We start from the raw sequence: 72,089 nt of genomic DNA, 5'->3' as shown, positions 1-72,089 counted from the left end.
AGACAACTGAGTTGTTTGAAAAATAAAATTAAATATTTGGATTCAAAATTTGATCATATTGTATTTGCAATGAAGAATCCAATTACTTGGACATCGTATGTATTGAACTGCTCGTGGAATTTTTGCATGCCCGTGAAGAAAAACGAAGGAATTCAAACAAAAAACCCTTCTGCAAGTTACACAATCAAAGCTTTCCTTTGCATGAAAAGAGGAAGCACAATTCTCAGTTCAATGAGGATGAAGTAAAAAATGTTGGAATCATGGTAGAGAACAACAATTATAGATTACGTTAAAATGAAGAAAATGTTGAAAATTCGATAGATTTAATCAATGAAATCAGAATTTAAAAATTCTTAAAACTAGTTAATCGGTGAGTAGAAATTATACAGGTAAATAAAAAAAAAAATTGTTTGTCATTGTTTCAGGCTTGATTAGTGTTTCATTAAGATTGGGCTTAAAGAGCTTTTGGTACTAAATTAGACTAGATTAGTGGATAGATAGCTTAAGAAATTGTTAATCGTCTTGTTGGAATAATCCTGCCATTAGTATAATTTGACCAAGTATCTCAATAAGATGTTTCTTGGGAATGAATTTTAGGAAGAGTGAGGTGTTTATTTTTAGTCAATTCAATTCCGATTTTAGCTAAGTCTGTAAGTACTGTATACTACGTTTATTCATTTACATAAGATTCAGTCAGAATAAAACAATCATCTTCTTCTGTCTCAGCTCTCTCTTCTGTTTCTGCTCTTACTATTCTGGTTGCATTTCTTCACACATATATATACATACACTATATACAACAGACCATGTGATAACTTATCACATACTTCCCTACATATATATACATATATTTATATACACTTTATGGCACTATCACAATAGCTCTCTTGCTAATAAAACTCATAGTACACTGACGTGTACTTTCTCTTCCAAATCCACCTATATATATATATATATGTATGCACTTTGTCCTCTTGTGCCTTCAATTTTCTTCACCCATTCACTAGTACACTAGTGTGTACGTATTTCAATATTATATCTATTTCATGTTAAATTTATTTTAAAGTTCGCTTGGGTTGGTTTAATGCTCGTGTGTGATTTTATTTGTTTTCATTTATTTTCTGGGCAAAGCTCACAAGTGGTATTAAAGCGTGATGCCTGGCGTAACCTGTTATAAACGTTGCATGCCCAAATATCCCAGGTTCAATAGGATGTTGATTGTGTCGGAGGGTGAAGGGGTGAGAGACAACATCGGGGTGACATTTGTCTATCCCCAGTTAACATAAAAAAATTACACAAGTTGGTCGATTAAAGTTGAGACGATCATGGAAGCCTAAGGTGTTTCGGAAGTTATTGAACCGATGGAAGGGAGGACTGTAAATACAAGAAAGGATAAGGTGGCAAAGATGCTCCTTTTCCAGATGCTTCCGAAGGATCTATGATTGCAACTCGCACCAAGGAAGACAACAATGGAGGTTTGGGAGAGTTTGAAAACTAGGTTCGTTGGAGCAGATCGTGTCAAGATGGTGCGTCTGCAGACACTGAGAAGTGAGTTCGAGGGAAAGCTAAGCGGATGTCGGCGAAGTATTCCAGCCTCAAGGCGATGCTGGACGATGCACAATTGGTAAAGAAACTATTCAATTATTTACCTAACAAATATTATCCAATTATTGCAGGAATTGGTAAAGAAACTATTGAGTAGTTTTGTGACTTAGGAAGTATGCCGTTTGAGGAACACTATAAGAAATTATCAATTTTGTAACGAGGTTTTTTCGTTCATAAATTTACCTTTTTCGTTACTAATGATATTAGAGACGGAATTAGAGATGGAATTACGTTAGCTACGTGAACTTTAGGAACAGAATTCCGTTACAAATATACTACTTTTTTTGTAGTGGAAGCAATAAGGCGACTGAAGGTATATGAGGAGTGTGCGCAAATAAGGAAGCCCATCTCTCTTGGAGAGAGTCAATTACTCATCACCAAAGCACATATAGAGAAAACGAGATGTTTGAAGGAATTGCAGCTAGTGTGGACACAATTGAAATAACAAAAAAAGGGGCAAAAATAGCAACAATGCCATAGGCTCAGATATAAGGAGTGGCCAAGATAAGAGCCACATTAAATGCTACAATTGTGGAAGACTGGGGCATCATACATCTGAGTGCAGGAGCAAGCCGGATAAGGCATCATACATCTGAGTGCAGGAGCAAGCCGGATAAGGCGAAAGTCAACCTGACATTCTTGGAAGAAGAAACCAACCCATAAGCCTTGGATGATAAGGAGCCTACCTATATTGCTGTCTTATGGAGTAGAGATGAAGCTCATTTAAAGTCGCATCAGGATTTTGGGGGAGTTTGTTTGAAATAATCCCGCATTTGGTATAATTTGACCATATTTTATAAATAAAATGTTTCTTGGGCCTGAACTTTAGGAAAGTCGGGTGTTTATTTGTAGTCATTTCAGTTCCGATTTTAGCTCTTGTAAATGTTTATCCGTTGAGTCCTAGGTCTATAAATATTGTGTAGGTTTTTTCATTTACATAAGATTAAGTCATAATAAAGCATTCCTTTTCTTTCATCTCTGGTCTCTCTTGTTCTTATGCTCTTCCTATTTTGCTTGCATTTCTTCACACACATTACACACACTTTATATACTGTAATACCCCCAGAGTTGGGCCTAGGGGAGGATGTGATACCCCCAGAGTTGGGCCGTTTTGGCCAACTCCCATGTGTGGATGAGTCAATATTAGGTCATTGGAAGTTGATTATAGGTTCAATAAATTGAATAGACTACTCACGTCAACAATGTGCACATTCCTTTTCGGGAGTTCTATTGAAACAACTCTAAAGTTAAGTGTGCTTGCTCTAGAGCAATTTGAGGATGGTGACCCCCTAAAAAGTCTCCCAGGGTGCGCGTGAGTGAGGACAGAACTGCGCTCGAAGGACTTGTGATTACCTATGGGGCCAGTCTACGATCCCGACATACTCGGCTTCGCATAGCTTCTGGGCCAGAGTGTCACAGTTTGTATCAGAGCCGATCTGCGATAGCTTGCAATCGTTGACCGGACTATTGACGGGCCTAGAAGTTAAAGATTCTTGGGGTGCAACATGGACGTTCCATTGTAAAATGGCGGAGGATTTGATACCCCGAGAGTTGGGCCATTGTTTGGCCAACTCTTGTGTGTGGATGAGCCAGTATTAGGCCATCGGAAGTTGACTATAGGTTAAATGGATCGAATAAACTACTTATGTCAACAATGTGCACATTCCTTTTCGGGAGCCCTACTGAAAGAACTCTAAAGTTATGGGGCCAGTCTATAATCCTGATGTGCTCGACTTTGCGTACATGGATTGAACAGAGTACTCATGTCAACAATACGCACATTTCTTTCCGGGGCCCTACTGAAATAACTCTAGAGTTATGGGGCCAGTCTACAATCCCGATGTGCTCGACTTTGCGTACATGGATTGAACAGACTACTCATGTCAAGAATACGCACATTCCTTTTCGGGAGCCCTATTAAAAGAACTCTAGAGTTGTAGGGCCAGTCTATGATCCTGATATGCTCGACTTAGTGTGGCTTACGGGCCGGAGTGTCACATATACGCACACTATGTGATCACTTATCACATACTTCCCTACTATATATTTATATACACTTTATATCACTATCACAATACCTCTCTTGCTAATAAAACTCAAAGTACACTGCCGTGTACTTTCCCTTCCAAACCCACATATATATGTATATGCACTTTGTCCTCTTGTGCTTTCAATTTCCTTCACCCACTCACTAGTACACGAGCGTGTACGTATTTCAATATAATCATATATAATATTATATTATTCTCTTTTCAATTTATTTTAAAGTTTGCTTGGGTTGGTTTGATGCTCATGTGTGATTTAATTTGCTTTCATTTATTTTATAGGCAAAGCTCACACGTCTCACATTTCCTATAACATTAAAGTTTGGCATGTTTTCATAAAATGATGTATATATCGTACTATGTATAATTACGATCCATATATGCAACAAAGCCACATACAAACGCTGTTTGTTTATCTAGACAAATCTACATAAATCGAGGTTGTTGGCTTGGGCATGTTGATGCAGATTTTTCTCTAAAAACTACCAATCCTTTTTTTAGGATCCAGAAACAAGCCTTTTAGTCCTACAATTATAAGAGCGAAATAAAACACCATCAACCATGGAAAGACCAATGCTTGTAAAGCTCATGTGATTAAGTCCCAGAATGGCATGTCCAAGACTTTTGTGACGGTTTATCGGTTATAAAATGGTAAGTGGGCATTCTTTTGTTGAACAAGTTGAAGAGTTTCATTACACAGTTCACTATGTCATCGACAAGTACATGATGCTACCTAAGAAGTTTATCACAAGTGTGATAATCGAAAAGATACCCCGAGTTGGAGCAACTTCAAGCAGAGATTGAAGCATGAATTATAGTAAGTATAAATTTCAGATCTAATTATTTGAATCCATATCAAAGAGGATAGTATAAAATGAGAAAAAGACCAAAAGCAGAGAAATTTCCAATGGCAACTTGGTCAGAAAGCCTTTCAAGAAACATGGACACTCAATTGAAGCTGACAAAAGCAAACATAAGGCTATACACTCCAAAATATGGTTAACTTCTGTGGAAAAATTGAACACCCAAGACGATTGTAAAGTCTCTGGAAAGAAAAAGAACAATTAGATTTCTCACTTAGTCAAGATGCATCACATAATTGTTGGAATTTGTGCCAAAATTGCCTGGAAAATATACGTTGAATCTTTTTAGTATTAATTGATGTGCCTTGGTGATTTTGGAGTATTTAAAATAGGCAAAATTCTATGTTTAAAAGAAGTTTTGTGCGAGCAACCAAGCCCTGTGCTAAATCACATAGCCGCGTTACGAGAGGAAGGAAGAAAGAAAGGCAAGGCCAACTGTATGATAGAAGGGGGCTGGATTGACCAGTATTCCAGTCTCAATTCGTGTCAAAAGCCATCTCGGCCATTGATCACAATTTAGTATCTGCGGGATTGGACGGTGGGAAGTTAATTCTCTAGCTATCAATGGTAGACATCACCTTCTAGAAGATGGGTCGGCATCTATAAATAAGACCCAAACCTGAGCTCATTTATCAATATTTCACAATAAAAGAAATCGCGCTTCGTTGGAAGAGAGCTGAAGCTGTAAGGAGCTTTGGACGCTAGATGCGGATGCTCGGCAACACTCGTGACAGGAGCTGCATGCTCGCCGCCCATCCCATTTAAATTTCGTACTTAGATAAATTTACAAGCTTTCTAGTATAACAAGCATTCAATATGTAGTTAACTCAAAAGTTCAATTCTTAGCTAATCACGATGTTTAAATTCTATTAATACGTTAACAATAAAATATCAAATTTTTTCATCGCACCTCCACCCATGGATGACATGAACTCAAAATATCAGCCTGCGAACTACTTTAAGATAGTGAGATTTAAGACGCATATACGTCACCTAACTGAATCTAATTAAATGAATTCGAAAGGAAATCATGATGCTACGTAGACTTCAGGCACTTGCGAAAGCAGCGACTCGCTTACAAATTGACTTAGAAATACATTAGAAGGTAGGTGGCAAGCTAGTTAATTGATTTATCAGTCGTGAATGTCGAAAAGAACGGTTCGCAGGACAGTAAAACATGCATCTAGAAATAGATCATCAACGCAATAATCAATGACTAATGTAGCTTTTCAGAGTACTTATAGATCAAATAATCTCTAAATCACGAGGTGCATTAGCATGCAGATATTTCGTGTGTTTACTCTCACGCAACATTCTCACGCATGAAGTATATACATATATCGCATTCCGTCACATCCACCTCTTGGTCGGTTTTTCTCTTTTCGCACACAATAATAATTGTACAACACGTAAGTCATTTTATCTCGCACAATAGTTCAAGTCACATTGAAATTCAGCAATGTAAATCATACTCAATTCAATTTGGTTCATATGCATGCCTTCATCTTTAGTCGAATTTTACCTTACAAAAATGCCCTATGTTTGACCTGGCACTCACTAGTTATCATGAGAAAAATTTTATTATATGATGAGAAGTTTTGGGTTGCAACGCAATGCACACAATAATCACAGTTTAAAACCAAAACCTAAACTTCAAACATCAAATTTTTTAGGTCGTTTCCGGGGCTTTGGTCTTAAGGATGTAATTGAATGAGATGGCAGAGTTTTATGATAATTATTGTCCCATCATCTATCTCAAAATCTAACGGTCTATTGCTTACTTTGGCATGGACCACGAAAGAAGAAATGCTTCGAGAATAAGTGCCCGCGCCCAAAGGAATTTCAAGAGAAACTTAAGGAAACAGGAAATGTCATAAAAAGTTAACACAAATCTTCCAAATATGCTACATGTACGTCAGTTGAAGGTTGCGCCCGAGCCACCTGCGATAAATGACATTCTCATCCTAACTCTGAAACTATGCAACAAAGGATGAACAAATTAAGGGATCCCGTGTATAGGGTAGAACATACACAAGTACTACAGAATCAAGCATTTCAACAAGGGTTAGCCCCACCCGCAAATATCAATAGAAATAACAATGTACCACCACCCGTCAGAGCTAGAAATCCGCAAGCGCCGCGTGATAACATACCAATGGACACACATTATGTGGTGGTTTTAGATGCGACCATGGTCCTCAATGATGCCCCCTAGATCCGCGAAAATTTCGAATTAAACCAGCATTGATTTCCAGCAAGAATCTATCTTTCATTGCATCTCCGGAACCAATCAGTTATTGACTTGTTTTGTTTGTTGGAGCTCTAAGTATTAGACATACTAAACCCACTACGCACCACACCACCGGGTAGATCGGGGTGTCACCTACCTAAGAGGCATTTACCATTTTATCTTTTGAAATATTATGCTGGCAACCAGAGTGTAGCAAAATATGAGAAAATCAAGATAAAAACGGGAATATGAAAGGATATAATTTGGTGACCCGATTCGGAGAATGTATGTTTGAGGGCGGCCAGGCCATGTATTTTCAATAGTTTTGTTAGTCTTAATTTCAGATGGAGTAAAACAAGCATCTATAGACATTAAAGGCAGAACTCTAGCGATCGGCGGCCCAAAAACTGTATGGTCAAGCTGAAAAAATACTATTGATAACAGGACTTGGATGCATAGTACTCCTACAAGCTTCAGCATTGAGCTTCACAATATAAAATGGAGGCACTATAGGAGCGCATATGTTTTGCGGAAAGATATCCCCACAACTCGGAAATTAATTGATTATTTTTTTAATATATTTATATAAATTTATTATATTCTCATGGTTATTTTCTAACAGAAAAAAGAGTCTAATCACAAATTTAGAAAATAAAAAAGAAACAAGAAAAAAAGAAAATATTTAACGCCCTAACATCTAGATGCCATGGAAAAACAAAATATTGAATACTATAATGGTATTGAATATTCAAAACGATTAAAGACCTTAAAGAAACCTTATGTTTGGTTTTATTTGACTTTCTCATTTCAATTAAATTACATACTCCTTAATGAAATCACTAAGGGGCTTTTTTTTTGCTACTAAAATAGATTAATTATATCCATAGTATTGGATGAACATGAAATGCTATATTGCTTAGACTTGAGGTTCTGAAACAAAGATTAATTAAAGATCGATATATAAATTGAATAGGTTTTATAAATTACTCGTAACCTAATTGTCCATAGACAGAGCTCCAAACCAACTGCAGTAATTGTGTTAAATGGTCAAAGTACCTTAACCTGTATCCTGATTTGGGAGCTTCAGACAATCTGATGGTCGAACGTCGATTTGTTTGTTGTTTAAGATGAATGGTTCAAAGAACTTACCAGAGACGATGATCAACCAATACAAATCTGCATCAAACTTGTTTCAAATGCTTGGAAGATTGTGGCCTGGGTTTTAGGCATACATACAAGAAGAGAATGAAGGGTTTTTAGCAGAATTGAAGAATCCTTTGCTGGCTTATGACAGAAACAATAGGACGAAATAATAGCATTCTTTTAAAAGAATTATAGTGAGAAAGGGGATGCATTTTACATGATTGAAAGTATATTTATGGTTTAGGTATGATGGGCAAAGAATTATAGTAGAAGGTTCCCACCTAATATAAATAAACAATCTCAAGTGGTGGCAATTTTAGCTTAAACAATCTCAAGTGGTGGCAATTTTAGTTGTTACTCTTAGGGTGTGTTTGTTTGGGGATTAGATTTTAAATACACTGTTCATTCCTTTTTTTCTTTAAAAATATCAAATCAAACAATTAATTTTTTATTTTTTATATTATACTAAAAACCAATTTTACATTCAAAATATCACATCATCGCCTGTTTATATCAGATTATACAACTATTCAAATTCAAAATTTTTACTATTTAAATCCCAACTCAAAATCCAACCCCAAACAAAAAACTCCATTAAAAAATATGTATCTATATTTACACAAAGGACACAATATTCAAGGAATCTGCACAATTGACGACATGCATGTACTTCTTTTTATATTCACTGTTGAAAGATATTGTATTCAATACTCCTTCCGTCCCAGATACCGTGTCTGCTACACTGTAGACACGGTATTTTAGTAGGAGTAATTAATAGATAATTAAAAATGTATTAATGAAAATAATTATCCTATAATATAAATAATTATAAATTAAAATTAAGATAACTAATTAGTTTAATTAAAATTAAAAAAAAATTAAAAAATTTAAAATGAGATTAAAGTGTGTAATCATTTTACAAAAAAGAAAAGTGACATGGTATGTGGGACGGACAAAAACGACAACGTGGATATGATATATGGGACGGATGGAGTACTAAATATTCATTTGATATATTTTAGTGCAAAATAATATTTTTCTTCCCATTGGAAAATATATTAATCAAATTTGGCTTCATTAAAAATTTAATCAATTTTAGTTTCATTCAAAATAAAATTAATAAAGACATTTGTAAAGCTTAATTAGCTTTTTAAATCAAGCAACACCTTCGTGTACTATGATACCATCCTACATTGTTGTGTTCGTTCTATATCAACAAGTTACGTCAGCAATTTTCGTTGTAAGTTAACGATGTCACCAAAAAATTTTAATTTTATATTCTACATGATCAAAGTTGTTTAAAAATTTTCAGTGAGATTAACATTTATTAGTGCAATTTATAATGAAATAACAAATAATTTTTCCCCTATGTTATGTCTAAACAATATTTTTCATTAACATAAAAATTTAAGTTTACAAAAAAATAAATAAATCCTAAAATACAAAAAATAACGCAAACATGTTTTATGAATATTTTAAATGGATTAAAACTTGTTTTCTTGTATCGATAAATGACATTACTACCAAATAAAAATAAAAAAAAAAATTCATTATATGCGCATCTCTCTATTATTAAGATTGCACATTAATATTTTCTTACCGTATTTCAAAATCATAATTTGTTTAGATACGCTAATAATTGTATGAAATTTTAGAAATACAGACATTTTGATCTTCAATTTTATTAAGAGAATACATATTTGTAAATACCGAAAACTATTGTTTCATATAAATATCGGTTCTCCTACATATATCTTCTCGCAGTCGGATATAAACTCATATTCAATAAATTATCACTACTTCTTGTTCTGAGTGTTATTAATATTATTTTTTTTTATTAATTTGTTTTTCGCATTATTTCTTAATTTCGAATATGAAGAAGATACTCAAAGTGTTTTCATGCAAAAGGTCCCGCGGTTATGCAATGTTGCGGTTGTCTGTGGTTAGCATTTTGATGTTGCAGAGTTTTTCTTGAAAAAAAAATGACATTCAAATCTTTGTGTGATTGCGTTTGGAAATTAAAAAATAGAAAAGCAATTTGTTTGTTTTGTTTTGAAATTGAATGGGAAACTATAATTTTTTAATTGACTAGGGCAAAAGCATAAGTGTAAATATAAAGGCAAATACAACTCTAATTTGTATATATGTGCTTCTTCCGTAAAAATATGCTACCTCTGTCTGGCTCTAACGGTCTCATTTACGTTTTGTATGTTGATCTTTGAATATTAATTATTATATCAAAATATAGTACAAATTAAGAAAAATTGCAAAAATACTTCCATTAGTGTCTTATAATACTAACACAAGGACATTTTACAAACAATAATACAAATGTAAGAATATTTTTAATGTTAAGTAGAATGACGCAAAATGTAAATGTGACTCTTAGAAGCGGACGAAGAGAGTATTATCTTGAGTATTTAAATTTCAAAAATATATTGATAGAGGCTAATTTTGGAAATTCATAGAGTGTGTTTTTTTAGTGAAATTGTTTGAAAAGATATTTTTTTATGTGAGATATAGGGAATTGTGTAAGAAATATAAAAATAATAAGTTTTTGTAATATATTGATTTATTTTAAGAAACTCATAGCCGTCGTGCTTCTCTATCACGCCAGATCTCCATACACACTATTTTCTTTGTTGCACCTAAATCCTTCATCTCAAACTCACCCTTTAGTAGAGCCTTTAAGTCATTAATTACAACTATATTCTTAGCTGCAATTAACATATCATCCACATACAACAGCAGGTACACAAATGAATCACTAGAAACTTTCTTCGAGTAAACACAATTATCAAATTGATTATGAGTATAACCACTAGCCACAAAGAAAGAATCAAATCTCTTGTACCACTGCTTCGGAGACTGTTTTTAAGTCATATATAGATTTCTTTAACAAGCATACCTTGTCCTTTTTAGAACTGTCAAACCCCTCCGGTTGAGACATGTAGATCCGTTCTTCTAGATTACCATAAAGGAATGTTGATTTTACATCAAGCTGCTTCAGCTCCAAATCAAAAGTATCCACCATTGCCAAAAGAACTCGGATGGTTTTGTGTTTCACCACAGGAGAAAAGACTTTATGGTAATCGATTCTTTCTTTCTGTGAAAACTTCTTTGCCACCAGTCTTGCCTTGAACCTAGCAGAATCAACACCAGGAATTCCCTCATTTCTTTTAAAGACTCACTTGCATCCCACTGGCTTCACCCCTATTGGTAGTGTAACAAAATCCCAAGTCTTGTTCTTTTCAAGAGATTGCATATCTTCATTCATTGCTATAATCTAGTTTCTTGCATCTTTACTCGTCACAGCTTCTTTATATGTCTTTGGATCGTCAGAGCCAAGATCATCATCAACCGCCAATGCATAAGCCACATAATCCATGTCACAAGTATTGACACATCCTGCAAACCTAGTTGGTTTTTGAAGATTTCTCTTTCTCTTTCTAGCTGCTATGGAATCTATAACCCCAGTACGAGTCTCACCAGCTTCCTTCTCAATCGGTTTTCCTTGAGTTTTTAACTGATCTAGTTGATCGGATTGATCAATAATATTATCTTGCTGCTCTTCCTCTCACACAATGTTGTCAGAGTCTCAAACTCCACCTTCTGGTCAGCACCACAATCTTTTGTACCTGCAATACTTTCACAACCTCCACTCTAACCAAGCATAGCAGATGCATCAAAGGTTACATCTCTACTACTAAGAACTTTAACATGATTTTTACCTTTTTTACACCACAATTGATAACCTTTGACTCTTATTGAATATACTAGAAATATGCATTTTACCGCCCTCGGCTCCAGTTTACCATCATTCACATGAGTGTATGCAGGGCATCCAAATATTCTTAGATTAGAGTAATTAGAGGGTTTACCGGACCATACCTCTTGAGAAGTCTTTAAGTCAATTGCAGTTGATGGAGATCTATTAACCAAATAGCTAGCAGTGTTAATTGCTTCAGCCCAGAATTGGTTAGATAAGCTAGCAAATATGCGTATACACTTAGCACGCGCCATGAAGGTTTGGTTCATATGCTCTGCAACCCCATTTTTCTATGATGTGTGTCATACAATGCGGTGTCTCACTATACATTTTTTCTTGCAGAAATCATCAAATGAAGTATTACAGAACTCCAACTCATTATCAGTTCTTAGAGTCTTCACTTGTTTACGCGTTCGTGTTTCAACAATGGTCTTCCACTCCTTGAACTTCCCAAACACCTCATATTTAGTCTTCAGAAAGTACAACCAGACTTTTCTTGAGTAATCATCTATGAAAGTGACAAAGTAAGAACAATCGTCCTGCGATTTCACCGGAGAGGGATACCATAAATCTGAATGAACATAGTCCATAATTACGTATGAAGTGTGATGACCGAAACTAAACTTCACCCTGCGTTGCTTCCTTTTACACAAGCCTCAAAAAATTAAATTTTACTTGTCACATCCTCACCAAGTAAAGCCTTCTTGCTCAACACAGACAACCTTTTATCACTAATGTGACCCAATCAATGGTGCCAAAGATTTGTCCTGTTATCATGTTTATCCAAGGAGTGGGATATCACCGCCATTCCAATCACTAAACTATCCTTTAGAAAATAAATTTCATGTTGTAGTTTTCCCTTCGTCAGCACCAGAACACCTTTCAAGACTTTTACCATAATACTTTAAACCATTCTTGGCTAAGGTGCCAAGAGAAATTAAATTCTTTCTGAGTTCAGGAACATACCAGCAGTCAAATTTTTTAACAGTACTGTCGTACAATTTTATTTGCACTATCTCGCTTCTCTTTGTGGCCAGAACCCCCTCATCACCTCACTTCACTGTTCAACTCCACTCATTGCAAGAAGTGAGTACATCACGAAAGAACGTCATATTGTGAGAAACACTGGTATCCATAATCCATGTATCAACAGTACTAGCACTATATACTATCAGAACTTCACCAAGGTCCCCATCATCAGAACTGTAGACTGAACTTTTATATTTCTCTTCCTCTATGCACAATCCCTTTAATGCATCCATTCTTCTTGCAAAGATAGCACTTAATTTTGCTAGAGGATTTTGATTTTGAACGCGACATCTCATTCCCATTATAGACTTGAACCAGAATCCTCTTCCCCAGAAACTGTTATTTTTAATTCTTTAGACAGAAGAGCATATTTCACATCATTAACAGAAATTGTAGTTCTACCATACAACATAGTACCCAAAAAATTCTCATATGAATCAGGTAGTGAACACAGTAAAATTAGAGCTTGATCTTCATCATCTATTTTAACCTCAACCCCTTAATCAAGAATAATACGGTTAAAGACATCGAGATGGTCCTTTACCTGAGTACATTCAGACATTCGGAGGGTGTACAGTCGTTGCTTTTGATATAGCCTGTTCGTGAGAGAGTTTTTCTAGTACTTCTCACACAGTTTATCCCATAATCCAGAAGCAATCGTCTGATCTACAACCTTCCGTAACACCTCATCAGTAACTAACAACAAGATGGCGAAATGAGCCTTTGTCAAAATCTCCTTATTCACCTCCTCCTTCATATCTTTAGAAAACTTGTCTTCTCCATCCAACGCAGCCGTCCATCCCTGTTAAACCAAAAGTGCCCTCATCTTGAACTTCTAGAGCATGAAGTCATTCGACCTATTAAACTTCTTCAGATCAAAATTATACGAAGACATCTTCAATCAATCATATATGGCTCTGATACCACATGTTATGAGAAAACGAAAAACAAAGCAAATAAAGAACATGGATGTTTTACATGGTGATGTGACGGTATGTCAACCTACATCCACCGGTAGGAATCGGAAATATTTCATTATACTGATTCAGAGGGTTAGAATTATTCAATACGGCTAGAACTATAACTATCTGTATATAAGCACTCCTAAACACCATAAACCCTAAGTCCATTTGTTATTTAATTAAGATGGCCAAAAAGAATCTCTACTAATTGAAATAGTCTTTTCGCTTTGGTTTCGGGTTGGGTAGACAACTAAATCCAAATCAGGTTTCAACAACAACCTTTCATTATCATATCTTTTACATACTTTTATCGTTTGGCAATACCGGGTCATCCTCATAATTGGCACTTAACTCTTATCAAATTATATCATATATTTTACCTTATATTTTAAACACAATTGAACGAATAATCCCATGATAATACCTATTCATTTTTTTTGTTTTTTGTTTTTTTTATATAGAAAATCATTCATATATTTCGGACAAGTTGGTAAGCTTTTCACATATTAACTTATAGATACAACAAGTTCATCTACGTCTCGGGAGCATTGATGAAAAACTCGATCTCATATATATTCGTCTTGGGAGCATTGAAAAGGTTTTGCATTTTGTATGTTTACTTTAGACTCACTTATTTTTTTTCCTTAGAAAAATAGGTTTGTTAATAATTAAATTTTAAAATGATGTTAGATGGAGTAAACCTTGTATGTATGAAATCATATAAATTGTTGAAGCAATAGTATTACGAAGATTAATGATGTAGCTTTGCCGTCTTAGGACAACGTTGTATTATTAACACTTTGGATTAAGTGTTTATACAACTTCCATTATATTTTGTAAGTATCATTAACATTATTATTGTAGTTTGTAAAGTTTTTCAATCAGTCCACAAATTTGTACCATTCAAATTTTTTTCTCTTATTTCAAAGGTTTAACACACACACGCACACACACAGTAACATATATATATATATATATATAACACTTCAACATTTTTCTTGTCATTTAATATATAGATGTCTATCATATTATATAATTGTTCACAAATTTGGTACCATACTAAAGTTTAATATTTTTTTGTGAATATCTTAAATGATTTAAAACTTGTCTTGTATCGATAAATGACATTACTACCAAATAAAAAAAATAAATTCATTACATGCGCATCTCTCTATTATTAAGATCGCATATTAATATTTCCTTACCGAATTTTAAAATTATAATCTTCTTAGATACGCTAATAATTGTATGAAATTTTAGAAATACATACAATTTGATCTTCAATTTTATTAAGAGAATACGCATTTGTAAATACGGAAAACTATTGTTTCGTATAAATATCGATTCTCCTACATATATCTTTTCGCCCTCGGATATAAACTCATATTCAATAAATTATCACTACTTCTTCTTTTGAGTGTTAACTAATATTATTTTTGTGAATTTGTTTTTCGCAATATTTCTTAATTTCTTATATGAATAAGATACTCAAAGTATTTTCATGCAACAGGTCCCGTGGATATGCAATGTAGCGAATGTCTTTGGTTAGCGTTTTGATTTTGCGAGTTTTTCTCGGAAAAAAAATGACATTCAAATTTTTGTGTGACTAGGTGTTGTGGAATTAAAAAAAAAAATAAAGAACCAGTTTTTTTTTTTTTTTAAATTGAACTGAAAAATATAATTTTTCAATTGACTAGGGCAAAAGCGTAAGTGTAAATATAAAGGCAAACACAACTCTAATTTGCATATTTGTGCTTCTTCCCTAAAAATATATTATCTGAATATATAAATTTCAAAAATTTATTGATAGGAGCTATTTTTGAAAATTTATATGAAAAGTATGTTTGAAGAGATATTTTTTTATTTGAAATTGTTTGAAGAGAAGCTATAAATTTTGTTTGATAAAGGCTATAAATATGTTTCTTCAGGGAAATTATTTGAAAAGATATTTTTTTAAGTGAAATATAGAGAATTATGTAAGTAATATAAAAATAATAAGTGTGTAATAAATTAATTTTTTGAGAAAATGTATTTTTTGGGAATTGTGGAAAAACAAACCCTATAATGTGATGGTGTTTTTGTCAGATTTTTATTATGGGAGATTCTAAAACTCAAATTATTATGATTCTGTATTTTAATATAATACTTTAATGTTTGAGGTTACACAACTCGCATAAGTTTGCCTCCGATCCCTTCAAACTTTTACATATCAAATTAAGAACTTTATGCAAATACTATACCCTAAGAAATTTATTTAGTTATTTTCTTTTAACTTTTTCAAAATTAGTTTGCCAGAGAAAATACCTCAATTCTATTCTACCGTTGATTTAGAAATTCCATCAAAAAAGAAAAATTAAAATCAGAGTTACCCAACTTATAGTTGTACCAATTGGTTTTATAATTTTCCGTTCTTCTTTTTGGTTTTTTTTTTTATTCATTTTGATCAAAATCATTTTAATAAAAAAATGTTAAATATGATATATGTAATGTATAATTATTCCTGATGAAATACCAATTTTAATACTTTAGACAATAAACTAATGATTATTTGTACATTTAAAACAATAGCATTATGCATCGAATAGTTTCAAACAATTAAAACTATATCTTCAAAATATGAAAAAACAACTCCCAAGATTTTATTTCGAAATATTGGAAAAATTGTATTAATGCAAAATTTATGCAGAATCTCCATAATGCAAACTATGGAGTTGAAACATAAATTTAAATTTCCTCAAGAAACCATAGTTTTGGTTATAAATACCTGAGTTGAAAACATTTCTAGTGTGTCAACTCCATCTCTTGTATCTTTTTGTTGGCTACCAATTTTTACTATGGATCCTTCTGATGATCGGTCTCAAGAATCTCATGCAGGAAGAGGCCAGGGCCGGCGAAAGACTGGCACAACTAAGATCGAAAACCAAAGTAATCTGCAGGTCACATTTTCGAAGCGCTACAGTGGCATATCTAAAAAAGCCAGTGAGCTCGGCACTCTGACCGGCGCAGAAGCTGGTGTGGTTGTATTCTCCCCGACGAACAAGGCATATTCGTTTGGGACTCCTGATATAACATCCGTGATAAATAACTATGAAATCCCACAAGCTACGCAAAATAATCCAGACCCGTACTTGGCATCGATGCACCAAACAGAACTTGACGCCCTTGCGGAGCTTGAGGCAGGTATAGCTGCAGAGAAAGAGAAAGGAAAGGAGTTGGCAAAAATGAAGGACGACATCGAGAAAGACAAGATTATGCCACCAGGAGTGGATAGCGTGCAAGGACTTAGCTACGAAAAACTCGGCCAGTTAAGAGGCGATGTGGAGACATTTGGGAAAAGTCTGGAAACCCGAATGAAAAACCCTGCTAATACCACAATGGATCGACGATATGTGGGTTCCTCACAGGGGCAAAGCAGTACGGCCTCGTATGATCATACTAGCAATAACAATCAAGCTTGAAGTAATTGCTGTGAAAGTTAAAGTTGTTATTGTGCCTCAGTAGTTCCAAAATAATTGTGTGAGGCTTTTAATGTTTTTGTTTTGCTGAAAAATGGAAAAATAGTAATATATCTGTTAAAATAAAAAGTCAACTATATCCCTTCTTCTATTCTACTGTGGATTTAGAATTTTTCTTCTATCTCTATATATTTGCAGGAGTCTTGTAATGGGTATAATATAAGAAATCTTTTTCTCTCCAAATATATTGTGCAGACACAGCACTAATCAAGCAATTCATACCGTATTTGCTAAGTTATTTGATTATCTTGTTTCTGTACTATCCAACAACTTCAGTAGGGCAACTGACTTCATCGAGTTCTGATATTTGGTTTAGAAATACACAAGCAGCTCACCAAACCATTTTGTTTTTCAATTATTGTGTATTTAGACATTAGGTTTGCAATCATGGATTAGACTTTCGTGTCCACTATTTTTCAAACATGACTATAGGTAAATAATTTTATCATTGCCAAATTTCGGACCTCTTACTATTTTATCAGTGACATTAAGGGTGTGTTCACTTTATATTTTTGGGTGAATTTATTATTTATGTTAGGAATGATAATTGTGCAAGTAATATAAAAAATAGTATTTTTCGATGAATTGTTGAATTTTTATGAGTTAAAATGTATAAGTTATATTAACTGATTAATGTGTATATATAATTCTATTTTTTTGATAATATTTATAGAAATTTGTAACGTTCCAAAATATATTATTTTCTATGAAAATACATCTAACCCTTTATTGAAACCAAAAATTAAAATCAAAACCTAAAATTACCAAATAAACAAACACTTAATTATCCAGTAATTTACTTTTTTGTGTATTTAGTTTTTGCCTTGTTAAAATTTTGTTGTTAAATGTATAGTATGTGAATAATAAGATACTGAAGTTAATTTGTTGGCTGTCATTCATGAATGGCAGCTGCAAAATTGCACAAAAATCACCTTTTTACACCTCAAGTTTTCCTCTCTTTCAAGGAATTGAAACCAGTCATGCTACCAAACATGTCAATGAACAACTTCTTTCATTTTTTTATGATGCAATTCATGATATCCTAACAATATATGGTTTTCTCGCATATAAAAAGTTTTTTTTCGCCTTTCCAAATTCGAAAAACGGATCTCATGTGAAGCAAATTACATGCAAACAACTTTTCAAAATAAAATTCAAAACTTAAAAAATCACCAAAAACACAAATGGAAATTGACCATGTTAATTGGCATAGTAGGATCAAAGGTTTCTTCTAGAGGGATATTGTCATCCTTGCAGGTTTTCTTTTTAATTGATTTCAATTCTTGCAGTTATGGCTGGCCGAGCCATCATTAATTTCCATCTACTTTAAGTGTCTAACACATATGATATGAGTTGCGTTTTTGTCTCATAGCAATTAGGAGCTCCTCCAACTGGCTGCTGAATTTGGACGCCATCATCTGAACTCAAAACAAATGGAAGTTGTCAATTAGACCATCCAATTCTTGAGGGATTTCGTTGATGTTCATGAACATCCTGAATTGAAAAGCCAAGAACTAGACGCAGAGTTTATGAATTAAAGGCATCACTCGCGATGCTTTCTGGAAATTTGGAGGGTTGAAAAGTTCTCATCATACTCTGAAGATGTTGGCAGAGTAGTCAGAAAGGCACAGTTGATTTTGAAGAAACTTTAGTGGATAAAGTGGAAGGAGAAGGAATTTTCATCAACCTTCTGCAAACTGCCTTTTTCGCAAAAATAAAAAAATTAAAAAAATATATCTAATGCAGAAGTTTGGCACAAAAGGCTTGGGCATTTCAACCATAGAGTTGTGTTGAACTAGAAGACGAAGGATGTGGCTTAAGGTCTTCTTGATCTTGAATCTAAAATTCCAGATTGTAAAACTTAGAGCTACTAGAAGCAAGGGTTGATATACAAAGATTAAGGTGGACCTTCCAAAACTCCATCATTAAATGGAAGTAGGTCCTTCTTGGTATTCAGTGATGGTTATTCTAAATTTTTTGGATCTATTTTGAAAAATTCTTATCAAAAGTTGTTGGTGTGTTTCGAAAATTCAAGCAATGGATTGAAATAAAAGGTGGTTGCAAATTTTGAAGTTTGAGATCCCTTAATGGCAAGGAGTACTCGCTCCATACACTCCACGATGAAATAGAGTCAGTGAGAGGAAGAATCATACCATAATGGAGATGGCTAGATGCTTGATGTTTGAGAAAAGTTTGCCAAAAGAATGCTGGGCAAAAGAAGCACACATTGTCATATTTTTCCTCAATAGGTTAACTAAAGGGACAAGCTTGATAAAAAATTCGGAGAAGGGATCTTCATCGGTTACAGCACAATCTCAAAAACAATAGTTTTCCAATCATATGCTAAGAAAATTCTAGTAAGCATAGATGTGCATTTTATAGAGGATGTAATAGCCAGAAATAGCATACCTATTGTTTATTTGTTTTATGCAGAAGACAAATATCAAATTTGACATAATTTGTAGAAAAAGTGAAATAATTGAGATGTGCTAACATATAAAATTAATGAAAGGCCTAAAAGCCAAATATAAAAGAAACAACAAGAGGGGTGCGCCGCACATTCAGATCCAAGGAGGAGAAAACCTTGCAGAACACACCAAGAGAGAAATCATGCAAAGACAAGAAGAAGAAGATTTTGAGTTCTTCCCATCAATCCAATCTATTTAAGATGATGTTTATCTTTATATTCTTTGTTCTTCCTCTTCGTATGATTAGCGAGTAGTTACTTTTCTATTTTAAGAGTGAAAGAAAAAACTTAGTATGGATTTGTGAGATTAGATTTTGTTTTGATGTTATGATATTTCTTGGTTCTAAGTATTTGTATGATTTCTGATTTTAATGTTTAATAATATATCATTTGGTTTGGTATTGTGGCCCGTTATTTCAATTAGATTAAAGATTAATTGCTAAACTAAATTAGGCATCTGTAATTGTGTTTTAATTGGTTCAAGTAGTAATTAGGGGTAGGCACCACTAGGAAATCACGAAATAAATCGTAAACAATTCCGCATAAGTAATTTTTAAGTTGAAACAGGCTTCTCTAGTTCGCAAGGCGGTTAGACTAGCAAATTCTTTGTGGTGTACTCGAGAAATTAAGCAAGAGTTGGTTATTAGGCACGTGTCGGTAATTATAACTAATTTATTTAGAAACCAATTAAATTAAATATTTATGGATGATCAAATCCACTATCCAAATTGTCAATTTCATTCATAGACGGAAAGCTTATTTTTATTGAGTTTATCCTTTAGCCGTAGATTTTTAGTTTGTTATTTTATTTTTATTTCCAACTTCCAAAACCCTCCTTTTATAATATCTATATATTAAACAATCGAAAATAAAATATTTTTTAATTCCCTGAGGAGATGACTCTACTTCATCTATGCTACATTTATCTTTACCGTACAAGTAGATTATTTTATTTATTATTTTATTTTATTTTACCGGATCAAGACCCAACATTGCAACTCGAAGAAGATAATTGATGACCCTGTTGTTCTTGAACCTACATATTTTTGGGAAGCTAAAAAGAATCCAAAATGGACTTCTGCAATGTAAGATGAAATTGACGCGTGTTAATAAAAATAACATATGGATATTGGTGAAAAGGCCAGATGACAATAAAGTTATTGGAATCAATAAATGAGTACAAAGTTAAGCTTGTTGTGAAAGGGTATGCTCAGATTTTTGGAGTTGATATTTTCAACATTTTTTCTCTTGTTGCAAGGCTAGAAACAATCAAAGTATTGCTTGCAATAGTTGCAGAAAATGGCTAGAAGGTTTACAAACTCGATGTTAAATCAGCCTTCCGGTAGCAAATTCTTAATTTTGTCTCTTTTCTCTTTCTTAAAATATACCAACAAAGTGGAAGGGAAAGGAGAATGAGTTGTCCAAGATGGATGTTAGGAATAATAGATTGCCTTAATCAAGATCCAAAATTCAGCCAAGCATCACCTAGTGTCTCTGCTTTGCTGCCTTCAACTATCATGGTCATGGTCAGTGGGCAATAGTGACGCAACCATGGGAAGATTGACATAGCAGTTGACACAGAGGCTTAACATGGCATGTTGGTTTGAATATGATCGTATTGAATGACTCTTCAGAAAGGTGACTAATACAACACAATCGTGTTCAAGCCAACACAGTCGTATTTAGTCCGTATCAACTATTATGAATTTTAATTTAAATGAAATCAAAATTAAAAAAAAATAAATAAGTAATTCAATTAGATCAAAATTTATAACTATGATATACAATGCGATTAAAAATCATTTTTGCTCTTTGAAAAATGTAGTCACGTCCAAAATATAAATTTATTTTGTTACTTCCTTAAATGTAATCACTCTTTTCCAACAGCCCTTTGAACTTTTCAAATTCCAAGTGTTTGAAGTTACGAATAATTTGCTTAAAATAATTTGTTCCAGTAATGCCCTCTTGGTTTCAACTTTTGTGAATTTAGTCATTCTTGAAGTGACATTAGACTAACAATAAAAAATTTCACGTCACACCAAGCCAACAATATACTTTTAATGGGAAAATGAAGATTCGAATGACAAAACACGCTTGAAGTGTATTGGTTTGTTTTTTCACTTAAATATTTATTGTATTATAATTATTTTATGAACAAATAATACTAAATGGCAAGTAGGGTGAATAATAATATTATGACTGCATCTGCATGCCAATCTTGACAAGAATGTAGTTTATAAACAAAGCAGGTTGGTGATGACTAAATATTATTATTATTATTATTATTATTATTATTATGATAACATCCATTTGCCATGACATTCATTGATCAATATCATCACCTCAAAAGCCAGATCTGAACAACTCCATAGATTTTTGCTGCACAAATAATATCTAGAGAATTTAGACATGGCTGTAGCTGCTTATGCATCTTTGGTTTCTCTTACTCATGTTCTCAAAAATCTCCATGGTCGAGCCCGTTTAAATCTCCCTCGTGCCGACATCAAACAAGTCGAAGCGCTCCAGGAAAATGTAAATCTTTTGCTTGAATTTGTCGAGCTTCATTCAGAAAGGAAGAGCCCAGAGCTTCAAGGTCTGTGGAGGCAAATGGCTGAGGCGGCCGCTGAAGCAGAAAGTGCCATCAACTTCCATGTAAGCAATCTACTCTATGCAAGATCTCAGGGAGAAACAAGTGACGATGCAGGCTTCTCAGATTTCTGTGAAGAAATGGAGGCACTTAGCCAAAATTTTCATTCCATTAAAAAAGAGTTGCCGATTCAAGAAGAAGGGGAGGATGCTCAAACTCAAAAGCAACCAAATGCTTTTGTTCTTGCAGCTGGTTCATCAGCAGCATCTTCATATGTCAGCAATGTTGTGGTGGGACTGGACGATCATGTGGATAGGATCAGGGACAAGCTCATCAGAGGTGGTTCTAATTTCCAAATCCTCCCAATCGTTGGCATGGGGGGCATCGGTAAAACAACTGTGGCTAAAAGTGTCTTTGATGATTCATTTATTGTTGACCACTTTGATTTACGCATTTGGCTTTCCATATCCCAAGAATATAGTAGTGAGCAAATCCTTAAAGTGGGCCTTCAAGAAAAGGCAGGAGAAAATGAAATTTGTGAAAGTTTAGATGAGTTGGGAACTAGATTCTATAGGAGATTATACAGTAGGAGGTATTTGATTGTAATGGATGATATGTGGACATCTGGAGCTTGGGATGAATTATGGAGGTATTTCCCCGACAATATGAATGGAAGTCGTATGCTGTGCACGACTAGACTCTCACACATGGCTGCTTCTTTAGGATCGTATGAGCCATATATGTTATCTTTTTTAAGCGAGAATGAAAGTTGGACTTTATTTTGTGAAAATGCTTTTTCACAAAGAGGTTGCCCATATGAACACTTAGAAAGAATTGCAAAGGGTATTGCAAAAAGTTGTAGAGGGCTTCCTTTAGAAATTGTTGTTATAGGTCGTTTGCTTGCTAATTCTGACATGACCGTAAAATATTGGGAAAATATTGAAAAGAATATTAGTGCACTCGCTAATCTAGTAGATGATGAGCACTGCATGAAAGTGTTAAATTTAAGTTATAAGAGTTTGCCAATTCATCTCAAACCGTGCTTTTTATTTATGCGAATTTTTCGTGAAGATGAATGGATTGACATCTCACACCTAATTGACTTATGGATTGCTGAGGGATTCATTAAACAAGTAGATCATACAAGTTTGGAGAATATTGCAAAGGAGCAAGTAAAAAGTCTTATAGATAGAAATCTAATATTTGGTAGAGGTATAAATGGATGCGGTATTCATGATCTTTTACGTGACCTTACGTTAAGAGAATCTGACAATGAGTTCTTTTTCCGATTTCCAAGATTACAAACTCTTGGAGGATGGTTTGATAAGGAAATTCAATGCAACCATTGTGATAAACAAGTTAAGGATAAAGAAGGAATAGATGTTCGGAAACCATTTTATGTCTTTGGATCGTCATCACAAGTTAATTGTCTTGTTTGTGATACTTGTAAGATGATGTATTCACATATCAAAAGACCTAGTTTGGTGAGCATTGCCAACTACGGTGATGGTACAGAGAAAGATGATTTTCTATCAATAGAACTTCGCCATGTTAATTTACATGTGGTGAAATTGTTGGCTCCTTCAACATTACAATTACTTTGGAATCTTCAAAGTTTAAGAATCTTTTCGACCTCTTCACTAGTGGTTTTACCGGTAGAGATATGGGAGATGACACAGCTTAGAGATATTATATCTATTTTCGATGTTGTTTTACCTAATCCTAGGAGAGATTGTGTTGTCCTAAATGGCCTTCACACCATACAAGGAGTATATAATTTCATGTGCACAAAGGATATCATTGATAGAATACCGAATCTGAACAATTTGGTTCTAAGTTATGGATATGAATCTGAGAAGAGCAAGCAAGATTGGAATCTGAAGAAGCAAAATGTTCATTATAAAGATGGATCCGAGGTGGGCGAAAAACAAATGAACTATTCTCTATATAATCTTAAGCAACTACAGAAACTTGAATCCTTGTCGATAAGCAATTGCTGGGAGAATATAAGCTTCCCTAATTCACTCAAACATTTAACTTTGGCATCTTGCCGAATGAAATGGGAAGATATGCCAATTGTTGGTTCATTGCTTAGTCTTGAATCCCTTGTAATAATTGATTGTGTGCAAGGATCAGTGTGGGAGCCTGTTGATGGGGAATTTCGTCGCGTAAAAGTACTGATCATTCAATACAATAACTTAGTGTGTTGGAGAGCTGATGCAATGCACTTCCCAGTTCTTGAGCAGCTTGAGCTTAGGAACTTACCTTTATTACAGGAGATCCCTTCGGGCATTGGCGATATTCCAACATTGCAATCAATTATTCTAGAGAGATGCAGTGACTCTGTAATTCATTCAGCTAAAGAAATATGGGATGAGCAACAAGAGGTTTCAAATGAGATTAGAATTGATGTTATCGGTACAGTCTCATATCAAATCGATGCTTTCATAGCAAGGATTACAAGTGCTGCTTGTGAATCTTTGGCTTATTTCAAATGTCTCTATGATAACCTCAAGCTGGTCGCACAACGTGGCCGCCACTCTCTATGCACAAAACAAATGAAAGTCGTGCAGGAAGACATCCAATTCTTGCAAAACTTTTACAAAGTTTTTCACCCAAGTAAGAGCCTAGAAATGGAAAGTCTGTCGAACGAAATAGCCTTGGCTGCACATAAAGCAAAGGTCGTTATCCGCAGGCTGCGCTTGGAAGCTTTGCTGCCTATACTTGGAAAGAACACCCGCGACGACGTGCAAAGACTGTTGGAAAAGATAGTTTTCATAAAAAAGGCATTAGCTATGTCCGAAGCTGAAGAGGAAAAAGAAGAGCAAGGTGGATATGATACACCCTGTGATATCGAAAAATTGAGGATTTTCAAGAGCATTTCTGTTACTGATGATGATTTAAGAGAATATCAAATTGGTTCTATTACGGCGACAATGACAGAGAGTGCTAGTTTAATCTGGTGTGATACAGCATGCGTTCTAGAGGTCCTACGGAAGGCTTTTGATCTCGGCCGTCATCATCTGAATAATACGCAAAGGGAAAATGTTGAGGAATCCATCTGTCTTTTACAGGAAGTTGTTGAAGTTCATTCGGAAAGAAAAATCCAAGAAATTAGATCTCATTACCATGAGGAGACAGGTCCTTTTCTTGCAGTAGCAGAGTATATGAATTCTAAGCATCTGTGGCGACGATCACTGGAAGATGCAGCTTATGAGGACCTCCTATTGTTCTCGAGGGATCTCGAACAAGTGATAGAAACGTTAGAACAAATAAAATGAAGGGAATTACAGTATGAAGAGGACTCACAAGGTATTTCTGAACAACACTTGTTTTATCTGCACCCCAAATAACTTTTAGTATTTTGAATGATTCCTATTTGATTTCTGACCATATCATTATATTATTTTGTATGTCTATTTTCAGATAATCAAGGCCAGAAAGAAATAAAATTTTGGAGAAAGTAGGCACCCTTTTTTTATCTGAGGAAATAATTGTCGATTGGGCTGATGATGGTGGCCAAGAATGTCATGTTATTTATGTTCGTATTCACTTGTTTTCATGCTCCTACGCTAGCTTCAATGGAGACAATAGTTGTTATTATCTTTTAAATATTTTGTGTGAGAAAATAATACTCTTTCGTCTTTAAAAAAAATATATGTTATGTGTAGTTCCTTTTCTAGCGTGGTCAAATAAAATCTATGGCTAGCCTTGGACATATAAAACCATTTTTCATCTATATGAACTATGTTTTTCATATTTTGAAATTGTGCATTTTCAATGCACCAAAAATGATCTAATGCTTGTAAGGATAAACATAATCTTGCAAGTTTATTGGTCTCGATAAGTTCTGACTTAATTACACTTGTATGAGCTCGAATTTGGTTTTCTTTAACCCATATATGCACCATTAACTTTGAGCATTGCATTCTCTTTGCTAGAGTTCTGATTGAGGATCACTGCAGCACAATCTACCTCTCATTGCCACCAAATCCGGTATGATCCTGTCATTTTTGCCAATATTTTTTTTCTATATGAAAAAATATTCTTCCCTTTAACTTTCTTCTCTTCGGCTGATTTTCAATGCCTTGAAACAGATTTATAACTGCAATTAAATTTCCCTGCAGCTTCGAAAAAGACTCCACGTTGTGGCTGACTCGAGGCATCGCATGTGGCATAAATAAATGCCACAAGTTTAATATGATCTTTTTTGTAAGCTAGGATTTAGACATTTTGATTTCTGTAATATGTTTGGGTGAAATTTTAGGAGAGAGTAAAATTATCATCTATTGTATTAAATGGTTATTATAGGCGTTGACTGGGATTGAATGTTTTTAGGTGTAAAACTAATGGGCCGAATTTGTTTGTTATGTGTTAATGTTGACAGTGATATTTTGGTAAAAATGGGAATTGTTTTTTAAGATAATTTTGTTTGGGAGGAAATGATTTTTGGTTGTGTTTTGCTGGGAGAATGATGTGTAATGTTATTTTCAACGTGTAATCAGGGCCGTCCCAGGGCCAATCTAAATTGGGGTCCATTATTTAATTATGTTATATATACATTATTTATATATATAAGTTATTTGAAATTTATTTTATTTAATTATTTATATTTTATTATAAATAAAAAAATACATTATTTATACATATTTAGGGGCCCTAATTTTTGTTTAAAATTGTTAATATTAATACTATTATTGATATTTATCTAAAAATTCTATAAAAAAAATATTTTATTTAATAATTTATATTCTATTATAGGTAAAAAAAATCGGAGTAGATCATTTATATATATAGGGGTCTTTTATTATTGGTTTAATTATTTTTTTGCATTGAAAAGATAATAAATATTAGACAAAATTATGATTTCGAAACTTAGTGTAAATCCTCTGTATACTTTATTTTAAATTGCATGAACCCTTATACTTTAAAAAATGTTTCATGAAATTCATTTTTATATTTTTTTATGATTAGAAGATGACTTTTTATCTATATTTTTTTACAGGGGTTTCATATAGCGTTTGTTAAAATATAAGAGATTGTTACACAATTTGTAAAGTATGTGAAAATTTTATGCTAAGTTTCGAAATTAAATTTATATTAGAAAAAATATTTTTTTTATTTATATTTTATTATAGGTAAAATATATATATATATATGTTTAAGAGCCCCTGGATTTTACTTCGCCCTGGGACCTTCGAAAGTCAGGGACGGCCCTGCGTGTAATAATCCTGTGACTTGTGTTAATTTTGGGGAATTATTTTTAGGTGTATAAGAGCAGCAGCAGTGACCTTAGGAACGATGGTCTTTCCGTCTGACTAGATGTTGTCTTCTTCCGGTCGGGATTAAAATCAGTCTGCAACGGCTTTTATATCCAACCGAAAAAGATCGACTCCCTTGGTGTCAGATTGGTGCAGAAGAGGTGGCTTCGAAGCTACAGACACTCTCCTCACAGCCTGCCGGTCACTGCGTCTCTGCCCTTCCGAAATCAAATTTGAATCACACCTTTACACAGTCGGATAAAGGGAGGAAATAGTACCATTTTAGCTTCTGGCCGTTGTGTATGCTCTAATCGGTGGAAAAATGATGTCATTTTTGCTGTAATAAACTCCCACGTGAAATGTTGTAGGTTTGCAGCTTTCCAGACCAATTCTCTATCTCCTGATAATGTCTTTTTACCATTTTATTTTTATTTTTTAATTTATTCTAACACTATCATTAAACATATCTCTATAGTTACTAATTATACCCTCACCTAAATTCTCGTATTTACAGTGATAGGGACAAAATACCTGCGACAGACGAAGTAAAAAATTTTATACATTTCACAATTTCTTCAATATTCTTGTATAAATTAAGACCATCTTCATTTGAATCCTTATATTTATTTAACTTAGAGATAGAGAAATGAATAAAAACACTTGCATTTCTGATTACTTCGATAGAATCATTTACCTCTTTTAAATCATCCTTAAAAATTATATTATGATATGACATGCCGGATGTCAAATGGAGCGGATCCCGCTTTTAATGGGCCAAGTTTTGGTCTAAAAAATATGCTTCGGGGCGGGCTGTGGATTTTAAGTTTTAAACCTGATCAGATTCAATGCGTGATACGGGTTTTACTAAAAACCTGTCCCACCACGGACCTGGACCCGAACTCCGATATTTTAATAATTATTAGAATTAATATATATTTTTTATATAATTTAAACTATATTACATTTTTATTTAAAAAAATTTAAATATAAACTTAAACTCTAATTCCTAAATCAAATTTGTATCAACATTTATTTCTTCTTGAATTCTCTTCGTAATCAGGACTACTGTCGTTGCCTCATTTGCCGTCAACCGCCATTACTGCAGACCACACTGCCAACATTTGATTGTTCTTATTTTTTTAACTAATATTTTGCCTCATATCCCCCCACCGTCATCATAGTGCTTTAATACTTACCTTTTTAATATTACTTATTACAATTAATTATATTTTATTTAAAAAATAAAAAATAAACGGGTTTGTCTGGTTGGCCCGAGGCAGGGCGAAACCTGGGGCCGGGCTAAAGCCGGGTGGGGCGGGTCCTAGGGTCTAATATTTCATAGCAAGCGGGTCCCCGGGCCTGTAGAACCCATCCCGAACCTGCCTCGTTGACATCCCTAACATGTATATGTTAAAAACAATTTTTTTTTTTTTTTCAAACAATAAAATATCTTCATTTTTCATTATTTTCTTCAAATAATCGATTTCAGTAGCATTTGAAGAAGCATTATCAACAACAATTAAAAATACTTTATTTATTCTCAATTGTCTTCCCAATTTCTTCACATACATGATTAGTGATTTTTTTTAAGTTAATTATTATTTTACGTAACGTCCAATCACTATCCAAAGAATGGATTTTTATGACCATATAGTTTATATTATGTATAGATGTCCAACCCTCTAGCCACGAATCATATTTTTTATTTTGATTTTCTCAGTTAAAAATAATTTAAAACAATATTAAAATTTTTTTTTTCTATCTGGTATTATAAACTTCAGCTGAAGTTCTTTCAACAAAACCTTTAATTATTTTCTCTCAACAATCCGAAAAGATATTTTATCAACAATTACAAACTTTGTAAAACTTCAATTCACACTGCTTTTGAATAAAAGAATATGAAATCAAAGAGCTTATCAATCTCATAGTCTATGTTGTTGATGAAGGTTGATAATTTCATATTCCACCCTCTTTGTATAATGAATTTGACTTGTACTTCTTCTTCAAATAATTTTTAAGTCCACCGGTACTTCTATAAGTCACTGAAATTTTCATTTTACAATACTTGCATACCGTCAATTGTTGAAAAGTTTTTTTTGCCAACTCTTTTGGCACTCTATCGCGATGCTCCCAATATAGATTCTTTTGTTTCGGATGTTGAGGAGGCTTTTGTGTCGCACTCATTTATGGTTAAAAAAATTCAATAAACAAGTTGTGTATCACTGTTTTGCATATCGACTTCTATTTAATAGAAAATTTGTCAATGTTACTTTTAGGCCACAGGGTTAATCATGCAACAATAATTGAAAATAAAATAATATTTTTAGGTTAGAAAACAACTATTGTTCATAATTGTTTGTCATTTTTCTCATCTTGTTTTTCCATCATATGATATGTACTTTAATTGACATTTTTCCAATAAATCACTTAGCTCGTAAAATAGAGAAAATGATCTATCAACCAAAATTATAGAAATTTATTATAGAACCAGTTGGTTCAATAATCAATAGTCATAAAGAGATATACAAAATATCAAGAAGAAAACTAGTAGGTATCTGCACCAAAATTCGTTGTTGCTGTCCAAAGTATACAATTTTATTACGTCAAACTGAATATATATTATCAAAATCATTAGGCTAGCAAGCATATACTTTTCCATTATATTTTTTTATAGGAATTTTGATAGTTCGAGGCCTAATCCAACGAGTCGCTCGATAATAAATAATTAGTTGACCCACTCTTTAGCTCGGCCACCAGATCAGCTCAATCCTCTTTTACCCAAATCCAATCCTATATTCGGTAAACTCAATCCCAAACCTTTAACCCTAAGCCGAATGCATTGGTTAGCTTTTGTGGGCGAGTGCTTTCCGGTGAGATTAGGAGCTTTTCCGATGGCCGATTCCGGAGAGTGTCGAGATTTAGAGTGACACGCCGACCTCCACCTTGAGGCGTGGTTACCTCGGGCCATTCGTACCATGGACTGAGCCTTACATCGAAGTCCTCTTGCTGGTGAAAGAAAATCTCGACAAGATTGGAGGTCGTGCGCTGCCGGAGAAGATGACCGGAGGGAGCCGCTGATGTCCCGCTGTTCGTCGGTGTAAATCTGAAGGAGTCGCTGGTCGGAGCCACAGCTGGATTGCCGCCTGGGTGATGCCGGAGCAAAGTCGCCCATTGCCACCTTCGCTATCACTTTGTTGGAAGAGAACCGCCGCCCAGTCATTGTTCGTCATTGTCGATCGACATAGGGCGAAATTGTTTCTCCCCAATTCTGTGAAGATCGAAGAACAGAAGATAGACACGAGCAGACAGCCTTTTTATTCTAATTGCTTCAATTGCAGAAGCAGATACACGAAACAGTAAATGCTTTATATTAAATTCTTGTTTGTTTGCTTGTGTTTCTCAATTCCACTCTCTCAATTCCACTCTTTAATTATTGGCCTTTTCACTGAGTGTTTAATTTCATTTCGATTTCAGTATTATAATATTTTGGGTTTATTCGATTAATTGCTTCCACTACTAACTGATTCGTATATTTGTATTAGAAGTTTGTTGGATTAATCCAAAGAATTCGAGAATAAATTCACAATAAAAAACGGTAACAAAAATTCGCCATAATTAACAAAAGAAATCTATTTGTCTAAACTTGAAACACAATACACATGGTACGTTGGTGTGACTTGTCTGTCAGACCTAATTTGTTCGGCAAGAGATTTACCCAGTAAAAAAAAGAAAAAGATCAATGCAAATAAATGACTACATGGAGTAAAATATAAAATAAAATAAATAGCAAAAAGAAAAAAAAAAAAAAAAAAAACAAAAGAAGCCATCTCCAACCCTCCGCTTTATTTTTACAGTTGCTACAGTAAAAATACATTTAAAAAATAATGAACAAGCTCGAGATTGAAATGTGGAAAACAAATAATAAGCAACAGAGGGGAAAAAGGTCTCTCCAAATATGTAGTTGACCAAAGAGTATTGGAGAATGGTGATTGCGGAGTTTGGACTAGGACTTGAAAAGAATAGAAAAAGGAGTTTGTTTGTTTCAGGGATTTGTTTGGATTTTTACTATTTATTCTATTTTTTTTTTCTAAAAATATCAAATCAAACATCTATTTTTTATTTTTTATATTATACTAAAAATCAATTTTACATTCAAAATATCACATCAACACCTATTTATATCACATCATACAACTATTCAAATTCAAAAACTTTACTATTCAAATCACAATCCAAAATCTAAACCCCAAACAAACAGTAAATATGGAATAATTATGCGCAAAAATACTGATTGTGGAGTTTGAAAAAATGAACTTGACGATATCGAAGAAATAATGCTCTTAGTCGGAAAAAAAAAAATGAAGAATAAAAAAAGGGAGAAAGAGTGGAATCACTGTAAAGGTACAACTATCAAGATTTAACATCACTTAAAAAAATAAAAAAAAGTGTGTAGTATTTTTTTTTTTTTTTTTTTAACACGTGAATCTTCATCCGCTACCTTTTGAGTACGTTTTGGGTAAATTTTCAATCGAATTTAATAACCTGAAAATTAAACTTAACAAGGCAAATCATACTAGGCGAACTATTTGCGTAGTAATTTAAAAACACAAGGAATGGCTACATAAATTTTAAACTTTGAAAGGGGTTAGATGCTGCATTTTGAAATCATACGTGTGGTATAGATAATTTTGCCCATTTTAGAATATTTATTTTCGTTTATTATTTGAAAGTTTTAAGGTTTTAATTTTATTTCATTTTAATTGTGTATAATTTTTATTCTTTCATTATTTATATTAACAAAAGAAAGTATTGATAATAATAATATAATTTGTGGATGAAGTCGTGACTTAAAAAACAAAAATAAATAAATATATAAATAATGTTACACTTGTTATGACTCATTGTATTTTTATTGGTGTCATTTGTTGTCTTTGCCAAGTTATTTATCTAATGACTCATCTAATTGTAATATTCATATAAGTATGTTAATTTGGTGGAATGAAATATATGATTTGATTGCTCTTTCTCTCTCTCTCGTCTCTTGATTTCTCTCTAGATCATATATATATATATATATATCAATAAATATATTACAATATCTATATTATTATATATTATTATTAGTAGTAGTATTTTCATATTTTGTTATATATTTTATAACATGTTATCAGCACGAGGTTTTTCCGAGGAAATGCTAATGTAGAGATAGCGTATTTTTTATGATTTTTGAGTTACTCAAACAGGTAACGAAATTTGTTCGAAGAAAAAAATATCCCGACGCTCTGCCCGGATATATAAGAAAATATCAAAGTGCCGCCGAAACTCTGCCAAAATTTTGAGGTATTTATTCAATTAACTTTTTCAATATAATTATTACTAACATAAATTTGCAATTTTTCCGCTGACTATTATATATATATTAAAAAAAAAAAAAACGGCACCAAATGATGCCAAAATTTAATGAATGAATTTATTTGAAAATAATACGAGTGATGGTGATATTTTTATTAGCACACAATGATATGTGTTATTTTGTTTTATGTACCTAGAAGGTACATGATAACCATGAAGGTTCATATTTTTAAAATCTCCGTTGATATATATTGAATACACTGAAGGTGTATATTAGAACCCTGAAGGTTCATATCTTAAAACCCCTGATGGTGGTGTATATTGAGATGTATATTAAGCATCCTAAAGGTGCAGTGGGATAATATATATTTGAAATTCCCGATGATATATATTTTGAACACCCTGATGAAAATGAAATATGAATGTTGAGTACGTTATAATGAATAATATGGAAGACAATTCATGTCTCATTGATAGTGCATCAACGCACACAATTCTGAAATTTAAGAAATATTTTACCAACCTGAAGTTGGAAAAATTTGAGGTGAATAATATAAGTGGTTGTGCGAAGTTAATTGAGGGCTCTGGAAGAGCGATAATATTTCTCCCCGAAGGAGTAAAACTTGATATCCAAAATGCACTATATTCTATTAAATCTCAAAGAAATTTGTTGAGTTTTAATAATATTCGCATAAATGGATATCATATTGAGACATCAAGTGAGGTAAATAATGAATTTTTGTTGATTACAAAATTTATTGATGGACATAAATAGATATTAGAAAAATTGTCTTCATTGTCTTCCGAATTATATTGCACAAAAATTAATGTGGTTAAAACATATCTGGTAGACCAGAAGTCTACAGATTTTATGATTTGGCATGACCGGTTTGGGCATTCCGGTAATACTATGATGAGACAAATTATTGAAAATACCAATGGCCATAACTTGAAATATCAAAGGATATTAAATACAAATGAGTTTATATGTGTTGTTTGCTCAAAAGGGAAGTTAATAACTAGACCATCACCAGCAAAAGTGGGAACTGAATCCCCTTCATTTTTAGAACGAATTCAGGGTGATATATGTGGGCATGTAGATCCACAATGCGGACCATTTCAATATTTTATGGTACTTATCGATGCATCTACTAGATGGTCACATGTGTATTTATTATCCACCCGCAATTTGGCATTTGCGAGGTTGCTTGCTCAAATAATTAGATTACAAGCTCAGTTTCCAGATCACCCAATAAAGAAAATTCGTCTTGATAATGCTGGAGAATTTTCATCTAAGACATTTGATGATTATTGCATGTCTATTGGAATTGACATTAAACATCATGTACTTCATGCACATACTCAAAATGGTCTAGCTGAATCACTTATAAAAGGGCTGTAATTAATTGCAAAACCTATGTTGATGAAATCCAAACTTCCTATCTCTGCTTGGGGATATGCAATTATGCATGCAGCAACACTGATCAAATTACGACCGATAAGCTATCATAGTTACTCCCCAGTACAATTAATGTACAATGAAAAGCTCAATATTTCACATTTGAGAACTTTTGGGTGCGCAGTTTATGTGTCAATTGCACTGCCCCAATGTAAAAAAATGGGTCCCAACTGAGATTGGGGATATATATCGGGTACGAATCACCATCTATCATTAAATATCTTGAACCATTAACTGATGATTTGTTTACGGCTCGTTTTACTGATTGTCATTTTGACGAGTCGCATTTCCCGACATTAGGGGGAGAAACTGATCAACTGAAAAATGAAATTACTTGGAAAATACCATTCAATTTTCTTGATCCTCGTACAAGTCAAAGTGAATAGAGGTACAAAGAATTTTACATTTGCAGTGAATAGCAAATCAGTTGCCTGATGCTTTTTGTAACGCCAGCAGGGTCACTAGATCTTATATAGCTGCTAAAACTATACATGCTAAAATTGTTATTCTTAAAGAAAAAATACAAAGTGCTAATGAATCAAATGCACGGCTAAAGCGTGATAGACCTGTAGGTTCCAAAGATAAAATCATTGAAAAAAAAAAGATGAACAAATGAAAGGGTTAAGGATTTGAATTCTCGAGAAACAAGTAGTAACATGGATCAAATTTCTAAAGAAATTGATCCTGATAAACTTGATGAGGATGTTAATCTTAAAAGAATTCCTTCTGAAGAGAATGAAATTATTGAAAATTCAATAAATTATGTTACTACTGGAAAGCATTGAAACCGAAATGATACAATTATGGATAATGCTTTTACATATAGTGTAGCACTTGATCTAATGGAAAATGACGAGGATCTAGAACTTGGATCAGTTGATGAATGTCGGAAAAGAATAGATTGGCCAAAATGGAAACATGCGATCCAGTCTGAATTAAATTCACTGGCAAAAAGAAAATTTTTTGGACCCATTGTTCAAACACCTGAAGGTGTTAAGCCTATCGGCTATAAATAAGTATTTGTTAGAAAGCGAAATGAGAATAATGAAATTGCCAGATATAAAGTAAGACTTATTGCCCAAGGTTTTTCACAAAGACCTGGAGTTGATTTTAATGAAACATATTCTCCGGTAATTGATGGAATAACATTTCGATATCTTGTCAGTTTGGTTGTACATGAAAATTTGGATATGCGTCTAATGGACGTTGTAACTGCATATTTATATGGTTCATTGGATAGTGATATTTACATAAAAGTTCCTGAAGGATTTAGTATGTCTGATGCATATAAATCAAAGTCAAAAGAATGTTATTCTATTAAATTACAAAAGTCTTTATATGGGCTCAAGCAATCTGGTCGCATGTGGTATAATCGTCTCAGTGGATCATTATTGAAAGAGGGATATGCCAATGATTCTACTTGTCCGTGTGTTTTTATAAAGAAATATGGGAGAAATTTTGTAATAATAGTTGTTTATGTGGATGACTTGAATTTAATTGAAACCAAAAAGCTATTGAATATTTGGAAAGAAAATTTGAAATTAAAGATTTTGGGAGAACGAAATTTTGTCTTGGTCTACAAATTGAACATTTGGAAAATGGGATTTTGATACATCAACATGTATATACCCAAAAGGTATTGAAACGATTTACAATGGATAAAACACATTCATTGAGTACTCCAATGGTCGTTAGAACTCTCGATCCTATTAAAGATCCTTTTAGACCAAAAGAGGAGAATGATGAAAAACTTGGTCCTGAAGTACCATATTTAAGTGCTATTGGTGCACTAATGTATCTGGCTAACAGTACTAGACCAGATATAACATTTGTTGTAAATTTATTTGTGGCGGTACAGTGGTATCTTGGAGATCCACTAAACAAACATTAACCACCACATCTTCAAATCATGCAGAAATAATAGCAATTCATGAAGCAAGTAGAGAGTGTGTTTGGCTAAGTTCAATGATTCACCACATTTTACAGAATTGTGGTTTGAAATCTGAAAATGAAAATCCTCCTACTATTTTGTACGAAGAAAATGCAGCTTGTATAACGCAACTGAAAGAAGGATATATCAAGGGAGATAGAACGAAACATATTTCACCGAAATTTTTCTTTACTCATGATTCCAGAAAATTGGTGAAGTAAATGTGCAGCAAATTCGATCAGACCAAAATTTAGCAGACTTGTTGACCAAGGCTTTATCGACCGCAATGTTCGAGAAATTGGTAAAGATCATCGGGATGCGTCGGTTGCAAGATTTCAAATGATGTCCACATCAGGGAGAGCGATATTTCAAGTGAAGTCCACATCAGGGAAAATATTTTTAATGCATGAATGATGTACTCTTTTTCCTTGACTAGGATTTTTGTCCCGTTGAATTTTTTCCTATTAAGATTTTAACGATGCGTATTCATTGCAATTAATGACACCTAAGGAGGAGTGTTATGACTCATTGCGTTTTTATAGGTGTCATTTGTTGCCTTTGCCAAGTCATTTATGTGATGACTCATCTAATTGTAATATTCATATAAGTATGCTAATTTGGTGGAATGAAATATATGATTTGATTGCTCTTTCTCTCTCTTGTCTCTTGATCTCTCTCTAGATCATATATATATATATATATATATCAATACATATATTACAATATATATTATTATTAGTAATAGTATTTTCATATATAACAACACTGTTTTTTTTGGAAAAGTCCATGAAACTCTTTACATAAAAAATAAAAATAAAATAAAATATATAAGAAAGAGTAAGAAATAAAAAAACAAAAAATATAGAAAGCTAGCTCAGCAACGCCTTTACATACTTCTTCAACGGTCAGAAGTGTGCGGTAGACCCTACCGCAGCGGGCGCAGATATCTTCACCGCCAGCAATGGGTTTCGAACCCAGGCATGCACCGTAGATAAGAGCCAAGTGACACTACACTACAGGGATTGATGTTTAGCCTTGTAGAAAACGTAAGTTTTATATATTAACAATAGTATTGTGTCCATTTAAATAATTAAAAAATATATTATTAAAAATAATTATAAATTAAAATTAAAATAACTAAATAATTTAATTATAAAAAAATAATAATAATAACATAAAAAAATAATAAACCAATCGTTTGAAATAAAGTTTGAATCTGTAATTGAAATTGCCACATCTACTCCCAATTCGCCTGACAGAGCCAAATACATCGACGCAAGACATTGAGCAAATCCACTGTTAGTGAAACGATCCCAATCCCAAATTAAGCTTAAGCTTTTGCTGCATCTCCCAATGATTACATTATTCATAAACATTTTTTCATATTGCAACTAAATATCCATTTGTTTTTTCCACGTAGTTTTAGAAATATTAGTATTATATTAAGATACAGCAGAAATAAAATAGAAATGACTAAACTAACTTTATTAGTACGTGTGATATAAAGGTAATGACATTTGTGTAATATATTGTAAATTGTAAGGATATTTGTAATGTTAGGCAGATAATACAGTTACTAAAAAAAAATTGATATTTTTTTTTTTTATAGAAGGGACTAAAATGAAAAAATTGATACTTTATCATAGGACGAAGTATCAAATTAAATAATTAGTTTTTATATTTTATAATAGAAAAAAATTAATTTTACATTCAACATATCACATCAATATTTATTTATATCAATTATTCAAATTTAAATTTCACTATAATAAAAAATTATATTTATAACAAAAAATTTTTGTCCGTAAATTTATTTTTTTAATTATTAATGACATTAGAGATAAAACCAATAATAAAATTAAGTTAACTATATTATCTTTACAAACAAAATTTCATTACAAACATGCTATTTTACGATTCAAATCTAACCCAAAATCGAGACCTAAAACCAACACACCCTGAGAAAGTATGGCACGTCTTCCAACACCGACGCCCATATCCCTTCTCATCCTCATCTTCATCTCCATCTTCATCGCCATCACTGTTCAATTCAATCCCCATCCCCTCTCTATCTATCTCTGTATCTATCTATCTATCTATATATATATATATATATATCGACCTCCATGATCGATACCCACAAAATTCTCAATCAATCTCTAATTCCCAGAACAATTAACAACAACAACAACAATGGTGGGATTCGAACCTTTTCTGGAAACCCCAATGAAGGAGAAGAAGCAGCCTGGAGCAGCTGTGGGCTACGACGTGCCTGAAGGAGTCGACATTAGAGGCAGATATGACTCCGAGTTCGCCAACATTCTCACCATCGACGCTCTGCGCTTTCTGGCGGCCCTTCAGAGGGAGTTCCGCGCCCATATTAGATACGCCATGGAGTGCCGGAAGGAGGCCAAGATCAGGTACAATTCCGGGGCTTTGCCGGGGTTCGATCCCGCGACCAAGTGCGTCAGAGATGGGGATTGGCTCTGCGCGCCGCCGCCGCCCGCGGTGGCGGACCGGAGGGTGGAGATTACCGGCCCGGTCGAGCGGAAAATGATCATCAACGCCCTCAATTCTGGGGCCAAAGTTTTCATGGTCGGTCAGGCTACTTTTTATCACTTCTTTCAAACTTTTATTCCAATTTCTTAGCATTTTAACTTTGGGCATTGGAAAAATTTACTGCTTTGGTAGAAAAAATTAGAATATTTGAGTCAAAGAAATAAATATTTTATTAAAATAAAATTAAAAAAAAATAGTTAATCGTATTTTTGAAAAGTAAATAAAAATTAAATGCAAGATAATAATTAAATTTTAATTTATTAATTTTACGAAAATTAAAATTAGTAATAGGGTAAATTTAACCCATTTATTATAAAAAATAAAAGTAAATTTGAAGTATATGTAAAAATTATTCCACCGTTTCAACTACGATGTCGAACATAAAATTTTAAAAAATATAATTAATTAATAAATAATTAAAAATATATTAATAAAAATAATTTTAAAATAGTCTCCCTCCTACCACTGTATTTAACCATTTTGGGTAGGTACTATAATTAAGTAACATAAATTGAGAAAGTGATAAAAATATAAAAATAACTGTGACATAATTGTAAATAAATTTTAAGGAAATAATACAATTAAATCTTAGAATTATATATATTATAAAATTAAAAAATCTGATAAATTTAAAAGATCAAAAAATAAAATAAAATAAATTTGGCATAGAAAAAATATACTACTATAATTTTTAATCTAAATATTAAATTTATTATTATTTAAATAAAAACAATCAAACTTTGTACTCAAACCGGGAAAATAAACATGCCTATTGTCTATTGTCTTTTAAGTACTTTTTCTTGATTTTCTTTGTGTCACCATCATTTTCTGTGTTTTGTGTGTTTATGTTTTTTTTTTTTTTCTCTAATAACAATTATGTAAAAAAATTTACAATTTTGAAAAAGAAAAATTGATATTTGATTTGATATTTTATAAAATAAAATTATATATTTTGGCTGCTTTTACTATTTAAATTCAAAATTTTTACTATTCAAATCCCAATTCAAAATTCAAATCCCTAAACAAACACAAATGACATCCTTTTTTAGCTGTTTTTGTTGCATCTCTATCACATAGATAATATCTATCATCTTCTTGATATACATCATCATCCTAATAAAATTTTCAAAGTAACATCTCGGTGTAGATAAAAATTTTGAAATTAAAAAAAAAAAAGGTTAAAAGTAATATATATTTGATGCTTTAAAAAAAAAAATGCTGTTTATATTAATAAATAATGTAAAATAAAAAATTAACGAATATTTGTACAAACTATTTATGCTACTTCCCAAGCAATGATTTTGTTCTAAAGCTCATGTTAGTTCTAATAAGGGTTTTTACTTTGTAAAATCTCTTATTAGGGTTATTTTTACCTTCTTAACTATTTTTTAGGGTGTGTTTGCTTAGGGGTTGGGTTTTGGGTTAAAATATGAATAGTTAAAGTTTTGAATTTGAATAATTAATTGTACGATGTGATATAAATAAGTATCGATGTAATATTTTGAACACTAAAAAATTGATTTTTAGTATAACATAACAAATGAAAAATAAATGTTTTATTTAATATTTTTAGAGGAAAATTTTGTATAAATAGTAGAAATTGTCCAAATTGTTCCAACAAAGTATTTGCTTGGATTTTGATTTTAATAGTAAAAATTTGAATTTAAATAATTATTTGATGTGTTATAAATAAAAATTAATATAATCTTTTAAATATAAAATTGATTTTTATTTTAATATAAAAGATAAAAAAAAAAGGTTAACTATTTCATTTATTTTTAGGGGAAAAATTTGTGAATAATAGAAAAAAAAAAAAAAACCATCCATAACAAACACACCCTTAGTTTTCTTCATCTAGGCTTACTTTCCTATGAAATTCAATTAAAGATCTTGTAGGACTTTATGTGATTTGTTCTGATTTATTTTGCTTTCTTTGGTTTGGTCTAGATTGTGTCATCTTTATTGATAAAAAAATTCCTATGTATGTATATATTTAGGCTGATTTTGAGGATGCATTGTCACCAAGCTGGGAGAATCTCATGAGAGGGCAAGTGAATTTAAAGGATGCTGTGAATGGGACAATAAGCTTCCATGACAAAGCCCGGAATCGCGTTTATAAGCTTAATGAACACACGGCAAAGCTCTTTGTCCGTCCCCGGGGATGGCATTTGCCCGAGGCTCACATCTTCATTGATGGCGAGCCCGCCACCGGCTGCCTCGTGGACTTTGGCCTCTACTTTTTTCACAATTGGTCTACTTTTCGCCGAACTCAGGGCGAAGGCTTTGGACCCTTCTTCTATCTCCCTAAAATGGAACACTCGAGGTAAATGTTACTAAGGATCGATCATTTGTTTACTACTGTTGTTTTGGGTGTCGTTGGTTTTCTAGCTAGTTTTGTATATTGATTTTGGATTTTGATTTAAACAATAATTGGATGTGATGTTTTATAAATAGGGATAGCGACAATATATTTTTATAGGAAATTGTAAGGATTTATAGTATGAAAATTGAAAAAAACTAACACTTCATCTATTTTATCTATATTTTCTTTTCTCGTTTTCTGTCATTAAAAAATAGCTCATTTTTTTTTTTATATCACTTTTTACTATTTTCCTATTTTTCTTAAAAGTCAAAAGTACACATTATTTTTGTGTTAGATCGTTAAACTGCACAACATATATTTGTAAGAGATTGTTCTAGATTGTTCTTACAAGGGGCAATATGTTTCAACAGGGAAGCTAGAATTTGGAACAAAGTGTTCGAGAGGGCAGAGAAAACGGCGGGAATAGAGAAGGGAAGTATCCGAGCCACAGTACTGATCGAAACTCTCCCTGCCGTGTTCCAAATGGACGAGATTTTGTATGAGCTAAGAGATCATTCAGTCGGTTTGAACTGCGGCAGATGGGATTATATTTTCAGCTATGTCAAAACCTTCCAAGCTCATCCGGATCGCCTACTTCCCGACCGGGTTCAAGTTGGGATGACTCAGCACTTCATGAGGAGCTACTCGGATTTGCTCATTCGGACATGTCACAAGCGCGGCGTGCACGCCATGGGCGGGATGGTATGTTTTTCTACCTAAAATGTATGCCATCTCTATATTAACTCGACTATATTGCGACGCACGTGAAAATTTAGATCTTTTTTTTTTTATGATTTTTTGATATTTAGGCCTCTTTTGGTTGGATAGATTTGAAATTTTGAGCGAATTTTAAATGAATAGATTTAAATTAGTTCGAATTTGAAATAGTTCGTAATTAAAGCTTACCGTTTGTTTCTTGAAAGTATTTTTAAAATCACAGGGTGTTAAAAATACTCGGTCCGTCCCATATGAATGTACATTTTTTAGATTTTATAGTAAATTGAAAAATAATATTCTTCTTTCATTTTTAATGTCTTAATGGATATTTATACGTATTTTTAGGCAATTAGTTTTTTTTTTTATATAAAATGATAAATTTGCTCTTTATTTTGTATATAGAGAAAAAAATGGTAAATAAAGTAAGGACAAAAAAATAAATTTTGTATATAAAAAAAGGACAATATTTGTTGACATTCGAAACAAGAAAGTAAGACGTTAATTTGTGGTGGGAGGGAGTAATATACGAGATTTTTGACATTTTTGTCATTTGAATTTATATATAAAATAGTTCTATCTATAAATCTTTACCGTCGTACATTTTACTATTCAATCGAACTAAATAGTCCACGATTCCAGTGAGGCTAATTTTAAATTTAAATAAAAACTATGTCGTTTCTAAATCCGTCGACTTTCATTTCATACTCAGGCCGCTCAGATTCCGATCCGCGACGACCCAAAGGCGAACGAAGCGGCTCTAGAGCTCGTACGGAAAGACAAACTACGAGAAGTACGGGCCGGGCACGACGGGACGTGGGCAGCCCACCCGGGGCTGATCCCGACAATAACGGAAATCTTCACCAACAACTTGGGCAACAAGGCGAACCTAATCCAATCAGTTCGACGGGAGGACGCCGACTCGTTAACCGAGGCCGACCTGCTGCAGATCCCCCGGGGGGCCCGCACGATGGAAGGCCTCCGGCTCAACACACGGGTCGGGATCCAGTATGTGGCGGCGTGGCTGACGGGGACCGGGTCGGTCCCTCTCTACAACCTGATGGAGGACGCGGCGACGGCGGAGATAAGCCGGGTCCAGATCTGGCAGTGGCTGAAATACGGCGCGGAATTGGACGGCGACGGCGTCGGGGTGCGGGTGACGGCGGAGCTGTTCGGGCGGGCGGTCGAGGAGGAAATGGCGAGGATCGAGAAGGAAGTCGGGAAGGAGAAGTTCGAGAAGGGAATGTATAGGGAGGGTTGTAGGATCTTCACGAGACTCTGCATGGCGGCGAGTTTGGATGATTTTCTTACGCTGGATGCTTATAACAATATTGTTGTGTATCATCCTGTGGGTTCTTCCAGGCTGTGAGAATTGGTTCTTCTTGCTGTTGTGGTTTTGATTTTATGTTTGTTTGTTTGTAATTTGGAAATGGAACTCGATCTCCCTCTATGTGTATTGTTTGATGATAATAAATCAGCGTTGATGGAATCTGCAACTGCTATTCGACGAGTATGTTTTGAGTAAACTCTCGATCGAACTTAATACCTGCAAATTAGGCTATTTATGAAATAGCTAGAGTGAAATGTAGTTATATATAGTAATTTTATTTCATAGTATAAATTATACTCCCCCTTTCAGGTCCGAATGGGCCTTTTGGGGTTTTGCAGTATATTAAAAAATAATATATATTTTTTTTTAAAATTATAGTATAAAAAGTAGTGGTAATAAAAATTTAGAAAGAGATATAATTAGTAAATAATTAAGAATGTACAAGTGAAAATAATTATTGTATAATAAAAATAATTATAAATTAAAATTAAAATAACTAATTAGTCTAATTAAATTAAAAAATTTAAAATTTTAAAATGAAATTAAAGTGTATAATTCTAGTAAAAAAATAAAATGACAATTTCCAGTAAAAAAAATAAAAAATAAAAATTACACTAATTTTTTTTTTTTTTTTAGCTTCTGCTCTTTTTTTTTTTTTAACCCAAAAATACACCCTCCTTTTCATTTTCATTTCCATTTCCATTTCTATTTCCTGATTTCAAACACCCTACAGCCCTGCGCCGCCGGCAGTCGTCGTCTTCGTCTGTAGTTCTGTCATCTCCTCATCTTCATCTTCGTCGACCTCGTTTTCGTCTCCTTCAGATTTTCCTTCCTCATCCTCATTCCTGACTGAAGGTCGATTCGACGCGGTGAGCGACGGCACTTCGTGAGGACAACAATTCCAACGTGCTAATAATTATCTCTTCACCATGCGCCATTTGCTCGGAGCCATACGACTTCCGCTCCTCCGCCATCGTGCGTGTTTCCAATGCGCCAATTACAAGCCCCAGAAGGCCCAGCCGCCACCTGCCCCACCGTCGCCGCCTAAACCTCCGAAGAAGCCGGTGAGTTTTACGTTGCACGGCGAGGCGTGGGAGGATGAGTATAATTGGATGTCGCAGCTTAACGACAAAGTGGCGATGCGGCATATGGACGTGTATATGGAGCAGGAGGAGAAGTACACCGAGGCTGTGATGTTTGATACCGAGCGCCTCCAGTCCAAACTCCAATCGGAAATGGCCCCTCGCCTCGCCGCCGAGCTGTCCACCCCTCCCTTCCGCTGGGGTCCTTGGTAATTTATTATATTCTTTTCTGATTTATCTTCATTTTCATTTGAGAGTTTTTTTTTCTTGTTTATGTTTATGGTTCTTTGCTAATACGAAATTTATGGATTTCGGAATTATTGCTAATGGCTTTGGATGCAATCGATAACTTTAATAAATAATATTGCAACTGCAAGAAGAATACACATAATTAATTTAGAAGGAAATTGTCTGGTTGGATGGCAGATTGTTGGAGAGTTTGTTCTCATTTCTTGGAATTTAAATAAAACCAATCGCCTATAGCTTAAAAATTTAAGATATATATATATATATATATAATCATAGAGTTTGTCTGGTGGTTTGAAATTGATTGAGAATGGGACGTTGACGTGATTTTTTTGTTTAAATAGTATTTTGATACGATATTTTGTGAGGGAAAATAAAATTATTTTTATTGGAAATGTTGTGGGTTGAACAATGCAGATTTCTGTTTGAATCATAAACAAACAAAGTATAAAGCTATATAAGCAAAAATAATTACAAGAGATAATCAACAATTTGATAAATAATTTTCTTCCCTCTTTTTTTTTTTTTTTTTTTTTGTGTGTATAATATACTTCCTCTTCTTATTAGTCCTTTTAATTTTTTTTCATTATATGCTCATCACATTACACAATATTCTTTCGCTTTTAGATTTAGAAGTAGCTATAGTATATTATAATGTAATTGAATAAAATTTTCATTTACCAAATTGCAAATATAACATTATATTGTAAATTCTAAACCTATTTATAGTAAAGATAGTAATATCTTATTCCAATTAAAAAGGAACTTTGCTTTGCTCCACACAGCTAAAAGTTGCTACTTTGCCATTGCCTAAAAGTGGCATCGCAGAGCAGTGTTAGCGTGGGGCTGCCACTCCGTTCCTCTACATTGCTATTAGTACACTATTGAAAACCATGAATAAAACCTTATTCTACTTTCTTCCGGTCAGAAATACTCTATAATGCAATATGTCAGATATTTGTGGGGTAAACTGGAAGTTGGTGGATTATCATTTTTGTGGGAGGAATTTCCCTCTGATTGTTGCCATACTTTGTCAAAACCTGGAGTCAAGTGCCTAGTTGATGTGGTAACTGTGCAGGTTGTACTATAGGCGTGTTGAAGAAGGAAAACAATATCCAGTGTTATGTCGAAGATTAGCTAGCTTGCATGAAGAATTCATTTCTAATAAATCTCCGTCCTCTGGTTTTGATTTCACATCCGGAAAGAAGATTGAGCAAAAGCTGCTTGATTACAATCAAGAAGCTGAAAGTCTTGGAGGTATTCCACTCCTATTGTTGAATTATACTTTCATCTGTTCGCACTGATATAACCTGCAGTTAATTTGATTTAAATGTTATGATTAGGTTATGTGTATGAAGAACACTCAGAAGTGTCTCCTGATCACCGTTATCTTGCATATACTTTGTATGACAAAGACAACGACTTCTTCAAATTATATGTCAGAGACTTGAATTTTGGGTCACTTTGTAGTAAGCCCCAAGCTAACCGGGTTTGCAATATAGCTTGGGCTAAAGACGGGCGAGCATTAGTTTATGCAGTCACAGATGATAAAAAGAGACCCTTCAGGTTTGCCGTACTGATATTTCTTGGTAATATTTCTCTCTCATTCTGTTGTTTCCCAATTTATAAAGTAGGCACTTGGGCCTTCACAGGATCTATTGCAGCATAATTGGATCAAACGATCAAGATGTATTGCTTCTGGAGGAACCTCAAGAAAATGTTCATCTAAATGTGAGGCATACTAAAGACTTCCATTTCATTACTGTAAATGCACTTTCAAGCCAATCATCCAAGGTATGCATATAAGAATATTCCACATCCACACCTATTATTTTTCCCGGAGCTGGAATTATATATTTGTGACCCAATATTAGGTATTTCTAATAAATGCAGCTGATCCTCTGGCTGGAATGACCCTTGTCTGGGAATGTGAAGCTAATGTTCATTGCGTTATTGAGCATCACCAAGGATATCTCTATCTGTTTACAGATGCTGCTATTCAGGGTCAGCCTGTAGATCACCATTATCTTTTACGCAGTCCTGTTTCATCATCATGCAGCACAATGAATTGGGAGGTTAGCTTATATTATAATCAATCTGATGCTTGTGTATGATTAAAATCGTTAGATACTGCCAATGTTTCTCGGAGATGATGCTTACTAGTTTTCTGATTTATTTGGCAGAATGTTTTTGTAAATGATCCACAGCTAGTTATTGAAGATGTTGATTTCTGTAACACTCATATGGTACTTCTTTTGAGGGATGGACGGACTTTTAGATTATGTTCTATTCCTTTACCTCTAAGTAATGAGAAGGTAATTCATCTTAGTATCTTGAAATACAAAATTAAATTACAAGCCATGTTAATCTGACTAGCATATGTATATATATATATATATCACTAACTGCTCATCCTCCATATATCACTTGACAGATGGGATTTCATCTCAAAATGTTCAATCCACAGAATTTACCCCTTCCGGATCATGTCTCTCAAATCTTTCCGGGATCTAATTATGACTTCTATTCTTCAACAATGCGCTTTATATTAACATCACCTGTGGTATGTGGATTGTTCGTTCCTCCTTTCTTTCACTAGGTTGTTAAATAATTCATTTGTATCAAGTAGTATATTATGCATTTATGGCATGTTCTAATTCCAGGTTCACAGATCTTTATGTTAACTAAAATTTTTCCAGGGAAGTTTCTATAAACTGTTTTGTGCTTAAGTTTGAATAAATCCATAATTTCCCAATCTGTTGTGATGATGCTGGTCTGACCAGATTTATTATATTTCTAGATGGGGTTTTGCAGTGGCTTATTATGCTATCACATATGGTTTAATCTATAGTTACATATCACCTTGTCATACATTTCTAGTGTACTTTTTGAGACAAATGCTAGAATTTCTTATACCTTATATATATGTGCATTTATCTGTATTTCTGCTGTCTCAGATGCCTGATGCCGTAGTTGACTATGATTTAGTAAATGAAAAATGGACAATTGTTCAACAGCAGAACTTGATAATTGAAAGAACAAGAATTTTATATGGATCAGCTTCTTCTATGATCACTAGTCAGAAGGCGTCAACATCCCAGAACATTTCTGGAAGTGGTATTGAAGATGAAACTGCATGGAATGATCTATCTGAATATTATGCTTGTGAAAAATTTGATGTCCCTTCCGATGATGGACTTTCAATTCCACTGACCATAGTATATTCACGACATAAGAAGAAAAATGGTGAAAATCCTGGATTACTTCATGGCCACGGAGCTTATGGTGAGATACTTGACAAAAGGTGGCGAAATGAGCTGAAAAGCCTTCTTGATCGTGGTTGGGTCATTGCATATGCCGATGTTAGGTTGTTACTCATCACTTCATTCTTCACTATGGTTTTACCAGAGGCCTTTATACGAAATAAAATTGTTTAATACCATCAATGATCAATGTGTGCAACTTTAGCAGCTTTTTCCAATTTTTCTTCAGTCCAAACATTCCATTATCCTGCCTGTCTGAGAACTGATTTTGCAAATGCATATTATTGCCTTAAATAGCCATAACAACATTAATATGCTGTCTGACATACTTTTTCTTCCAGAGGTGGAGGCGGAGGTGGTAAAAAGTGGCGTCATGATGGCAGACAAAGAAAGAAGCTTAACTCTGTTAAAGATTATATAGCTTGTGCAAAGTTTCTCATTGAAAAAGATGTTGTCGAAGAAACCAAGCTGGCAGGCTGGGGATACAGTGCTGGAGGATTGTTAGTTGCTTCAGCTATTAACTTTTGCCCAGATCTATTTCGAGCTGCTGTTTTGAAAGTGGGTAAACTCTACATCTTTTGAATTGACTATTCCAACTTAAGTTTGAAATGGAAACACTTGCTGCTTGGTTTCGTATGATGCTTTTATTTTGTTAAAAAGAATGGGTATGAGAACCTTCGTCAATGCTTCAGTTTTGACAAGTTAAAACTATTCTCTGTTTCCTTTTCAGGTTCCATTTCTGGATCCAACTAACACCCTCTTGCTACCCATTTTACCCTTAACACCTGATGACTATGAAGAGTTTGGATATCCTGGGGATATTGAAGATTTTCGTGCTATACGTGAATATTCTCCCTATGATAATATAAAGAAAAATGCAGTCTACCCATCTGTGCTGGTGACATCATCTTTTAACACGAGGTGAGTGATCGCTGTTTATTTTTGTTCACCTATAGTGTCCACTGGAAGTCTCGAGAACTCTTTGAAAACAGATTTTTGGAGGATAAATTCCATTTTGAACTTAGAGTTGGAAGTATTTACCCTGTATTCATTATTGCTTACGCCTTTGTCATTGTTGTCAGGTTTGGTGTCTGGGAAGCAGCAAAATGGGTGGCACGGGTGAGGGAGTATTCCATTTATGATCCTAAGCGTCCAGTTCTGCTCAATCTTTCAACAGAATTAGTTGAGGAAAATAGGTATTTGCAGTGCAAGGAGTCAGCAATGGAGACTGCTTTTCTCATCAAGGCAGTTACAGAATCATAGAAATGGCTAATATGCGAACAAATTTCAGTCTTTTTTTTGCCATTCAGGTAGTCAAAAGGAAGCTGCAATGCTTTTTCTTTCTGTCCAATTCTACGTGCTTAAGTTCAAAAGTTGCACTGAATACTGAACAAGTTTACCTGTAAATCATCATTGTCACCTTCAAGGAGAACCATTTCAAACCAATCATAAATTAGGCTGTGCTTAACACGTCCATCTACTCAACTAAGTTGACAGTGCATTGTGCAACATGAAAATCTTTGCGAACAAAACAAAGGAGCTGTCAGAAAAAAAAAAAAAAAAAAAAAAAGAAAGAAAAGAAAACGACAAGCTTACATGTAAGTTTTCATTATCTGCCTTGTAGTGAAATTTGTTTTTCTCATCATTAGCCTGGAGCATAGTTCTGATTCCTTGTAAACAAGGGGCCAATCCAATCTATGCTATGCTCGTCCTCAGCTTTTTATATCTGCTATTTTGGTTTTGGCTGTATTTTGCTTCAAAGAAATGTGACAACGTCACGACGGATGCCTTTGAAGTTCTCTATCTTCAATTACTGTGGTTTTTCTTTCATGAACTCTCCCTGTTATTGTACAGGACAAGACACCCATGGCAAGGAAAAAGTGGTTGAAATTTTGATTCCTGAGGATGTGTGGGCTGGATTATGAAGGACTTGGCCCTCAAATTTTCAGTCTATCACCCTGGGGGAATCCATAATACTCGCCTACGAATATCTAAGTAAGCCCCATTCCTCTCTCCCTTTTGCTTTTCCATATATTATATCTACAGTTTGCTTGCCCTCCCCTTGCTTGCAGTTGTGTCATTTCACTAAATCTTGACATGCTTGGTTTAATTTTTGAATATTTGATACATATTTACTGCAGTATTGTGTTTCTTGATTTTTTTGGCTGTTAGACATTCTTTTGTAATTTCTCTGATGCTGCACCGACTAGTTGCAACCAGCTTTCTCCTTGGTATCGTTTTGACTGAAACTAATTGCTGTGCATCTTATTATCCTATCATTCAGAATGCATGCCCGCCATAGATGGAGCAACTTGGAGACAATGATCATTTAAACTTGCCCCTTTCCATAGGCAACAATGATTTTTGTGTAGACAGGTGTGTTACAGAAACGACCTTTGGAAATAGTAGAAGGTTGAGAAAACCAGATTATTCGATAGCATTAGAATTGCTAGCCGATTTAAGAAATTACTATCCCACTTATTTTTATTGGGGATTCACATTCTTTAATCGAGCAATCGGATCTGCTCAATACCCAAGAACACAAATATTGTTATTATCTTCCTTTTTTTGGATGTAATATTTTCTTGCATGAGGTCAGAATGTGCCGTTCCTGCAATAGGTTCTGATCTGTTCATTCCTTCTTGTATCTGTGGTGAAATTTCCTCAACTTGGGTCTTATTTGATGGACCCTACGAAACTACATTATTTTGTTGTCGAAAGCTGCTCTCTTCCATGCTGTTGCTTGATCCTCATTATGTTCACAATACCGATCATATTGAATCATATGTCAATGCCCTCTTCTTCCTAGGTAAGACAATACTTGGTTGAATATTGAGAACACTAATCTTGCTATAACCAGATTCTTTCAATGAGATTTTAGTACTGTAAAGATCTATTGTCTACTTCATATTCACTATAAAGATCTATTGTTGCAGCCATTGCGTGGGAGTAAATATGATCCGGATGGTTCTCTAGAAGGCTCGCCATTTGCAGAGTCTTTCTGTTTTCCTTTCCTTGAAGTGTTCCCTGAATTTGGTTGGGACAAAAGGAAGTCCTGGCGAACAACAATCTGGACACGACCTTCTGAACCGTCATTTGATTTGAGGACATGAGTTCGTATTCAGAATGCTGCAGAAGCAGTGGATGTAACAGAGATCCGTAAATGGATTCAATGCCCCGTACCTGCGGATATGACTGCGATCAATGAATCATATTTTGATCAATGTGTGAGGTTTACTTTATAATCTCATAATATTTCACAATTTCCACACCATTTAAAATGCCTTTTGTAATTTTTTCTCATTCATTTTTTCCTTATTTGCAGAACGATATTCTGTTTGACGCTCTGCATCAATGTAATTCATGAGCCAACGGTCCTTTCAGGGCTGTTAAAGACAAGCGGCGGATTGCTGAAGTAAAGACGTGTTTCATGCTGCTGTACATCTGTTCCATTCATTTCTACCTCTTAAGGTAACTAATGTCTTTGTAGAAAAGTGATTCTATTGCTTGCTGCTATTCTTGTGCTTGATATTTCGTCGAGTCGTTCTTGCTTGTTGCTGCGTAAATATCAATTTACCGGACCTTCCAAGCTTTACTCCTATTATTGCTGAAATTTGTCGATGACGGCCCAACGGATTTAGGCCCGTCGAAATCGATTAGAATTGGGTTCCCTGGCCTACTCAAGATAGTATCTGGGCTAAATCCCGCGCAAAAATCAATTGGTATAAAAATTTGCTAGTATCCGGGCTAAATCTCGTGCAAAAATCAATTGGTATAAAAATATGCAGGAATTGAGCATAGAAATAATGACGAAAGGAATTAGCGTAATTTGAACAGATGAAAAGAAATTGATATGATTTAGCAACAGGAATTCAAATAAGGCAAAAAAAAAATGAAAATATGTAGAGAAAAAGGGAATAAAATGGACTGAATTTGTGGTTGTTGCCGTGGTCAGTTTTCTCTTCCTCCTTAATTACTCCTTTTATAGTTTTGTCCCACACTTTCTTTTATTTCTTTTCTTCTCCCTAATTATTGCTCATTTTATAATTTTGTGTCACACTTTCTTTTATTTTAGGCCATTCGATGTTTTGTTAGAAAAAAAGAAAGAGATAACGAAAGAAACACGAGAGAGTTCAGTTCAATGAAGTCCAAAGGCCACATAGTTGTTGTTAACAGAAAATAAAAGGGGTGATAAAAAAAAAATAAAAATAATTATATCTATTTTTTCAAAATTATTCATAATTATTACTTAAATTTATTTTTTTTAAACTCTTAGTAGAGCAAATATAATTTGATCATTTATATTTTATTTTATATTGTTTTTTTTAATTTAATATTATTATTTTTTAAATCTGGTGCCACTTCCAGTAATATATTTCTTTTTGGACGAATGTAGTATTATTTTTCTCTTCATTGGAGAGAAAAAAAAAATAATAATAAAAAATTATTCTCTCTATCCTGTAAGAATGGTATTATTTTTTTATTTTCGTTATTTTAAAACAAAGTTACGTATTTTTAATTTAGTAATTGTATTGTCGAATACAATAAATATCTTTATAATTTTCGATATAGACACAAGTATCATTACTTTTATATCACACAATATTAAATACGATTTTTTATTTTTTTATTTTTATTTTACTATATATTAATATAATATTAATATTCTAAATTATATGTGCACAGAACAAATGATACTTTCTAGGCCATGAGGGCATATTATTTTTCAAGTTTGACTAATATAGTAATTTTTTCTTTCTTTCCTTTTTTTTTTTTTTTTTTTTTTTTTTTTTTTTTTTTTTTTTTTTTTAACGTTCATTTCTCTATACTAAGTCCACCAAAGAAATTCGATCTTTATGAAAGTTGGACACCCAGGTAAAACTAGAGCCGGCAAAAATTGATCCATCTCGACACGAAATAATTGAATTTGGGTCAAAGATTTCAACCCGATTATGTATACGGGTTGACACGAACCCGACACGATAGTAAACGGGCCGGGTTAGGGTTGAGGCTTTCAACTCGAACTCGACACGACAACCCGATTATAAAATATATTAATATATTCATTATATATATGGAAAATAATCATAATTTAATAATTTCTTCATAAATTAATTTAAACTAAGTTCAATTTTAAATAATTCAACATAATTTATGTTCAAAACAATAAAAACTAACATAACACGAAAATACAACAAAAAATTATTTAATTTAAATCAAGAAATTCGACTTAATTATGTATAAGGGTCAACACGAGTCAACCCGAACCTGACACGATAATAAACTGGTCAACCTGAACCCGATACGATAATGAATGGATCGAGTTAAAATGAGTAATTTAATCCATTTAAAGTATTCAACCCGACACGAATCTACCCATTGTCAGCCTTAGCTAAAACGAACAATAAAATTTGAGAAGAATATGTTTATTTTTACACTATTGTATATTCCTCTGTTTCTTACAATTGTGCTTATTTTTCTCTGTTTTTCCTCTTAAAGAAAAACTTTTTTTTTATTTAATAAACAAATATATTATTATTTTTATATTTTTTTACTATAAAAAAAATCAATTAAAATCTTATACAATAAAATCCGTGTCAATGAGTTTTGAATACAAACTTTAAGAGAGGAGATAATATATAAAATTATACAAAATACTACATAATTTTTATTTGGAGAAATAATTTTTATCATACTATATAATTGTTAATATATTTTAAAATTATATAAAATTGTAACAATTTGGCTGGGCTCGGCTAAAAATTTACTAGTTTGGGCTTGGCATATATTTTCAACTGGCCCAGCCCAGCCCAAAATGTTTGGGCCTATTTTAAGTTTATATAATAATAATAATAATAATAATAATAATAATAATAATAATAGCATTAATAAAATCCAAACAAACCCTAAACATTATCCAAAAGTAATAATAAAATCCGAACAAATACACCATAATTAATTTGGTAAATTATATAACTCTCTCTTATATTTTAGTAAAAATATACAAAATATTTTGTTTCGTTTATTGCGTAAAATTCTTTATCTTAATTTAAAGTGACAAAAACCTTCTTTGTCCAAAGCTCCTATTTGTTTCTAACTTAAATTACTTAATTTTTATACCAATACTATACGTAAAAAATTTTAAATAATTTTTTCGAATAAAATAAATGAATAAATAACGGATCAATCATTTATTATTATTATTTTCTAATTTTGGTAAAAAATCAGATAATAAATTTTTTCGAAAAAACTAGATAATGAAGAATTAATCAATTATTTATTTATTTATTTTATTAAAAAACTTAAATAAGATATTTTATATCTTTTATTTGTATAGAATTTACATTATTGGATTCATATTAAAATATCAATTTTGAATGAAAAAAGTGTTTTATGCAAATTTTACATTAACATAAAGAGATTCACGCAATAAATAAAATAAATGATATTTTATGCATTTTTACTAAAAACACAATGAAATGTTATATAATTGAAAAAAGGTTAAACTATGAAAATTACTAAACATGATATGTTGTTAATATAATTATATTTTTTCTATAAAAAAATTATAATTTATTTTAAAATTTATTAATTCTATTTAAAAATTTAAAATTATATATTATAAAAAATATATATTGTTATATATGATAACTTATATTCTAAAATTTTAATTTAAGAATAATATATAAATTAACAATAAAATTAAATTAATGTTCAATTATTTGTATTTTTATAATTTATTATAAATTTATTATAAGTTATATTTAATAATTTTAAAATTTTATAATTTAAATTCTATATTTTTAATTTTGATATTTAAATTATAATTTTAAATTTGAATCTAAGTATAATATATAAAATAAAATAATAATTCAATATCTTTTAAAATTTTAATTAAAATATTAAAATATAAATTTTATATTATTATTATTATTATTATTAAAACAATTATTTTAACGAAAAAATATTTATATTTATTTCAAAAGTTACCCCAAAATGATTATGAAAAAAATACTTTCTAATTTCAAAAGGTATTTCTATTTTTAGAAAGCCCTAAAGTTAATCGAAACTTACTATGTCATTACAATTGAAGGAAAATTGAGTGGTAAATTCCTCTCATGAGATAAAATCTGAAGCCTACGTAAGTAGCTATTAACTTTTTCAAAATAGATAATTATTATTCTTAAACAATGAATTAACCGTTTAATTATTTGAACAACTAGGGTAATTTAGTAAAATATATACTCCATCCGTCCCGGCAATTAGGTTGCCATTTGGTTTTTGCGTCATTGTACTTAACATTAAAAATATTCTTATATTTGAATAATTTACTCGAAAAATATCATTGTATTTGTATTATAAGAGACTAATACACATATTTTTGCTTTTTCTTTTTGATTTCTACGGTGTATTGATATAATCATTAATATTAAAAAATTAACATGCAAAAAAGTCATCACAACCTTCTTGCGGGACGGAGGGAGTATATATATATATATATATGATATATACCATTTTATAGAGATTACAAATTTTATACCCCCTCTGTCTATTTTCTAATGTCTAAGTGATATTTACATATTTTTTTAGATAATTAGTTTTTTTTTTATTGTAAATTGACAAAATAGCCCTTTATTTTGTATATAGATATAAGAAAGATAAATAAAGTAAGGGTAAAAAGGTAAATTTTATGTATAAAAATAGAAAGACGACAATCATTTTTTAAAGTTCCAAATAGGAAAGTAGGACATTAGTTTGTCGACGGAAAGAGTATGATACAAGTAAATTTAAATAAAATTAAATATTCATCTATAATTAACATAAATTAATATTCAAATCACATAATTATTAATTTCATAAACATAATTTAATACACATTTATATCATTATATTTGTTAACTATCAAATCAATACATATCAAAATCCTCGGATCCAAATAAAATCTACTAACCAAAAAAACATATCTTCTAATATATATATATATATATATATATATATTTAAAAAAATTCAAATTCAATCGAAAATCAAACCAAATCTTATCAAATCGAACTCAAAGGAACCACACCCTAAATAACATAGACATAGCTCCGCTATTTCTCATTTATTGCACAAATTATGTGCAGCTACCGCAGCAGCCATGACTTATTTATGCACTTTTCCACCACATTTGCCATAGTTAGCAGAGCTGTTAGACGAACCGAGTCGTTTGTGAACTCGGTTCGGTTTGGCTCGATTCGACTCGGTTAAAGCTCGTTTGCGAACGTTAACGAGCTGAACCAATCAACATAAACAAGTTCGTTTGGTTAACGAACGAGCCCAAAATTTGTTCGTGAACATTCATTTAGATAATATATTTATTATAAATATTATATATACATATAAAATTATAATTTATAAATAAATAAAATATTAATCTAAAATATATAAATAAAAATAATTTTAATTTTTCTTTATAATTTATATATAAATTTTAAAAAATAAAACGAACGACCTCGAATGAGCTTAATCGAGCCTAAATAAGTCGAACACGAACACGAGCTCAAACAACAAAAATTCTTAACGAGCCGAGCTCGAACACTACGAACGAGCTCAAAAGTTTAACGAACAAACACGAGTCTTGTTCGCGAACGTTAACGAACACTTAAAATTTGACTCGACTCGACTCGGATCGGATCGTTAACAACTCTAACCATAATAGATGCCCATTCACTATTTATGCACTTTTTTCACACAATTATCAAAATTATTTTATATCGTAAATTTATTTTATATATGATATGGTACAATACTATATATATATATATATTTCAGTACATTAATTATGTACCAAAAATACTATATAATTTGATATTTTAGTACTCCATTTTATAGATTGGTACATACCCCGATAATTCTGTATATTGATATTAAAATTATTAATTTTCTAATGTTTTCTCAAAATTATAAATTTATTTTTAAATATGGTATTTCAGTGTAAAATATTATATTATAATATCGTACATGAAATTCAGTTAGAGATTGTTTGGTACGGTATATCGAAAATATCAGACCATATTATATACCGTACTGAAAGTTTTTGATATGCTAAAAAATATATCGAGACCGTATCGAAAATTTGATGTATACTAAAATTTCCAAAAAAAATAAAAATATATAAATTGATTTGGTGGTACCGAATCATATCGTATTAAAATTTTTGGTATATTAATTTTTTTTTTCTGGTAGAATACATACGCTATTTCGATAATTTGTTATTTTTTCATCCGTAAATTCGATATACCAAATTATTGATATGATTAGTTTTTGTACGGTAAAATACCATATAAAAAATTTTGGTACAATATTCGATATGCGGAGTAAATTTTGATGTCATAATCAACTATCCCTATCTATAACCAAATTTAGGAATTTGATGTATTGCTTTATTATTATTATTATTATTATTATTATTATTATTATTATTATTATTATTATTATTTCTCGTATTAATTGCATTTAAATTAGTAATGTTAATTAATTAATTAATTTATTTTATAATTTTTTTTACAAAATAAATTTTTTTATAAAATATTTAATATTAAAAATTAAAATAAAAATATTTTAACTTTTATTTCAATATTTTATTAAATAAAAATACTTAAAATGATTTAATTAACTATGTGTCCGAAAAAAAGTTAATTAATTCTAGAAGATCTAGACGACCGAGAGAATGTGAACTACCGGTATTAATTACTATCAACTTAAATTATACTCTGTCCACAAACTAATGTGTTACTTTTTTATTTGGGACGTTTGAACAACTATTGCCATTTTTTTTTTAAAATACAAATTTTATATTTTTACCTTTCATTCATTTATTACTTTTAATCTCTACCATACAATTAAGGACAAATTTGTCAATTCATAACAAAAAGACAATCACCTAAAAAATCGTGCAAATATACTTTAGGACAAAAAAAATTGGACGAACAGAGTAATATATTAGTAATGATCCTTGTTTTTTGTATTATTATACTTACCATCGAAAATATCTTTACAAATGTATTGTATTTGTAGTATAAATCACTAACAAAAAAATATATATATTTTTATTTGTACTACATAAAAAAGCCGACGTACAAGTAATTATTATTATTATTATATATATAATATCCAATTATAATAAAAAAATTACTCATACCTTTTCGCCAAATATGATCATTTTTTCTTTTTTTTTTTCCATTTGATAAAACATAATTTATTTATATTTTTATTAAATTTATTCATTTTAAATATATTTAACAAATATAAATCAATTTAATTAAATTTCTAATCTCCTACACATATGACTCCTTCAAAATTCTTTATTTTTATCTCTCTTCCCGATAAACAAATATTTTATCAATATTAAAACTTAATTTTATAAAATTACTTTTAAATTAATTATAAATAAATATATACAATTTTTATTTATTTTATTATACTTCTTCTGTAGCATTTGAAAAGAATTCTTTGGAGTTTTTAAACTAAATAAAAAAACAATAATATTTTATTAGTTAGTAAAATTATATAAGATTTTGACATTTTTGTCTTTTGACTTTACGTGAAAAGTAATTGCATGTGTAATAGAGTATTTGTAATTTAAATAAAAGTAAGACGAATTTTGGTATTAGTGTTTGATTACTTTTATAAAAATCTAGAAAGATACTTTTGAGTAAAACCGACAAAAATGGTAAAAATATACTTTGAATTGAGGCGGATAAAATATAAAATTTATTATTTATAAAATAATATTCATATTATATGTATTTTATTAAGAAATAATATTAAAAATATTTAAAATATCAACAACTCCACTCATATAAAAAATAATGAAATAATATTATAATTTATTATTAATAACTTACTCATTTATACAAACTAAAGTATAATATCCCTAATGAAAAGGATCGTGACCCGGAGAGAGTATTATGTTTAAATATTTTATCATTACTAAAAATAAAAAAATATTATTGATTTAATATTATATAAAAAAATTAAGTATATTTAATATTTTGATGCTTTTGTTTCTTTGTTTTTCTTCTTTTTCTTACTTATATATTCTCGCAATCCAAATAAAAGTGTTAGATATAAAAGCTTAAGAGAATTATAATTAGTAAATAATTAAAAAATTAAAATAATTATTATATAATATAAATAATTATAAATTAAAATTAAAATAATTAAATATTTTAATTTAATTAAAATGATAAATAATAAAATTTAAAATAAAATTACAATGTACAATATATTTTAATAAAGAAAAAATACAAATTATGTAGAAAAAAAAGAAAAAAAATAGATATTTTGTATGAGAAAGAGATAATATTTCTTTAGATATTTTCTTTCTAATTAATGAATATTAATAGTTTTGTAATTACAGAAATTTAAGTGTAGTTGCAAAAAAATAACCATAGATGGTAACTTTAATTTAATTTGAACCAAAATTAATATAATAAACTTAATTGGACAGATCCTAATTGACCAAAAAAATATGAAATGAAATTTATACACTTACTTATTTAAAAAATATTTCCAATTTTCATGACTTATTTAATACTATTACTTAATCATGTAAAACGAGTTCAAATTGCATTTTTATTTATTAATTAGTTTTCTCATAAAAAAATATTTATATTGAATTCAAATATAATTAATTTTAAAATAATATATTTAGATTAAATAATTCCTCAACACCTTTTGAAATATATATATCCTCTAAATTTGGAGAGCCTATTTGTTTGGGAGTTTTAATTTGAATTTTTATTTGAGATAATATAAATAGAAGTAAAGGAGATGTTTTAAATATAGAATAAATTTTTAATATAATCTAAAAATTAAAAATAAATATTTAATTAGATATTTTAGAAAAATAATTTGAGAACTGTAGAAATCAAACAAATCATCCAAACAAACTATTTATTATTACTTATTACATATATGTAAATGAGTTAAATTTTAAATATTATTGTCTCTGTCATTTAAATTTATTCTTTCTTGTCATCCAAATTTGTTATATTTCTTATTTTAGTAAAAGAATACTACTCCCTCCGTTTAAACACCGCGCCAAAAATAAATGTAAATATTGTAAGTGGACGGAGAGAGTATTTTTTTACATAAAAGATTTTTTGTTTTTTTTTACTATTTTTTTAAAAATTTGTATAGTCAAATAAGTACTACGTTTGTATGACTCTAAAGTTTCATTTATTTTTTTAGTATTGATATTTAAATATTTATTATTATATTAAAACATAATAGTTTTATAATATTAATAGAAGGAATATAAGGATATTGTTAAATACAATTCCGTAAAAAAGTAAATGTAATAATTAGAAGGGGATGGAGAAAGTATAATTTTATGTGACCGGAAGAAAGTATGAATTATTTAACTACTTTTGTATATATAAAAAATATAAAGGACTGCATAGCAATAGTTTTAGGTTTTGCCCTAGACCCGTGAAGAGTAATATATATATATATATATATACATACATACACACCGTTAATACCTTAGATCAAGTTCAGGAAACAAGAATCCTGATCAGTCTTCGTCTTGGAGAAGAATCTGCGATCGGAATTTATGGCGCCGGAAAATCAGGCGGCGGCGGCGGCGGAGAAGGAGACGGAGGATTTGAGTAAGTGGCTTCCGATAACGTCTTCGAGGAAATCCAAGTGGTGGTACTCTACGTTTCACAATGTTACTGCCATGGTTGGTGCTGGAGTTCTCAGCCTCCCTTACGCCATGTCTGAACTTGGATGGTACATACATATATATATATATAATCTATATCTATATCTTTAATATAATTTGCTTTCTTCTTCCATCTTTTCTCTACTTCGCTTTTGTGGTTTTGTAATTATTTTGTATTTGCTTTATTCTGGTTTGGTTTGTTTTTCGAATTATATATATCTGAAAAAAATTCAGAATATATATACCAAAATATATAATTAAATAAAAATAAATCAAAGTAATATTTTTAGATTTGATTATGGTTGTTTTAAATATTTTTAGTTACTAATATCGATATACTTGTAATTTTGTTGTTAATATGATACGGAGATGAGATAAAATTTCTGATAGATAGATATTGGGGAATCTTTGTTATGTGACAGAAATAACCAATGAAGATTAAGGTCTAAGAGCTAGAAAAAAAAATGTATTTGATAATTTGTATATAAGACCACAATTTCCATGGAAAAAGCGATCATCATCTATGCTTTTGTTCAAATTTTGTATCAAGAAAAAAGATACAATTCTTATATATATAAATATTGTTTTTGGTGACGTTGGAACATGCAGCCGCTACCCGAAAGTGCACACCGGATAAAATACAGAACATCCCATCAAATATTATTTTAATATCAAATCTAAACCAAATTTTCCCAAACTCAATCAAAAAAAACACACCGGTATATTTGAATTCGACTATAGATAGATTTTATGCAGATTTGGCCAAGTCAAAGTAATGCTGATTTAACTAGATCAACGTATACTATAAAGTAATTATATATTATTATTATTATTATAATTATTGATGAGATCAGCACACTCATATAGAATATGCATTTTATGTCTTTGTATGTGCTATTGCTGTATAGAACATGGATTATCAGTCTTAATTATGTACAAATTTGACAAAATCAGCGTCCATTCAGAGTACTATTATTTTTATTTATCCAATTCAAAATTATTCATTTATCTAATATAGTAAAAATATTTTGTAAAATATCTTTATTTTTACATAAATTACAAAAATATCATTATTTTATTTATACAGTGTATATTAAATTATTTTACATATTTTTACTAATCAATAAATATGATTATTTTTAATAAAAAAAAAAAAAAAATCCTTTCAAATGGGGCGGATGGACATCTATATTTATTACTATTTGCAAGTGTATTTTCTCATGGTTCTTTGTGTCAACAATTTTAATCCTTTTTCTCTTTCAATTCAATATTAGGGGTCCTGGAATTGCAATAATGTTACTGTCATGGGCGATCACACTCTACACCCTGTGGCAAATGGTGGAGATGCACGAGATGATTCCGGGCAGGCGGCTCGACCGCTACCACGAGCTCGGGCAGGCGGCGTTTGGGGAGAAGTTGGGGCTGTGGATCGTGGTGCCGCAGCAGCTAATGGTGGAGGTCGGGGTCAACATTGTGTACATGGTCACCGGCGGCAAGTCCCTCAAGAAGATCCACGACATTGCGAAGCCCGACCAAGAAATCCGTCTCTCCTACTTCACCATCATGTTCGGCGCCCTCCATCTCGTCCTCTCTCACCTTCCAAACCTCGACTCTGTCGCCGGAGTCTCTCTTGCCGCCGCCATCATGTCCTTGAGGTATGTTATATCATCTCAATATTTTTTATTCTGACAATTTTGACCATATATATATTTTATTTAAATTGAGTTTATGAAAGGATAAAAGATACTCCATCCGTCATCCAATTGTGTGCTCATTTGACCGGTTACAGATTTTGAGGAAAATAGGTAAAAATAAAATTTTTTATTTTTTTGGATAAAGAAAAAATAGAAAAAGATAGAAAAGATGGTATTTTGTTACTAAAAACGGAAATACGAATAAATTTGGATGATAACCAAAAAAGAAAGTGAAAATAAATTTGGAAGAGGGAATGAGTAACAAGCTAATCTAAATAGATAAGAGTTAGAAAAAGTTTCAAGACATCTTAAATTAGAAATAAAATCAAAAGATTAAATAGAAAGAAAGTACTAATATTTTTACTAGGGGATAATAAGTAGAATTGTGCTTGGTTTCTTGTAAGTTATTACTATGCAATGGTAAAAAAGTGTTTATGCATTTGTCCTTACTAGGGTTAATTAGTATTCTAACTAATCCCACTCAGCATATAGTAATCTTATATACCACATATGACTACAATTAATACAATACGTATTATATAGATTAATCAATTGTTTTACGTATAATTTTTTTTATTCCGACATCAATGTATTACTCTTTCCGTTCATAAACTAACATCTTATTTTTCTATTTGGAATGTCCAACAATTATTGTCCTCTTTTTATTTTTATACACAAAATTTACTCTTTTACCATTTATTTACTCTTTTATTTTCTATACACAAGATTAAAGACAAATTTGTCATTTTATAACAAAAACCCTAATGGCCTAAAAATGGTGTAAATATCAAATAGGACATTAGAAAATGGACGGAGGAAGCATAATATGTTACATGTTGATTAGGATGAATCAGTATCCTAGTTGCAGCCGTATATATAATTAGTTTGATATAGTTGTGTTTGTATGCCAAAAAATCTATTTCGATAGAGGTATAATTTCAATAATGCCATGAAAAAAACTTAGATGATCGACAATTTTAGTACTAGAAGACAAAAGCTAGCAAGGGTGTCCAAGCTACTTACTCAACTAATTTGCAATACATTTAAATAAAAAGTCCCACATAAAAAAAAATTTCCTAATATTTAAAGTCGATTTATAATATCTTTCTCATCTTTATCTAGCCTTTTTTTAGATTACAATTTTGAAAATTCCGTACTATCCTTTTCAAAAGCATTCAATCAAAAACCCTTTTGTCTCACAGATCATCATATCAAATACCAATTTTTTACTATTTTCAAAACTCAAAAAAGTTAAAAAATCACATCTAATTTCAATTCTAAGTTCATAGTTAACTTGAATGTGCAGCTATTCCACCATAGCCTGGGGAGCTACTGTTCACAAAGGGGTTGCCCCTGAAGTGAGCTATGCTCCCCGGTCGTCTACCGGTGCCGGGCGTTTGTTCGGATTTCTGAGTGCATTGGGAGACGTCGCATTTGCTTTTGCTGGCCACAATGTCGTTCTTGAAATCCAGGCCGGTATCCCTTCCACTCTGGGGAAGCCGTCCAAAGGGCCCATGTGGAAAGGTGTCATCGTCGCCTACATTGTTGTCGCCCTTTGCTATTTCCCCGTCGCCTTTATTGGCTACTACGTATTTGGGAACAGTGTCGAAGATAATATCCTCGTGTCGTTGCAAAAACCTGAATGGATTATCATTGCAGCTAATGCATTCGTCGTGATCCATGTTATTGGGAGTTATCAGGTACGACTTCACAAAATTTTTAGATCTAATTCAAGTATATTATTCTAAAGAAATTATAAATTATAAAATACATTTCATTCGAATATATATTTTTCATTTAAAATATTGTATCAAAAACTTATTTTTTTATTCAAAATATTCCATCTAGTGCATATTTGCATCACAGCAAATCGTATTTTCTATTATAGTTATACTATTTTTCAAACTAATTTAAAACTCCAAATTGCATCCGAATTAACTCAACCTATAGTTTTGTTTATGTGTATATGCTTGATAATTATTGTTTTTTTTTCCTTTGATTTTGTAGGATGGGATTTTGTTATTTATGTCATGATTTTATTTTATTTTTGAAAAATTTAGGTTTTGTTTATATATATTTTGGAGAATGTTTGGAGCTACGGAAATTTTGAGGAATAGTAAAACTTCACATTTGATATGATACTTTTGAAAAAGTTAATGCAAATGAAAAGTGACAAGAGTAATTTAAAAAATACAAGTAATTAGAGTGTTAGATTTACGTGACTATCAAGTTTTCGGACAGAAAAATTGGTTTGTGGAAAATCAAACATCTAAATTAATTTTTGAACAATTATGTATAGGACCAAAAGTGCAATATATATATTTTTTTTGTAACAAGTTGTATGCACTATATCTGTATATATTTCAGATCTATGCAATGCCTGTGTTCGACATGATCGAATCATACCTACTGATGAATTTGAAGTTCAAGCCTTCATGGAAGCTTCGCCTGGTGACTCGAACTAGTTATGTGGGTAAGAATCTTTGACTGAGATCAACATTTCATTACAAATTGTTCATCGATAAGTTGTACAAATTCTGATCATTAAGTGATTAATGGCTCCATCCAGTGTTGACAATGTTCTTGGCAATCACATTCCCTTTCTTTGGTGGGCTTCTCAGCTTCTTCGGAGGTTTTGCCTTCGCTCCAACAACATACTATGTAAGAACCTTAATCAAAGATTCATTACATTGTTTGATGAACTAATTAATATTTTCATTTAATAATAATGACCTTTGCTATCTGCAGCTTCCTTGCATTATATGGCTCGCGCTCAAGAAGCCTCGAAGATTTAGCTTGTCCTGGTTTGCTAACTGGGTAATTCTAGAAAATCTCTTCGTATACTACACATACACGAAAAATTATTAATTTTGGTAATGTATATATATATATATATATATGTTGATTGATATTTTCTTGACTATATTTATGTCTCATAACTTACTATATTTTGCATTTTTTCGTGTTGAAATTCTGAGATCACGTGACTATCATCTGTGATTTCATGATTTCATGATGCTACAAAGCAAGTTAGGATAACTAATAGGATGAATGTATGGGCAGAATATGAATAAATTCTTGTACTCACATGAGTTACAGTGCAGTAGTAAAATAAGTTCACATTGCGAAGCTATTTTTAGCTCTAATAATAATGACATTCAACTAGTTATTAAAATAAACCAAAAGTGTGTTTTGAGTGTTTATAGTTTTAGGTGTTTTTTAATGTGAGGTACGAAGAATTTTGAAAAAAATTGTAGGGAGTGAGGTTCTAAGCATTTTTGTTTACTTTTTATTTTTAGGTGTGTATTATATATTGTATTTTTTGGATAATATTTTGTGAAATTAAGTGAATAAATGGATGTGTGTGTTTAGTGTTTGAGTGTGATTATTTTGTATTGCAACGTTGACTTTTGATAAGAGAATAGAATGGAGTATTATATTATATATATTGGAAATCGTGTCGAATAAAAAATTTTGTGTGACACTTCAAATAAATTTCATGATAAGTTTATCCAAGCTAGATTTGAGAATTTTCATATATATATATATATATTCAGATTGTTTTATCTGTCTAACTGCTTACTAATTTGCAGGGATGCATTGTGGTTGGTGTTCTATTAACAATTCTGGCCCCCATTGGAGCACTGAGGCAGATCATAATATTCAGCAAAACCTACAAATTCTTCTCCTGATTGTCGGACCATTTCTGTTTCACAATCTCTCTCTCTCTCTCTCTCTCTCTCTCTCTATATATATATATATATATATTATGTTTATATCGATCTATTTTTCCATTATTGTGGGACTGGATCATAATGTTTAGCAAAACCTACAAATTGCTTTATTTGGCATTTTATGTTTATATTAACATGATGATGGCATGGAGGTTGTGCCCTGCTTGATTGCCAGTAATATTATAAGCTTTATTATATATTTGGTTGTATATGAAATATATTAGATGAAAATTAAACAAACAATTGTTACCTAAATGTGTTTGAATCAATTACAAAAAGCTGTCCTACATTTTACAATTCTAAGTTTTCTTAATAACTTCAAATTTTGTAAAGTATAACATAAATAAAAGCAGTCTCTTTAGTTTTTGGAGTTGTTTAGGGTTTTCTTGTACTATTATGTTTTCCAACAACATTATTCATATTGCTCTATCTTTGATCCCTAATTGAATCTTCATGGTTTAGTGATTTTCTTGCAATTTCAGTGCATTATTTGAAATTTTTTCTGATATTAGTTTGGGGGGAAGGAAATGGGAGAACTAGTGTTCAACTCCATAGAAAGCAAAGCTACCGATGCTGTGTGGAACAAATTCTGCCAGCCCTACATGATCTTGTGAATGTACATACAAATGAGAATTGGGACTGAGTGCAAGGTTGGAAATAGGATTGTGTTTTATTTTTTGCCGAATTTTACGGAGGGGTGGGAACTATTAAGTTAACTTCTGGATTTACACTACATTCTATGTCTTGACTCAAGCTTTTTTATTATGCAACTTTCATAATTTTTTTTTATCCAAATACATGTTTTTCTTCTCACAAAATCACATCAAATTAAGCTATTGTTTAAACAAAAAATAATAACATTAAACATAATACAAATGACAAGACCAAAAAAGAGACAAACATAGTATTTAATAACTATATATTTTTTTCTTAAAATTATATATACTTACAAGCAACCGTAATTCAAAAGCATAACAAACATACCCTTGACATTGTTTGGTAAATGGTAAAATCCAATCATTATATATAATAAAAACTCATTGTTTACCATCATTTCTACTTCTTTCTGATATCTAATAGAAATCGAAGTATGATTTAATTATTTTTGTTGGATAAGGTAAAGATTATTCATGATAGGGGCCAAAGCGAAGAAGATGAGGCCAAAATGATTTGACATCTCCATGTTTCTGGAAGAATCCATTCTCGGACAACCGTCTGGGACAATGCATACCATCGAAGCTGAAAAGTACTGCACTTCCGAAGAAGTTCAGTTTTGAGGATGATGTCGTGCCACTGACAGACGAGGAGCAGAGAAAAATTGAGTTGATGAAGGAGGTGGACGATTCGATTAATGAGTTAAACTTTAACTGCGCTATGGAAGAAATGGAAAAGATTACCTGCCGTGAGGTAAGTCAATTACTTTCAATAGAGAATAAATGATTCAACACGGATTGAGGATTAATTCAGCACAATTATTATTATTATTATTATTATTATTATTATTATTATTCAGAAAGCAATATGATAACTAAGGTGGCTTGCAGGCTGTTTATGTGCAAGAGGAGGGGAGGAGGTAGACATTCAGGAGCGTAGATGTGCTCAAGGGCTTCATGAATTGACATTAGAAGGACTGTATTGTATCTGTTGTCAACATGTGGCGAATCATCCAAAGGATGTACTTCCTCCGTGGGTAAGTATATATCGATTGCTTCCTTTGAAGAACTAAAATCAGAAAATCATCCAACTGTTGGTAACATCAAAACTGTTCCTTTTAATATATCTTTTCTTCCTAATTCTGCACTACTATGTTATCCGAAAATAGGTCAGTGCAATTTCAGGTTGATTTAAAATTTGTGCAGCTACCCCTATTTATATGACTAGCGGTTCTATTTGGAGCATCAAGGCTGGTGTACGAGAATCTCTGTACGAACACCAGCGAGAAGGATTTGAGTTCCTCTGGAAGAACTTGGCAGGCAGTACTAATATTGCCTAGTTAAAGAACTCAAATCTACCTAGGCTGGGCGGATGCATTATTTCTCCTGCACCAGGGATCTGAAAGACACGTCTGACAATTTGTATTCCTTGAGACGTATCTAAAGATGTTTCCATATTGCCTTCCCATGATCATCATCCCAGCCAACATACTTTGTACCTGGGAAGTAGAGTTCTGTGAGTTTCATTTCCAGAATCTGAACAATCTGGCGTTCATCGGCGACGAGAGTGCGGCTGCTGACCATCTCTTTAGAGGGGCGTGGATCAGATGCCGGGGTATGGAGGCTATCCGCATGGTCAAAATATATTCGTGGAAGAAAGGGGGATGCCTTTTGAGGATTAGCTACAATCTTTTCTAGAAGTTAACGGCGCCAAAGCACATGGATGAAGCAACTGTAGGCGAGGAGGACACTTCTTATGATACCTAGACTAATGATTCTTGATGAAGGCCATACTTCTCGTAAGCACAGGAGTAAGATTTGGACTTCACTAGTTCAGCTCAAGACAGAAAAGCGTGCCATATTTTCCCGGACGCCATTCCAAAACAACTTCGAAGAGCTGTTCAACACCCTGAAGATCTTAAGGCCAACAGTGGCAGAAACAATTACGCAGGATTGGACATTTGGTGAAATTCTGCATTCAGATAGGAAAGCCCAAAGCTATCGTTGCTTCCTGAAGTAATCAACCGTGCAGTGCAGAGGCTTAAAGTCTCTATGTCACCGTTTGTGCATGTGCACAAGGGAATAGTCCTACAAAAGAATCTCCCCGGATTGAGAGACTCTGTCATCCTCCTAAAACCGACAAGAAACTAATCTACAGGTTGGAAGGGGAAGGTTAAGAGTGAATTTGGATTTTCTTTCGTATCTGTTCATCCTTACCTCACCCAAAAATACAAGTATTCAAGTGTCCACTCTTGAGATATTTTAGATATTCAATTTTATATTTAGGGTGTGTTTGTTTGGGGGATTTAATTAGATTTTTACTATTCATCCAATTTTTTTCCCCCCCATATCAAATCAAACACCTATTTTTCATTTTTTATATTATACTAAAAATTAATTTTACATTCAAAATATCACATCAACACCTATTTATATCACATCATACAACTATTCAAATTCAAAATTTTTACTGTTCAAATCCCAACTCAAAATCCAAACCCCCAAACAAACACACCCTTAGTATATTTATATTTAAATTTGGTCTTATTCATATATTAGATTACTTAGGTTTGAGTCTATCCCATTTTATATAGTCCCCTTATTTCTATGATCAATAAGGCATTTTCATTATGTTTCCCCAAAAATTTCGAATATGGTATCAGAGTCTATTTTTCTCTTGCCGTAGATATAACCTACCAACCCGTGTTTCTTCGGGTACATTCTACCGGATTATGATTTTGAGATCATGCTATCTGCCATCTGTCCGTTGTCCGCATTAGATCTGAAATCTATCTGTTATCTGCCATCTATCCGCTGTCTTGTCTGTGTCCGATTTGAAATCTATCTTGAGATTATACCATCCGTTGCCTACGTGCGACCTAAAATCTATCTCCTATTTGCTATATGTCCGTTGTTAGTCTGTTGCTTGCGTTATGTCTGCCAACTTCTATATGTCCGCAGCTTGTCTGTTTTTGATCTATATGTTTTCGGCTATGGTGGAGAGTCATGTCATTTTCAATTCCAGTAGAAAGTCATGTCATTTTCGACTCTCATAAAGAGTCAACTGTTTTCGGCTCCGGTGGAGAGTCATGTCGTTTCGGCTCCGGTAGAGAGCCATGTCATTTCGGCTCCGGTAGAGAGTTATGTCGTTTTCGGTTCCGATAGAGAGTCAACTGTTTTCGGTTCTTGCAGAGAGTCAACTGTTTTCGTCTCTGGTGAATAGTCAACTGTTTTCGGCTCCGGTGGAGAGTCATATCGTTTTTGGCTCCGGTGGAGAGTTAATTGTTATTTTTATTTGCGTTTTTTGCATCTATATTCAACTTTCTTATCAAACTCAAGTTGGTTTATATTATACCACTTGAGTTAGAGGGGAGATGTTGAGATATTTTAGATATTCGATTTTAGATTTAGTAGATTTATATTTAAATTTGGTGTTATCCATATATTAGATTACTTAGATTGAGTCTATCAAGTCCAGTTTGTATTGCCTATATATAGGTCCTTGTTTTGATGATCAATAACACAATTTCATTATTTTCCCCAAATATTTCTAACACCAACCAATCGAATTGATATGCAAGCAGTAGAGGCGTCAAAGGTCATTCCTGGCGAAGGGTCAAAATAAAATTCATCCTCGAGTTTGTCCACCTCATTATGATGCTGAATGAAAAAGTGCTCATCTTCAGCCAGTATATTCCGCCCTTGGATCGGATGAAAGAGGATCTGCACGCGACCTATCAGAATTTGTCTTCTGCTCGTCTTCGAACAAGAAGGATATATATATCAAAGCAGCAGATGCCGGAGATTGAGGACAGGATTCTGGAAGATATGATGCAGCACACAAAGACAAAATATATACTTGAAAAGATCATTCACCAGCTGAAGAACGCTGACTTGAGTTAAAGTTTGTTTAAGGAAACAGATTGATGAGTGGATTGATCACTTTTGTTTGGGAATTGTTTGGTTGATTTGTTGCAAGAAACAAAATACGATTGGTTGTGCTGTTTTTGAAGAAGTTGGGAATTATTTTTCTCCCTCTTATCAGTTGGTAATTTTAGCTTGTTCTATGGCATAAACAAAATATAATTGATTGTCATTGGTATAGGTTTCCGATGATTTTCAAATGCAGAAATATATAGAATAGGTTGTGATTTGTATAGACTAATGACGGATTTTGTAACTTTCTAATTTCTCTTTTTGAAGGATTGTTAATTTAAAATTGCTCTAAGTTTGCATTAAATGTGTTTGATTAGATAGATTAAGTTATAAGGTTTTAAAAATATTCTCTTAATATTTTGATAGTGATCTTTTGCCAGTGTACTTTGTTGTCCTTCTATTAGATAAGTGTATTATATATAATAAAATTTTGAAATAATTTTTATCTTTTAGTTGTCTCTTGTTAAATTTTTTATACAAACAATACTTTTGTTATTAGTGATTTGGAAAAGACAATGTATTGCAAAGGGAAAAAGAGATGATGCATCCATTAAGTAGACGTAATGAATTGAGTAAAAGAGAATTTTAGTGAAATGGGACTCCTCAAAAAAATATGTCTTGATTTGTAAAAATAAAATACTTTTAAAAATTTTGTGAAAGTTTAATTGTAAAAAATAAAAATAATAGACAAAGATTTAGATATTAATTAGTCTATATTACAGTGATGTAGAGATGGTTAAAAAGATTTTGAAATCAATTAGTTTTCATAATGCTAGACTCTAATATTTTATTATTATCTTTACCTTCCTTTCAATATGGTTGAGTCATATTTATCAATTTCAATTCCTCTTACCAACCTCATAATGCACACAGATTCTTTCAAAAGAAACTCTTTTTCTCCTTTCACTTTTATGAATTGTGCAATAACAAAATTCCAAAAAACAAAAGTGGATCATTACTAATTTCAATGTTCCAAACTGATTAAATCAAAGTAGTTGTTTGTTTTTCTAAACATTCATTAGCTTATCTAACTCACAAAGAAACTAATCAAAACCTGACTTTCAGTCCGCCGTCAGAGTTCTCGGAAACTGAAAAGTAATTTATGCATCAAATATTTCACATGTAAAGAACAAATTAATTTTTCACACCCCTAGATTAATCTAACTGAAAGAATTTCAGACAACCAATCCAACCAAAGCATTTCATCCATTTGAATACTTTTTGACTTATGCAACAAAAAGAATTAAATCATACCTTAATTTCTGTTAGATCACACATACACCAAAAAAATTCGTGCAAATGCCAAGGAAAGAATGGTCAACCAAAAAAATTCATGAAACCCTAACTTTCGTTAGCAGTCAAAGCTCTTGGAAAGTGGGAAGTAATTCGTTAGCAGTCAAAGCTCTTGGAAAGTGAGAAGTAATATATGCATCAAATATTGCATGTGCAAAAACAATAATTTAATTTTCACTAATTAAATTAATCTAACTGAAACAATTGTAGACAACCAATCCAATCAAAGCTATTCATCCATCTGAAAAGTTTTTAACTTATTCAACAAAAAAAAATTAAATCATACCTATGTCAGA

The 72,089-nt window shown here is 32.1% G+C and overlaps 6 protein-coding genes across 11 annotated transcripts in view; 5 read left to right on the top strand and 1 right to left on the bottom strand.

Annotated features, from left to right (window-relative positions):
- LOC127240846 (putative late blight resistance protein homolog R1B-16) overlaps nt 1-8,097 on the bottom strand; it is an 11,962-nt gene extending 3,865 nt beyond the window's left edge. For 2 of the 4 annotated variants that reach the window (XM_051259682.1, XM_051259683.1), the window contains exon 1: nt 7,800-8,097. The gene's annotated coding sequence lies outside the window, so the exon portion shown is untranslated. Of the gene's footprint in view, nt 1-6,074; nt 6,901-7,799 lie in introns of those variants that run through there. The other 2 variants (XR_007836379.1, XM_051259684.1) reach the window with 2 other exon arrangements.
- An 8,383-nt stretch (nt 8,098-16,480) lies between these two features.
- LOC127240975 (agamous-like MADS-box protein AGL62) lies at nt 16,481-17,104 on the top strand. Its single transcript, XM_051259849.1, has one exon. The coding sequence runs from the start codon at nt 16,481-16,483 to the stop codon at nt 17,102-17,104; it is 624 nt and encodes a 207-aa protein (XP_051115806.1).
- Nucleotides 17,105-22,037: 4,933 nt separating this feature from the next.
- Nucleotides 22,038-25,496, top strand: LOC127240974 (putative late blight resistance protein homolog R1B-14). Its single transcript, XM_051259848.1, has one exon. It carries the CDS (start codon nt 22,038-22,040, stop codon nt 25,494-25,496), a length of 3,459 nt encoding a protein of 1,152 aa, XP_051115805.1.
- Nucleotides 25,497-38,341: 12,845 nt separating this feature from the next.
- On the top strand, nt 38,342-43,341 carry LOC127240909 (malate synthase, glyoxysomal-like). Its single transcript, XM_051259760.1, has 4 exons — nt 38,342-38,812; nt 40,774-41,099; nt 41,510-41,840; nt 42,565-43,341. The coding sequence occupies exons 1-4, from the start codon at nt 38,411-38,413 to the stop codon at nt 43,219-43,221; spliced, it is 1,716 nt and encodes a 571-aa protein (XP_051115717.1). The 5' UTR covers nt 38,342-38,410; the 3' UTR covers nt 43,222-43,341.
- A 551-nt stretch (nt 43,342-43,892) lies between these two features.
- On the top strand, nt 43,893-51,428 carry LOC127241094 (uncharacterized). 3 transcript variants are annotated; one of them, XR_007836457.1, is made up of 15 exons: nt 43,893-44,473; nt 45,589-45,767; nt 45,854-46,076; nt 46,163-46,304; nt 46,385-46,585; nt 46,694-46,825; nt 46,945-47,073; nt 47,468-47,877; nt 48,115-48,331; nt 48,504-48,694; nt 48,856-49,083; nt 49,628-49,768; nt 50,058-50,582; nt 50,710-51,005; nt 51,099-51,428. XR_007836457.1 is itself a non-coding variant. In XM_051259984.1 (12 exons), the coding sequence occupies exons 1-11, from the start codon at nt 44,112-44,114 to the stop codon at nt 49,034-49,036; spliced, it is 2,367 nt and encodes a 788-aa protein (XP_051115941.1). In that variant the 5' UTR covers nt 43,893-44,111; the 3' UTR covers nt 49,037-49,083; nt 49,201-49,357. The 3 variants fall into 3 exon arrangements, 2 of the variants coding, with proteins under 2 accessions (XP_051115941.1, XP_051115940.1); XM_051259984.1 differs by lacking the exons at nt 49,628-49,768; nt 50,058-50,582; nt 50,710-51,005; nt 51,099-51,428 and adding an exon at nt 49,201-49,357; XM_051259983.1 differs by lacking the exons at nt 49,628-49,768; nt 50,058-50,582; nt 50,710-51,005; nt 51,099-51,428 and having other exon boundaries at nt 48,856-49,357.
- Nucleotides 51,429-60,415: 8,987 nt separating this feature from the next.
- LOC127241052 (lysine histidine transporter 2-like) lies at nt 60,416-65,869 on the top strand. The gene is made up of 7 exons (XM_051259945.1): nt 60,416-60,551; nt 61,758-62,138; nt 63,484-63,877; nt 64,545-64,650; nt 64,747-64,838; nt 64,926-64,994; nt 65,771-65,869. Exons 1-7 carry the CDS (start codon nt 60,499-60,501, stop codon nt 65,867-65,869), a joined length of 1,194 nt encoding a protein of 397 aa, XP_051115902.1. The 5' UTR covers nt 60,416-60,498.
- Nucleotides 65,870-72,089: the final 6,220 nt, after the last annotated feature.

This window comes from Andrographis paniculata, unplaced genomic scaffold (assembly GCF_009805555.1).
Source record: "Andrographis paniculata isolate CXL003 unplaced genomic scaffold, ASM980555v1 Contig80END, whole genome shotgun sequence".
Lineage (NCBI taxonomy): Eukaryota > Viridiplantae > Streptophyta > Magnoliopsida > Lamiales > Acanthaceae > Andrographis > Andrographis paniculata.
Note: the sequence above shows the minus strand (reverse complement) of the source record. Positions and strands in the feature narration are given on the sequence as shown.

Bases quoted from the DNA above. Each gene is read 5' to 3' on its own strand.
- LOC127240975 (XM_051259849.1), top strand. From the start codon at position 16,481: ATGGATCCTTCTGATGATCGGTCTCAAGAATCTCATGCAGGAAGAGGC.
- LOC127241094 (XM_051259984.1), top strand. From the start codon at position 44,112: ATGCGCCATTTGCTCGGAGCCATACGACTTCCGCTCCTCCGCCATCGT. The intron at 45,768-45,853 runs GTATTCCACTCC...TGTTATGATTAG, and splicing joins AGAAGCTGAAAGTCTTGGAG to GTTATGTGTATGAAGAACAC. The intron at 48,332-48,503 runs GTGGGTAAACTC...TTTCCTTTTCAG, and splicing joins TTCGAGCTGCTGTTTTGAAA to GTTCCATTTCTGGATCCAAC.
- LOC127240909 (XM_051259760.1), top strand. From the start codon at position 38,411: ATGGTGGGATTCGAACCTTTTCTGGAAACCCCAATGAAGGAGAAGAAG. The intron at 38,813-40,773 runs GTCGGTCAGGCT...GTATATATTTAG, and splicing joins CTGGGGCCAAAGTTTTCATG to GCTGATTTTGAGGATGCATT. The intron at 41,100-41,509 runs GTAAATGTTACT...ATGTTTCAACAG, and splicing joins CCTAAAATGGAACACTCGAG to GGAAGCTAGAATTTGGAACA.
- LOC127240974 (XM_051259848.1), top strand. From the start codon at position 22,038: ATGGCTGTAGCTGCTTATGCATCTTTGGTTTCTCTTACTCATGTTCTC.
- LOC127241052 (XM_051259945.1), top strand. From the start codon at position 60,499: ATGGTTGGTGCTGGAGTTCTCAGCCTCCCTTACGCCATGTCTGAACTT. The intron at 64,839-64,925 runs GTAAGAACCTTA...TGCTATCTGCAG, and splicing joins TCGCTCCAACAACATACTAT to CTTCCTTGCATTATATGGCT. The intron at 64,995-65,770 runs GTAATTCTAGAA...ACTAATTTGCAG, and splicing joins TGTCCTGGTTTGCTAACTGG to GGATGCATTGTGGTTGGTGT.